At 36.5% G+C, this 72,089-nt stretch overlaps 1 long non-coding RNA gene across 1 annotated transcript; it reads left to right on the forward strand.

Moving 5' to 3' along the window:
• Window positions 1-30,360: 30,360 nt before the first annotated feature.
• LOC138848791 (uncharacterized) lies at window positions 30,361-49,079 on the forward strand. The gene is made up of 3 exons (XR_011386867.1): window positions 30,361-30,531; window positions 46,025-46,174; window positions 48,861-49,079. It is a non-coding gene; the product is annotated as an uncharacterized lncRNA (long non-coding RNA).
• The last annotated feature ends 23,010 nt before the right edge of the window (window positions 49,080-72,089 follow it).

Here is a 72,089-nt window from a genome sequence, read left to right on the forward strand (position 1 = left end):
ATCTCCATTCAGTATTAGTGGAAGGTCTCAGATAGCCATGACGATTCTGGAAACTGGTAAATGGCCATAGGGTGTTGAAAGTAGCTAACATTTTAGAAAACAATTCTCACAGACATATTCCATATTATTGTCATGCGTGCTCAAGTGAGACACTTACATATTTTCTATAATTTTAGTCAGAGACCTGATACACCTTTTGTCAAAGGACTAAGCAAATAGAACTAGGTACAAAATAATTTTTCAATAGTGAAAATTAAATCCTTATTTCAGGGTCACTGCTTATTCATCAACAAATGACTTCTTGTCTCTATTGTTTCTTTGTAGCCTCTTCATCTAGCATTCAGTCTCACACTTGACTTCCCCCTCAAAAAATAGATGCCACATAATGTTACTACTCTATTGATACTTCTAGAAAATATTAACTAGACTTTTTTAAGTACTGTTTCAGAATGATTATGTAATAAATTGTCTCAATAAAGGATTGCTGCTCACACAATCAGCTTTAAGATGTGGGTATATAAATCATCACACTCTTCTAAATTAAATAACATAACTGATATGCTTTGCTTTTTAAATTTCCCAATATTTAAATTTTGTTTCTTTCTTACCAGAAGAAAATATTAATTAAGTCAATTAAAAACAGATATTTGGCCCTATGCTGAGTAGAAACTTACCTAATAGTAGCTTACTTGGTGCCCTTGTGAATACAGCTTTGTAATATGCCACCAGGGAGTAAATTCAACTTTGTGATAATTTGGATTATTAGGTATTTAAAAATAAAACCTCAGCTAGAATTGCACTTTTAATACAAACAACATTCTATTATGTTGTCAGCTCCCTAAGGAGAGTTACTCTTTCTTTACTGGAAGTACTTTTTCCATTTACACAATTGCTATTCATGAAAAGAAATTTTAGATAATAATGATAATAGTGTCTTAAAAGGAGAATTTAATATTTGTATCTATGTAAAAATGAGATGAAATGTGTATAATTTGGAGAGAATGAGGACTGCAGCTCTGTGATGTTTTTGAATGAAGTATATTTCATTATTCCCTTATTTGGGGAATTGTGGTTTAGGAGGATTCCTGTAAGAACACAGATGTGTAGAGACATTTTCGTATAGATAAGAATACATTCAAATTAGAGATTTATTTTTATATTACTCTTGTAGACATTAAGTTAAATGCAAGGTCTAGTGATGGAGACAACATGGAATGATAGGAACATTACCTTTTCTCTCACTACTTATCTTTTATATAAACATATAAATAAAATACAATTTTATGTAAGATAAAGAAACTAACGTTTCACATTTTTAATTCTGTACCCAGACTGTCTACATCACAAAGCATACTCTGGCCCATGGAGCTTGAAACCCACTTACAAATCTTATCAAATATCAGTGACATTTTTTTCTGTTATCATTGTATCCCTGAATCTATTGTTAACAAAAACATACTGCTCACTGAAACTTACATGCTTTGGTTATGATTTAATTTTCTTTATTTCTTATCATTATGATAAAGAAAAGCAGTATAGAATTAAAGGCATTGTTAATTTTTGTCATCTGATTATTCTTTATTTTTTGCAATATTAAAAAGAATCTCTAATTAATAAGATAAAGAAAAGGAAAGAGTTAGCAAATATCTTTTTCATATTTAAGGGAGATTGAAAATCTGCTGAAGTGAATATATTGAGTTTTGTTAAAACAATGTATAGGCATCCATTTAATCTGGGCTCTAGTTTTCATATAAACTTTTTTTCCATAAATTTCAACAAATGCTTATATACATCCTGTGAAGTAAAGAGAGAAAGCATTAGGATTTACATAACAATTTCCATTGAAGAAATAAAGCCTAGAACTTTTGGGATGAATTTCTCAAGGTCAAGATGGTATGTGGCAAACAACCTAAGACTTCTGATTCCAAAACAATGTGCTCTTTTTCAACCACAGCTGCCACTTCACCATTAACATTTTGGAGAATAATTGGAAATAATTGATATTATTTTACATATACATGAAACTCTGATTCTGTGTGTTTCTCCACCATTAAAACCAAACACTAAAATTAATTTACCTTTCCTGAGGATATTTTTGGATTAAGTAACTTTAAGCAAACAAGTAGCCTAAAAAATATGATAATAAGAATTGCTGGTTGACTTTTACTGTTGCCACAGGCAGCATTTGGCAGGTACACGTAAGTCTTGATGAGGCTGTCTTATTAAATTAGAAGGCCAATTAGGGCATCTGGATATATTTTGACTGTTCTGTATGTATGGCAACTATAAAATGTAATTGGCTGGTGATGGTATGACTACAGTATTTGTTACATTGTAATAAACATTAAAAATAATTATAACACCAAATCATTTTTTTGGTCAGTACCAGTCTCTTAAAAATTCCATGGAGATCTTAAGAAATTCTAATAACCTTGATGTAATCAATGTGATATTTCTTTTAAATTTCTTTTAATTTTTTCAAGAAAATGCATAGCTTTTTATAATTTCACTATGTCAGAACAAGTAAATACTTTCTATACATGAATGCTTGAAAATATAAATTCAGTTTTGGAATTACAGGCTGTATTTTTATTATCACTAATAAAATAGATATTAGAAGCTAAAGAATTATGTTAATTCCTAATAAACAGACAAATCTTCTAAGCTGTAGCACTATGGTAATGGGGAATGGTAGTGGTTCAGTCTTGCACTTTGCTTAAGCATAGCTGGTTTTTCAAAGATAATGAATATTAACATAAGAGTATTGTTTACACTGACACATTGTTTTGTAATAAGTGGTAATGATAGATTTAAAAGAGGTGAGTTATTTTAAAAAATTCTGTTTTTTTTTTAAGATTTATTTATTTATTTGAAAGTCAGAGTTACACAGAGAGAGGAGAGGCAGAGGGAGAGAGAGAGGTCTTCCATCCACTGGTTCACTCTCCAGATGGCCGCAGTGGCTGGAGATGCGTCGATCTGAAGCCAGGATCCAGGAGCTTCTTCTGGGCCTCCCACGTGAGTATAGGGATCCAGGGACTTTGGCCATCTTCTACTGCTTTCCCAGGCCACAGCAGAGAGCTGGATGGGAAGTGGGGCAGCCGGGACATGAACTGGTGGCCGTATGCGATGCTGGCGCTTCAGGCCAGGGTGATAACCCATTGTGCCACAGTGTCGGCCCCTAAAATTCTGTTGTTTTTCAACATTACTATGTATGGCTTTCTGAACCTCTCTACTTTACAGCATCCAAGAATGTTTCATGTTATTGGACAAAAGTATTATTTCTAGTTGTCATCATTGAACATCATTTTTAAGGGCTTGCGTAGATATGTAGAGAAGTAGTTCTCAAACAGTAGCATCCAACAAGATTGCCTGATAATTTTGTTGAACACAGCTTTCTGCAATCTACCCCTTGAATTTCTGATGTAGCAGATCTTGAATGGAGCCTGAAATTTACATTTCTACCAAGTTCTTGAGTTATGTTGATGATTCTGGTCTAGAGTCCACCGTTTCATAACCACAGATTAGAGGACTAGTTAATAACAGGATTACTAGTACCAGACTGCCTACATTCATATTTATTTCCATCACTTAATAGCTAGTTAACCATGAGTTTTTTTAACCCACTTGTTGTTTCTTTTTTTTTAAACTTTTATTTAATGAATATCAATTTCCAAAGTACAGCTTATGGATTACAATGGCTTCCCCCCCATAACATCCCTCCCACCCGCAATCCTCCCTTTCCCACTCCCTCTCCCCTTCCATTCACATCAAGATTCATTTTCTTTTCTCTTTATATACAGAAGATCAGTTTAGCATACATTAAGTAAAGATTTCAACAGTTTGCTCCCACACAGAAACATAAAGTGAAAAATACTGTTTGAGTACTAGTTATAGCATTAAATCTCAATGTACAGCACACTAAGGACAAAGATCCTACATGAGGAGTAAGTGCACAGTGACTCCTGTTGTTGACTTAACAAATTGACACTCTTGTTTATGGCCTCAGTAATCACCCTAGGCTCTTGTCATGAGCTGCCAAGGCTATGGAAGCCCCCTGAGTTCAACAACTCTGATCATATTTAGACAAGGCCAGGGTCAAAGTGGAAGTTCTCTCCTCCCTTCAGAGAAAGGTACCTCCTTCTTTGATGACCCGTTCTTTCCACTGGGATTATACTCGCAGAGATCTTTCATTTAGGTTTTTTTTTTTTTTTTTTTTTTTTTTACCCCCAGAGTGTCTTGGCTTTCCATGCCTGAAATACTCTCATGGGCTTTTCAGCCGGATCCGCATGCCTTAAGGGCTGATTCTGAGGCCAGAGTGCTGTTTAGGACATCTGCCATTCTATGGGTCTGCTGTGTATCTCACTTCCCATGTTGGATCATTCTCTCCCTTTTTTATTCTACCAGCTAGTATTTGCAGACACTATTCTTGTTTCTGTGATCCCTTTGGTTCTTAGTCCTATCATTATGATCAATTGTGAACAGAAGTTGATTACTGGGACTAGTGAGATGGCATTGGTACATGCCACCTCGATGGGATTGAATTCGAATCCCCTGGTATGTTTCTAACTCCACTGTTTGAGGTAAGGCAGCTTGAGCATGTCCCGAATTGTACATCTCTTCCCTCTCTTATTCCCACTCTTATATTTAACAGCAATCACTTTTCAGTTAAGTTTCAGCACTTAAGAAGAATTGTGTATTGATTACAGTATTCAACCAAAAGTATTAAGTAGAACAAACAAAAAAAATACTAAGAGGGATAACATATCAAGTTGCTCATCAACAGTCAGGGTGAGGGCTCATCAAGCCACCGTTTCTCATAGTGTTCATTTCACTTTAACAGGTTTCCTTTTTGGTGCTCAGTTAGTTGTCACCTATCAAGGAGAACAAGTGGTATTTGTCCCTTTGGGATTGGCTTATTTCACTCAGTATAATGTTTTCCAAATTCCTAACAGGGATCACTTTTCAGAAAAATTTCAACACCTAAGAATAATTGTGTGTTAACTACAGAGTTCAACCAATGGTACTAGAACAAAAAAAATACTAAAATGGATAAAGTATTACATTGTACATCAACCGTCAGGACAAGAACTGATCAAGTCACTGTTTCTCACACTGTCTATTTCACTTCATCAAGTTTCCCCTTTGGTGCTCAGTCAGTTGTCGCGGATCAGGGAGAACATATGATATTTGTCCCTTTGGGACTGGCTTATTTCACTCAGCATGATGTTTTCCAAATTCCTCCATCTTGTTGCAAATGACCGGGTTTTGTTGTTTTTGACTGCTGTATTGTATTCTATAGAGTACATGTTCCATAATTTCTTTATCCAGTCTACTGTTGATGGGCATTTGGGTTCGTTCCAGGTCTTAGCTCTTGTGAATTGAGCTGCAATAAACATTAATGTGCAGACAGCTTTTTTGTTTGCCAATTTAATTTCCTTTGGGTAAATTCCAAGGAGTGGGATGGCTGGGTTTTATGATAGGGTTATATTCAGGTTTCTGAGGAATCTCCAGACAGACTTCCATAGTGGCTTTACCAGTTTGCATTCCCACCAACAGTGGGTTAGTGTCCCTTTTTCCCCACATCCTCTCCAACATCTATTGTTGGTAGATTTCTGAATGTGAGCCATTCTAACTGGGGTGAGGTAAAACCTCATTGTGGTTTTGATTTGCATTTCCCTGATTGCTAGTGATCTTGAACATTTTTTCATGTGTCTGTTGGCCATTTGGATTTCCTCTTTTGTAAAATGTCTATTGAGGTCCTTGGCCCATCTCTTAAGTGTTTTGTTTGTTTTGGTGTTGTGGAGTTTCTTGATTTCTTTGTGGATTCTGGTTATCAACCCTTTATCGGTTGCATAGTTTGCAAATATATTTTCCCATTCTGTCGGTTGTCTCTTCACTTTCCTGACTGTTTCTTTTGCAGTACAGAAACTTCTCAATTTGATGCAATCCCAATAGTTGATTTTGGCTCAGACTGCCTGTGCTTCTGGGGTGTTTTCCAAGAAGTCATTGCCAGTACCTATATCTTGCAGGGTTTTTCCTTAAATCTACGACCTGACACCATCAAATTATTAGAGAGCACTTGTTGTTTCATTTGTACAAAGAATTTATTTCTAGTACCTAGCTCATAGACCTGTAGTACCTGAACAGAGTATCCATTCAGCACAAGTTACTTATTATGAATAGTGTTGGAGATCCCTTTGGATCTAAGTCAGAATAGCTAATAAAATATCTTCTGTTTTATTAATGGATATGTGGTATTCATGATGAATTTCATTAAATCTGTGGCAGTCGCATTTGGAGTTATATGTTTAACTTCAGGAAACAGATTCAAATGAATCCAAGCAAGGTAAAGGGATTTATACTTGGTACCTGAGACATAAGAGACAGAAGCATTACTAGGAAATGGGATTCGTATTAGTGACATACTGAATGTGTTAGAATATCCAAATATGTACCAGAGAACACAGATGCTGTATTTTATGTATTTCAAGTAGGTTTTTGCCATAAAAAGAGCATTATGTCAAATATTTTTAATGAAAGAATGAATTAACCTTTGTGTTTATAGTTTCCTTGTTTCACATCTTGTTGAAAAAAGGAGTGATCTTTATTAAAAAGTTTGGAGAATAATGTCTGATCTTGCATTACATGGTTAGATTAGGCAAGCTTTTAGAAATTACCCATATCTTAAACACTGAGTCACTAGTCTTATGAACTTGCTTTTTACCTTTGACTCTATGAATCATATTTCCAAATGACATACTATATTTGAAGTCTAGAAAATTATGATGGAATTAAATGTGACACAATTTTTTTTATTTTATTCAGTAAATTATGCATTCTTGGCCCCACAAAAAGTAGGATCTTGATTATGACAGTATTGCTGCTTAAATACCAGTGTGGAACTATTGTACTGAGCTGCGACAAATTGGACTGTCCATAATTTTCAATCATGCCTGATTCTACTATTGTTGTGTGAACATGGGCTGTATTATCTTAGTGCAACCACCTGGCTCACCACAATGCAAAGCTGCTGTGACAGCAAAGACAACAAGAAGGCCTGCTGGTGAATAGGCTTTTTGAAACAGACAGGAAGGAGAGAAGCAAGGAGTAATGATGATGAAGGTGATCATTCTCAGGGGATATTAGCTGTCACCAAGCTTGCTAAAAAAAGTAAAATTTCTGTCTGCGAAATATCTGTGAATGAATGTTGGTGCACAAATCACTGTTTATTTAATAGTTTTGCCAAATTATGCACTCATTTCCCTATTTCTTTCCAGACAAAAAAGTACATGTTAAATAACAAAACATTGGGTGATATGTAACATGGATAGATACTGGCAAGAAGCTACATTGAAGGAAAAGATTGAAAAGAATCTTTAGCAAGTATGCTGACGTAAGAGAAAGGGCCTGGAGTCAAGCAGACCTGGTTGAATGCCATTCCTTTAATTGCTGTTTGAACTATAACAATTTTCAGTGAGCCTTGGCTTTTTATTCATGGTGGACAATTATGCCGTGGGTTTATTGTTATTTGTCTATGAAAGCTATCCATGAACTCTGGATTGAGGTATCCTTTTTGATAGGTAGACTTTAAATATACTCCTGTAACTTGACAGATACGTGCAGTAAAAGACAAAATGGCTTCTACACACACAAGTCTTGCTTGAAATCCAAGTGAATGCATTATATCTAGGAAAAGAGGATGTCGAGCAGAGAAACCCCAGAGAGATGTACATTCAGGGATTGTTTAGAAACCAGGAAGCGCAGTACAGTCAACATCAACTACTATGTTGCCCATTTTAAAGCTATGCTCTTTGTGGTAATGGCATTAAACATTTGATGTATTCTCTTGAGTTTTAATTTCTTGTAAAATATTTATGTGTTTATTTGAAAGGCAGAGTTAGAAGGGAGAGATAGAGATCTTGATTGGCTGATTCACTCCCCAAATGGTTGCAACAGCCAGGGCTGGCCCAGGCCAAAGCCAGAAGCCAGGTGCTCCTTCCAGTTCTCCAATACATAGGTGTAGAGTCCCAAGCACTTGGACCATCTTCCGCTGCTTTTCCAGGCTATTAGCAGGGAGCTGGATTGGAAGTGGGACAGCTGGGACTCGAACCAGTGCCTATATGGGATGTTGGCATTGCAGGCAGTGGCTTAACCTGTTATGTCACAATGTCAGCCCCCTGTTTTAATATTCGCAAGAACCAATCTAATTAAAATTATTTTTTCCTGTGTAGCCCTAGTTATCTAAGAGATATAATCTTTGAACTTTTTATATTTGCTACTGTAAATTGAAATCAGTGGATTTGGTTAATTAAAGGCTGCCTGAGAGACTAATTCCTTTGCAGCATGCTATCAAAAGACAATTGCGCCTGCAAGGATGAGAGCCTAGCATGATCGATCCATTGACCAATATGATCCACGTTACCCTTATCCATGAGTCCTTCTCAAGGAGAGTTTGCCAGCTTCTTTTGAAGAAAACGGCCCCGAAAACTAGCTTTACTTCATGGGTGATATTTTCAAATATTTTCATGCACCTTGTTGTGCAGCTTTTTTTTTTTTTTTTTGACAGGCAGAGTGGACAGTGAGAAAGAGAGAGAGACAGAGAGAAAGGTCTTCCTTTGCCGTTGGTGCACCCTCCAATGGCTGCCGCGGCCGGCGTACCATGCTGATCCGAAGCCAGGAGCCAGGTACTTATCCTGGTTTCCCATGGGGTGCAGAGCCCAAGCACTTGGGCCTTCCTCCACTGCACTCCCTGGCCACAGCAGAGAGTTGGCCTGGAAGAGGGGCAACCGGGACAGAATCCGGCGCCCCCACTGGGACTAGAACCCGGTGTGCCGGCGCCACAAGGAGGAGGATTAGTCTAGTGAGCCGCGGCGCCGGCCTGTGCAGCTTTGAAATTTAGAGGCAATGTAACTGAATTAACCATAGCTTAACAGTCATAACTTAGCAAACAGAGTCCTTTGAATTTAAAATAGATTTTCTTTGTGTAGTGTATTTAGTAAGCACTTTTGAAAGTATAATATAATAACAGTAAAGAGTTCTCTGTATTTATGGAATGCATAGGGTAAGCCAGGTACTATTTAGACGATCTTGCATATGAAAGGTCTTCAAAAAGTTCATGGGAAATACCTGTTATTAGAAAAAAAAAGCTATGTGTGGATTTAAATTACATTTTACATCAAAATAAATGTATCTTTCAATTCCATTTTCCCATAAACTTTTAAAGTGTTCCTGTGTATAACCTCTTTTTCAAATTCTTGTTTTGAGAGGTGGAAGGAGAAAGGGAATGAGATCCCATTCATTGATCACTTCCCTACTGCCCACAGCTGTGCAGTCTGGGCTGAGCTCTGAGCCAGGAGTCAGGTCTCCCACCTGGATAATGGGAACCCAATTACTTAGCCATTACCACTGCCTCCCAAAAGAGGTGCACTGGCAGGAAGCTTGAGTCAGAAGCCTGAATTGGGAATTAAACCTATACACAAGCATCTTAACTGCTAGGTAATCATCCATTCCTGTACATGGCCTTTCAGTCCTCCAAGCAAGCTGCTGAAAGAAAGTGCTTTAATCTCAAATTAGGTAACTGGGTCATAGCAAGGTTGAAATAACTCATACTGGGTCCATAGCTAATAAATGTTTTACCCAGAGTTTGCAGAGACCCTGTAAACACTCTGGATTACTGTGGCATGTTAGGTGATATTCCAGAAGTTACAACTTAATTTCTCAACACCTGGCTTATGACTTTTCTATGCTATGAGGACATTTGTGTTACTGACAATGCAAAATGCCTGGTAAAAGAATGAGATCCTATCTTTTGCAACAAAATGTATACAACTGGGGACAATTATGCTTATAGTGAAATAAGTCAGTCCTTAAAAGGCAGATCTCATATGTCTTCCCTGATTTGTGGTAACTTATACACAGAGCACAAAAAATGTAATATATATGAACAAAATTGACATTTTGAAATCTGATTATTGTTTATAGCCCTTGTCTAAACTCAAGATAAATAGTGTTTCTCCTACTTACTACTAGTTGAATTCTGTATTTAGTAGAGGGCTATGCTTGTGAGTATAAAGGAAGTGAAAATTATGTCATTGTAAACATTAAGACAAGTCAAATAATGGAGGAGGGAGAAAGAGAGTGAGGAGAGGAGGGGAGGGTGGGAATTATCATTAGTCCTTAAAACTGTATATATGAAATACATGAAATTTGTTCTCTTTATATAAGTTAAAAAGTAAAATGAATTAATAAATAAAAACAACTTTGTAATCTCCTTCCCTCCTTAGAAAGAACTTTTCTTCTTAGCTATGAATAAATTCTGACCAATGATCATATACCTTAAAAGTTGAAATTCAAGAATGATATTATAAAGGGGAAATAATAGTTCCTTTTGGCTACAATACAAATGTGAAGTCTGGAGCTCTAGTAGTCATTTTTAGATGTTGAAATAACCTCAACATGCAAATCACATGCCATTAGATTCATCTGGTAAAGAGTTTGTCTCTGAGGAATGCAAACTGCAGTGTGAATCCTGGATATTTTTCATCTGGACCCCTTTTGTTTGAGAGAATAAATCCAAGTGTATTTTTTGGTGGAAAACCTTTTTTGAAATCCATGCATAGTTTTTTTAACTTTTATTTAATGAATATAAATTTCCAAAGTACAGCTTATGGATTATAATGGCTTCCCCCCCATAACGTCCCTCCCACCCGCAACCCTCCCCTTTCCTGCTCCCTCTCCCCTTCCATTCACATCAAGATTCACTTTCAATTCTCTTTATATACAGAAGATCAGTTTAGCATACATTAAGTAAAGATTTCAACAGTTTGCTCCCACATAGAAACACAAAGTGAAAAATACTGTTTGAGTACAAGTTATAGCCTTAAATCTCAATGTACAGCACATTAAGGACAGAGATCCTACATGAGGAGTAAGTGCACAGTGACTCCTGTTGTTGACTTAACAAATTGACACTCTTGTTTATGGCATCAGTAATCACCCTAGGTCTTGTCATTCATAGTTTTTTCGTAGTGTTCACCTTCCATGAACTTTGTGAAGAACCCTCTTAAGCATGAAATTCAGATTTTTTTTGCACCAAAAATCTCACCTTATGTTTCCATTTTCCATGAATATTTTACAGTACACTCTCATAACATCTTAACAGTTAGGGGGATAGTAGAGTGAGAAAGAGAAAATTTTAATCATATTCCCATTAAAAATAGATACAATGGCAGCAATGGTGATCTTTTCTCATGCTCTGCCGCTTAACTCATTTTTATCTTCATTTATGGATGTCTATATTGTAATAGAATTTGTGAACATTTCAGTAGTTTCACAAAGGTAGGATCTACTCTTGTTGGATTTAAATAAAGTACAATATCCCCAAACTAGAAAACTTATAAAAATGAATCAAAGATTTGTTAATAATTATGTATAAAGGATTTAAACTGGGGGTGCCCTGGATAAACCTGGAATGAAGTCATCCTAGTTTTCCTGAAGTCACACTAGTTTTATTTTTTTTCAAAAGGAGAAGAGAGAAAGGTAGTGTAGTAGAGATAAAGATGTGGCATAGAGGAATAGAGAATGATGGAATTTTGTACTTCTAATTTCTATTTCACAGTGCCTCACAGTTTTAGGAACTGCACAGTATATCAGATACTGATAGTGGTGGTCACTATGCTTGGTGTTATTATTACAATGATGATCCCAATTATTACTTATGAAGCATTTTCTATGAGCACCAGTTTTCAAGGGGAGCTGATCAAAACAAACCCTAATGGGAATTACAGAATTCTGAAAATCTTTTGCTGAAACAATGAAACAGGGTTGGATAAGAATGAGGAAATCTGCTAGCTATCATTTCTTTTTCTAGATTTCTACATGGGGTCTAGGTAAGCTTTAAATAGACATTCAATTCTAGTTGATGTTACATGTTCTATGACTGCTAGAATTCTAAGTTTCAGTTTTTTATGTTTAAAATATTGGTATTTCCCAGTGGTTTATAATATATATTCATGCAGCAAAATGTACAAACATCTGTTTTTCTCTGAAGGCTCCTAAATTAATGCTAAATGAAGATCACTAAAGCAGGAAACAAAAACAGAGTATTAGAAGAGTATGGTGATTCAGCAGTTTCTTGAAGGTGAATTTACCAAGTGTGACAGGCTTAGTAGGAATGAGAAAAAAGACAACAGTGGTTGATAGAATGTTAAGAAAAATAACAGCAAAAAATACAAAACCAAACATAGGCATTATATCAAAGGAAAGAGACCCAAAATATGAAAAACAAATGAGGGATAAAAAGCAGAAATAGAATGATTCCTCTGGGGACACAAGCTCAGAGTGAAAAAGTCAATAGTTTTCTTTGTTAATTGATGATTCAGAGAAGGAAAAGATAGGCTAGTTTTAGTCTTCTAATTGAATCTATCCATTGTGATCTCAAAACAAAAGCCCTAAGGAATTAAGACAGGAATAAATTGTATGTGCCTAACAATCGCAGAATAACAGGTAGACAGCAATGAAGAAACAAAACACAAGCAAAAACAATAGTGTTTTCAGGATGAAAAGCTGCCTAGAAATCCAGTTTCAAATGAGTAAAGTAAAAACTTCAAACATTGTGCACAGAATGTCACAACACATAATATTCGGAGGGTCTGGCATCCTGGGGAGTGAGAATACAGATGAAAAGAAATATAATTTAAATATTTTGCTTTGCTTTCTGTCACAATATGGCTTCTTAGCTTAGTTTGTTTGGCTTTAAGTGAGGCAGAAATATCCTACTTGTATAATACGTCAAGTGATTAAACCCTCACCTGGGCATATATTTCCCAAAGAAGTGAATGGAAGCTTTATGTTGTAAGTAGTTCTTGGTGCAAAAGCATCAATTAAGTTTTCTATATCTTGACTTTCCAGATTTATTTATTTATCCTTTGGCTTTTAACTTAGAATGTATGTAATTTAAAAATAAGAAAAGATAACACTTACTATCTTTAACCATTTATTTTAAAATGGCTCACATGCAGAAATATACCAACAACAGATGCTGGCGAGGATGTGGAGAAAAAGGGACACTAACCCACTGTTGGTGGGAATGCAAACTGGTCAAGCCACTATGGAAGTCAGTCTGGAGATTCCTCAGAAACCTGCAGATAACCCTACCGTTCGACCCAGCCATCCCACTCCTTGGAATTTACCCAAAGGAAATGAAATTGGCAAACAAACAAGCGGTCTGCACCCTAATGTTTATTGCAGCTCAATTCACAATAGCTAAGACCTAGAACCAACCTAAATGCCCATCAACGGTAGACTGGATAAAGAAATTATGGGATATGTACTCTTTAGAATACTATACCGCAGTAAGAAACAACGAAATCCAGTCATTTGCAACAAAATGGAGGAATCTGGAACACATCATGCTGAGTGAAATAAGCCAGTCCCAAAGGGACAAATACCATATGTTCTCCCTGATCGGTGACAACTGACTGAACACCAAAAAGGAAACCTCCTGAAGTGAAATGGACACTATGGGAAACGGTGACTTGATCAGCATGGCCCTGACTGTTAATGAACAACTTAATACATTATCCCTCTTAGTAGTTTTTTTGTCTGTTCTACTTAATATGACTGGTTTAATTCTGTAATTAATATACAGTTATTCTTAAGTGTTGAAAATTAACTGAAATGTGATCCCTGTTAAACATAAGAGTGGGAATAAGAGAGGAAAAGATGTATAATTTGGGACATGCTCAAGCTGACTTGCCCCAAATGGTAGAGTTAGAAACATACCAGGGGATTCCAATTCAATGCCATCAAGGTGGCATGTACCAATGCCATCTCACTACTCCAAGTGATCAATTTCAGTTCACAATTGATCATAATGAAAGGACTAAGAGTCAAAGGGAGCACATAAACAAGTCTAGTACCTGCTAACACTAACCGATAGAATAAATAAAGGGGAGAGTGATCCAACATGGGAAGTGAGATACTCAGCAGACTCATAGAATGGCAGATGTCCTAAATAGCACTCTGGCCTCAGAATCAGCCCTAAAGGCATTCGGATCTGGCTGAAAAGCCCATGAGAGTATTTCAGGCATAGAAAGCCAAGACACTTTGGCAAAAGATCTCTGTGAGTGAGATCCCAGTGGAAAGAACAGGTCATCAAAGAAGGAGGTACCTTTCTCTGAAGGGAGGAGAGAACCTCCTATTTGACTATGACCTTGTCTAAACAAGATAAGAGTCGGAGAACTCAGAGGGCTTCCATAGCCTTGGAAACTCAAGACTGGAGCATAGGGAGATTACTGATGCCATAGACAGGAGTGTCAATTGGTAAAGTCAACAACAGGAGTCACTGTGCACTTACTCCTCATGTAGGATCTCTGTCCTTAATGTGCTGTGCATTGAGATTTAATGCTATAACGAGTGCTCAAACAATATATTTCACTTTGTGTTTCTATGGGGGTGCAAACTGTTGAAATCTTTACTTAATGCATACTAAACTGATCTTCTGTGTAAAAACAAAAAAAAAAAGAAATTATCAATTCCCAACTTGACTCTCACTGGGGTTAAACATGACAATAGGTCTGATCTGATTTCATCATCATTTAAAAAAATCATCTATTATTTTTCACTTTATGTTTCTGTGTGGGAGCAAACTGTTGAAATCCTTACTTAATGTATACTAAGCTGATCTACTGTATATTAAGATAATCGAAAATGAATCTTGATGTGAATGGAACGGGAGAGGGAGTGGGAAAGGGGAGGGTTGTGGGTGGGAAGGACGGTATGGGGGGGAAGCCATTGTAATCCATAAGTCGTACTTTGGAAATTTATATTCATAAAATAAAGTTAAAAAAAATAAAAAAATAAATCTTAAAAAAAATAAAATGTTTAAAAGAAAACTTTTCAGATGGTGAAACTAGAGTCATTTTTAATTGTCACTGTTACAAATTTTAGTTCTCTTGCTATTCATAACTAATAAATTTATTCAATAAACCTAACAATCATTTTTATTTTTGAAATTTTTTCAGTTATTTTCTTCTTCTTCTTATTTTTTTTTGTGTGTGTGTAATTTTTTTTAAAGAATCTTGTCATCTGCAAAGAGGGATCGTTTGAGTTCTTCCTTCCCAATTTGTATCCCTTTAATTTCTTTTTCTTGCCTAATAGCTCTGGCTAGAACCTCCAGAACTATATTGAATAGCAGTGGTGAGAGTGGACATCCCTGTCTGGTACCAGACCTCAGTGGAAATGCTTCCAACTTTTCCCCATTCAATAGGATGTTGGCTGTGGGTTTTTCATAGATTGCTTTGATTGTATTGAGGAATGTTCCTTCCAAACCCAGTTTGCTTAGAGTTTTCATCATGAACGGGTATTGTATTTTATCAAATGCTTTCTCGGCATCTATTGAGATAATCATATGGTTTTTCTTCTGCAGTCTGTTAATGTGGTGTATCACATTGATTGTCTTGAGCACATTAAACCATCCCTGCATACCAGGGATAAATCCCACTTGGTCTGGGTGGATGATCTTTCTGATGTGTTGTTGCATTCTATTGGCGAGAATTTTATTGAGGATTTTTGCATCTATGTTCATCAGGGATATTGGTCTGTAATTCTCTTTCAGTGCTGCATCTTTGTCCGACTTAGGAATTAAGGTGATGCTGGCTTCATAGAAAGAATTTGGGAGGATTCCCTCTTCTTCGATTGTTCTGAATAGTTTGAGAAGAATTGGAGTTAGTTCTTCTTTAAACGTCTGGTAGAATTCAGCAGTGAATCCATCTGGTCCTGGGCTTTTCTTTGTTGGGAGGGCCTTTATTACTGTTTCAATTTCTGTCTCAGTTATGGGTCTGTTTAGGTTTTTGATGTCTTCCTGGTTCAATTTAGGTAGGTTGCATGTGTCCAGGAATCTATCCATTTCTGATAGGTTTCCCTGTTTGCTGGCATACAAGTCATTGTAGTAATTTCTGATGATTCTTTTTATTTCTGTGGTGTCTGTTGTTACGTTTCCTTTTTCATCTCTGATTTTATTGATTTGGGTCTTTTCTCTTCTTTTTTTTATTTAGTTGGGCCAATGGGGTGTCAATTTTGTTTATTTTTTCAAAAAACCAGCTCCTCGTTTGGCTGATTTTTTGGAATGTTTTTCTTGATTCAATCCTGTTGATTTCTTCTCTGATTTTAATTATTTCTCTTCTCCTACTAGATTTGGGTCTGGTTTGCTGTAGGTTTTCTAGATCCTTGAGGTGAATTGAAAGCTCATCTATTTGGTGCCTTTCCAGTTTCTTGATGTAGGCACCTATTGATATAAACTTTCCTCTTATCACTGCTTTTGCTGCGTCCCATAAGTTTTGGTATGTTGTGCTGTTATCCTCATTTACTTCCAGAAAGTTTTTGATTTCTCTTTTGATTTCTTCTATGACCCATTGTTCATTCAGGAGCATGTTGTTCAATCTCCATGTGTTTGCATATGCTCTAGGGATTCCTGAGTTGCTAATTTCCAACTTCATTCCTTTATGGTCTGAGAAGCTGCATGGTATGATTCTAATTCTTTTGAATTTGCTGAGACTTGCTTTATGGCCTAGTATGTGGTCAATCCTAGAGAAGGTTCCATGTACTGCTGAGAAGAATGCAAAATCTTTAGCTGTAGGATTGAAAGTTCTGTATATATCTGTTAGATCCATTTGGGCTATAGTGTCATTTAAATCTACTGTATCCTTGTTGATCTTCTGTCCTATTGATCTGTCTATTTCTGAGAGTGGAGTATTGAAGTCCCCCAGTACTATTGTATTGGGGTCTAAGTCTCCCTTTAAGTCTGTTAACAAATCTTTTAGATAAACTGGTGCCCTGTAGTTAGGTGCATATACATTGATAATTGTTATATCTTCTTGTTGTATTGATCCCTTAATCATTATATAGTGTCCCTCTTTGTCTCTCTTAACAGTTTTTGTGGTAAAGTTTATGTTGTCTGATATTAAGATGGCTACGCCCACTCTTTTTTCATTTCTGTTGGCATGGTATATCTTTTTCCAGCCTTTCACTTTCAGTCTTCATGCATTTTTGTTGGAAGATGTGTTTCTTGTAAGCAGCAAATAGATGGGTTTTGTTCCTTAACCCAATCAGCCAATCGGTGTCTTTTGACTGGGCAGTTCAGGCCATTAACGTTCAATGTGACTAATGATAAGTGGTAACTTTGCCCTGCCATTTGCCAAAGATAAGTTCTAATATATGCTTTGAATTCCCTGTGATCTTTTGCTGTGAGGTTTCCTTCCTTGGTTTCCTTCCTTTACCTTCTTTCATATTGATGACTGTGTTTCTGTGTTTCAGTGTGTAACACATCTTTAAGCATCTTTTGCAGGGCTGGACGAGTGGCAACAAATTCTTTCAATTTCTGTTTGCTATGAAAAGTCTTTATTTCACCTTCATTCACAAATGATAGCTTTGCAGGATATAATATTCTGGGCTGGCAGTTGTTCTCTCTTAGTACCTGGGCTATATCTCGCCATTCCCTCCTAGCTTGTAGAGTTTCTGATGAGAAGTCAGCTGTGAGTCTGATTGGAGATCCTCTGAGAGTAATCTGACGTTTCTCTCTTGCACATTTTAGGATCTTTTCTTTATGTTTCACTGTGGAGAGTTTAATTACAACGTGTCGTGGTGAGGGTCTCTTTTGGTCGTGTTTATTAGGGGTTCTGTGAGCTTCCTGTACTAGGATTTCTCTGTCCTTCTCCAAACCTGGGAAATTTTCTGCTACTATCTCACTAAAAAGGCCTTCTAATCCTTTCTCCCTCTCCATGCCTTCAGGAACTCCTAGAACCCGAATGTTGGGTTTTTTAATAGTATCCTGAAGATTCCCGACAATATGTTTTAGATTTCTAATTTCCTCTTCTTTTCTTTGGTCTGACTGTATCCTTTCCTGTTCTCTGTCTTCTAAGTCCGATATTCTCTCTTCTGCTTCACCCATTCTGTTTGTAAGGCTCTCTATTGTGTTTTTCATTTGATCTATTGAATTCTTCACTTCAGTCACTATCCCAGTTTCCTGTTGTACTAGTTGTTTCGTTTCATTTTGATTCCTCCTTAATATTTCATTTTCACGAGAGAGATTTTCTATCTTGTCCATTAAGGATTTCTGTAGTTCAACAATTTGTTTTTGAGAACTTCTTAATGTTCTTAATTTTTTGAGATCTGCTTCTTGCATTTCTTCTATGTCATCATCTTCATAATCTTGAATTGGGATGTCTTTTTCATTTGAGGGCGTCATGGTGACTTCCTTGTTTTTATTACCTCAGTTTTTGCGTTTGTTATTGGCATATTGGAGATATTTGCTTTCTTCACTGTGGTGCTTTTCTTGTTATACTATGACTCTAGATTAAGTGGACTATCTGTTTTTGATGGAGCCTTAGGGCTTGAGATGAGTGTGGCCTGAGAGCTCTGTTTGGTGTGCCAAAGGTGACACTCCCAGGTTAGGCGTGGTAAATCTCTCTCTCTCTCTTTCTTTTTTTTTTTTTTTTTGATTCAAAAGGGAAGTAATTCCGCACAGCTGAATGAAGTTGGAGGTAGTTAGCAGGCAAATGATATACCCACAGGAGCCAGAGATTGGAAGCTCTTTCTCAAGGACCACACAGGGAATCTGTTCTGCCCTTAGAGTGGGCTCATATTCTCCTTCAGTCTCCCACTGGGTTGCCAAAGTTACAGAATTGTAGCGTCTCTGGAGAGTACTCACGTGAATTCCGTGAGTTCTCTCCCCCACCGTCTCTTTTTTCACAGTCTCAGTTCAGTAGCACCACAAATTTACTAGGTCCTAATCTCCTGTTAATTCGCCCCACCCAGAGTCAGGTTTTTCTGCTAGGCTCAGGGCTGGTGCAGACCTGAGGTCGCTCTGCTTATGACGTATGTCCAAGATGGCGCCTGCTCTTTGTCTTGCTCACCCTTGAGAGGTGAGCGGAGAGAGAGAAACCCGTGTCCGTACCAGTCACCTTTTTTTTTTTCTCTCTCTCTCTCTCTTCCATTTAGCCTGGTGAACTCCCCCCCCCCCCCGGGGGGTTGTTCCCTCTAGTCTCCTCTTTCCGCTTGCCTGCCGGTGTCTCGGGCTATTGAGGTTCGGCTCACCTTGCATTCCAGCGCTGGTGTGTTGAGTCTGCCGCTGGTGTCCCAAACTGTGGGCTCCCACGCTCTCCACGCAGGTCCGCTGTGTATCACGCGTTCCGGAAGAGTTTCTTCTGCTGTTTCCTCCCCTACTCTTCCTTGAACCTGCAGTATCTCCACTTTTATTAAACTATCTCTCCCAGGACTATCAGTGTGCTCCCTTCCTATTCCGCCATCTTGCCTCCCTCCCCCTATTTTCTTATTATTTTTGATGAGGTGTTTGACACATGTAAAAGAGAATGAATAAGGTATTAACATAACAGAACACAGTCTAAAACTGAACATGCCAACATCAGTACCCAAGCTAGGAGCCTGAAGTTTTGCTTCCCTAAATGTGCTTCATTCCCTATTCTCTCCAAATAATCACTGAATTATATACTGGCTATTAGTCTTGTGCTGTTTTTGAAAAACACTATTTTACTACATATGTATGTATTCCTACACAAAATATTAGTTTTACTTCCTTTCAACCTATGCAAATATTGCATCACACTTTGTTTGGTTTAGATTAGGTTGTTTTGTTCTGTATTCCATATCTGGGAGTCATGCGTGCTGTTGTTGGATAGCTCTAGACCATTCATTTCACTGCTGTGACATGTCATCACATGACATGGCTCCTTATCAGAAAGACATTATGTTTGCCTCTGCTCAGATTTAGGAGTTCCACAGACTTGGAGCAAGCGTAGTCCACTTCCTTTGTAGGGAGTCTTATGTAGGAGTTAGGGGTTATGAGGCTTAGCTTTTCCCGCTCGTCACTGGCTTTGGATATCTACCTAATCAAGACATATCCCTTTTTGATGTTAAGTTATCAGTCAAAGCTCTGTTTCAGTCTGTTTGTTTACTTCAGTTAACAACATTTATTTGTTAATTCTTGGTGTTTTTTTTTTTTTTTTCCTGGAGGATTTTTTTCCCTTTGTTTCCAACGTGACTATGTCGCAAGTGTTATCATTCATTTTCAATCTGGCATGAGGTTTAGTGTCAGAGTGTGTGTACTTCCTCATTGTTAGACACAGATGTCTTCCTCTGCCAAAGATTTATTTATTTATTTTTTACTGAAAAGACAGGTAATTATTGAATTGCTATCTGTTTGTTATCTGTAATTTTAATTTTCATATATTTTATTTAAAAGCTAAAGAGACACAGAGACAAGGTCAGACAAAGAGAAAATCTTCTACCTGCTGGTTTACTCCACAAAAGCCCACAACAGCCTGAATTGGGCCATGCTGAAACCAGGCAGGTCTCCCATGTGGTGGCAAGCACTTGTACTTGAGCTATCATCTGCTGACTCCGAGGGTATACATTAGAAGGAAGCTGGATTGAAAATAGAGCCAGGATGTGAACCTGGCTGTTCTGATATGAAATCTGAGTGTCCCAAGTGGTGTCTTATCCATTGTGCCAAATACCCACCCAGGAGGTAATTTTAGATAATGAGGTATAATCCTCTTTGAGGAAAGTCCATAGAAAAAAAACCATAAGTATATATATATATCCCATATAGCCTATGTTTTTCATCCAGAGAAAATATCTCTGTAATATATACTACTTACCTATTTTTGATACAGCTTAAGTCTTTCTGAAGTCAAGGGTCAACAAAGTACATCCTGTGGGAAAAATTCAAACATTGCCATCTTTTTTGTGAATGAAGTTTTATTATAACACATTCATATAATTTACTTTTCTATTGTCTGCTTACTATAGTTGTAGTAGAAGCTGTATGTAGTGCTCAAAGCCCTTTACAGAAAATTCTTCACCAACTTCTGACAGTTCTGTAGGACTAAACACAAATTTGTGTTTATGTATATGCCTAATATTTCCTTGATCATTGTATCAGCTAATGTGCTTTAGTTGCAACTTGCAGAGTCCCAACTCATGACATTTCCAGACTTAATACACTGATCAATTTAGTTGTTTAACATTGTTGAAGGCAGTTTTTTTTCTTTTTTAATTTCCTAAATCATCTTCAGTCTTAGCTTTTGTATTCAGGTTTACCTGTTCATGGTAGTAAACTGGATGCTAGATGACCATGCAAACAAAATAAAAGATCTTATCCTAATGTTAATCTTTTTTATTAGCAAGGAAAAGCTTTTCTTGCACCCATACCAGTAAACACTTCGTATGAAGTCCAAAATAGTGTTATAGTGTTTCTGCATGAGTCAGCCACCAGCTAGGAGAGTAAAATTGCCATGATTAATACAGAAGTCAGATTTCTGCTGCAATAATGGTGTGAAACAAATATTTCTAATATTTCAGTGACTTGCACTGTGAAATATTTCTCTTTCACAGGTCTTTAGGTCATAGGATAGAGCTTCTATTTCAGAATGTGGTCAGGCTAAGGTCCTTGCCACATTGTCTCGCTTTGGGACTAATGGCTAACTGAGGTGTGCTTTTCTCATGGGGGCAGACTGAATCTATAGGAGGGCAACCGAAACTACGTAGGTACACTCAGACCTCTGACATGTTCTGACATACATTATATCTGCTTTCCTTCATTGGTTAAGGCAAGTTACAAGAACAAGTTCAGTATCAGTATAGGGGAAAGTGACCTTTATCCCAAGGTAGACACGTGATACATGATGTGGATATATAATTATATTATAGGAAGGTCTAAAAAATTGAGCCAAATAATACAATCTTTATAATTACCTCAGATGATTCAGTATTTAACTCTTGAATTGGATGGAAAATAAAACTCTCAAAAATATTCTCACACTGCTTTATATGCATACAAAAATAAGGGCTTTTGTTTAAATTAAGAAGCAAAGAATAGCTATTACTTTATTTTGTACTCCACCTGCTATTGTAATACTTCCAGCAAACTGAGAGAACTCAGGGAATGGCTTTAATACTGTCACAAATATAAATAACCTTAGAATAAGAAAACAAGTACAAAATATTCAAAATCTTTTTGGAACAAAACTCACTGGTAATGAAACTACCTTAAGTATGTTATGCCATTGTTTTCTCTAAACAAAAGAAATCTGTCACATTGATCTCATCTCTCAGTTCTTGTCACTTAGAATATCAGAACTCTTTTACAATCAGTATAATCTAGAGACTCCCCTATCTTCTTATTGCTGTCATCATTCTTATATAAAAGCTGCTCCAGTAGTTTCCCTTATTTATAACATTATTTAAAACACTAATTGCTTCCCCTTTTAATAAAGTGTATTCTTTATCAGTGACATAAAATTCTTTTGCATCAGTTATTCTTATTGCTAATTATTTTCATGATTTGATAATAAATCAAATGGAATTATTTTTTATGACACAGAACATTGAAGACATATCAGTTAACCTCTTTTCTGATAAGAAATTTGATTTCATTCTTTAAATTTGTTTCATAAATTTTAAGGTGTCACTCGCATTATTTTTAAAGCTATTTCTCCAGTCATAGAAATAAGAAAGGCATCTTTGTAACTATATCTGGTTAAAGACCACATTGTTTGGGTATGTGCCTGTCCTAATCACTAGTGGGCCACTGGCCATGAGTGCGGGCTGGAAGACCAGCAATGCATGCAGTGAGCTGCAGGGCACTGAGGCATGTCCTGGTGCTGGAGGCACCAGGGCGGGACAGAAGGAAGATGGTTTTATGGAGCAGACTATAAGGCTCCAGGGAGCAATGATAAGCTGCAAAACGGCACTAAAGGACAGTACATAGAAAATTACCAGAGAAAGACAGATGGATGGGATGTTCAATAACCAAGAAGAAATCTGTAAAATTGCTAGTCTGAGGGAATTGGGCTGTAATGGTCCTTGAGGAAAAAAAAATAAACTGTGTCTTCAGGAGCAGAAGCACAGCTAGAAATCAGTGTTGAATTGTAGACAAGTCCTCCCAGAGCTGATGAGTGGAGCATGGCTGCCACAGGAGGGCGAATTCAGGTTCCCAACCTGTGTAATAGCAGTTTAGCTGCCCTGCTTCAGGGTCAGTGGTGACACTTGCAGGGAGTGGGAAAGGGAGTGTTTTCTCTATTTTTATCAGTGTATTATTCTGTGTTGTGTAGGTGAATTCATTGCTCAAATAATACCGAGAGAATATATAACAATGGTATACACTTGAAGTTGACTACAAATTTTTAGATGTTTAACTTTTTAAAGATATTTCTACCTGACTCTGTTAGTTGTTGTAATGCAACTTCTCTTCTGTATGTCAGGTTATCCACTGTAATTCAAGTACATCTTATTTTCCCTGAAGTCTTTTGACTACTTCAGAGTTCAGGGAATGTCTCACTACTGGACAGTATAGGCAGACTCAGAAATCCTGATTGAATTATCCAAAACAATCTAAAGAAGAGTCAGCAAACATGAAGAACACACAGAGGGTGTGGGAAGGAAGACCCGGGGTCAATGTCTTCCTCACTTGTATGTTACATCACAATTACAATATTGGTTATGTCAGAGCTATTTGTCTGGTGTAGTTTGAATTTGCTAAGGTTGCCATAGCAGTACCACAAACTGGATGACTTAAACAGCAAATCTAAAATTGTTATGTCAGCAGGTTTGATCCTTCGGAATGCTTTGAATGAGAATCTAATCTCCTTTATTGTAGTTGCTGATGGTTTTCTAGCAATATTTATGTAACATTTCTTGGATTGTACATGTATCAATCCTACACCTTCACCTTCACATGGTGTTATCCCTGTGTGCTTGTCTCTGTGTACAAATTTCCCCTTTTTAGATTACAAGTTACCTTAAAGGCCTCATTTGAACTGTATTACTGCTATTAAAAAACCATTTCTAGCTAAGGTCATTTTCTGTGATCCTGGGAGTTAGAACTTTAACATATTTCTGAGGGACAGAATTCAACTCATAATGGGTATAAAAGGCCAAGGAGTGAATCAAATACAATTAATGACATATCTTTTTGTATTCACCACCATGTCCATTACATAAGAAAATTGAAGCCAAAAGCAGAGGAATTACATGACCAAGAATAATAAGAGTGGTAGTGGATGGATCTCAGCTAGAGGCAGGTCTCTTGATCTCTAGTAGGGTGCTTTTGAAGCTTCATTGTAAATGTCAGTAAACATTATTTGCCCTTTAGATTAGTATGACAAAATTTTGGGTCACATAGTCCCTTTGAGACTATGAAGGAAGTGCTGCACGCTCTCCTCAGAAAATGGCTATGAATAAAAATCTACCTCACTGTTGCACTAATTTCAAGAATATATTTAGACCCTAACTCTAATTGTTCTTTCTCTGGATGTTTTCTTCATTTTAATATTAAGTATATTTTGGTTGCTTCTCAAGTTCTTTAAGATGGTATAAAATTGTAAACTAGCAAGGATAATTTATTTCCTTTAGGTTAGGTAGAAGTGCATGTTCATCCAGAGTAGAAATTCTGAAGAAGGCTCTGTATTCAACAACATGATTCCAATTCCTTGCCAGCTCCTGCAGTGTTCTGTTGAAGAGCTATGGAGGCAGGCTTGCATATGGTTTGCATTGATGTATTATAGACATAATAATATTTAGTTACCAATCTATAAAAGAGTGTTTAAAATAATGTAAATAAAAATAACTTTCCAATTTGCATTGCATATTTTGGATTATTTTTTCCAAAGTTAATTGCAATTTAAATGGGAATTACATTTTTCAAGTGGCTTAATGAAATGAAAACTAATATTTTACTTGAAAATGTAAAATAACACCATTGCAGTCATTTAGGTACATGGGTGTTGCATCTGGAATTTTATTAAAATTCTACATTTTTGGTCGCTCTACTCTGGCTTTGCACAATGGCATTCTGATGTAACAGCTTTCCTCTGACTTGTCCCTTAGTAAGAACTTTTTTGCTTTGGAATCCTGGGGTACACAATCTAGGTCCCCCTGGAAGCTCTGTTCTGTGCTAGGACTCTTTCCAAGTCCTAACTTGTTAATTTGCTTTTATAGAGATTGCTATATCACAGTTTACATTTTTACCATGGCAATAAAAATGGTAGTTAAAAGCAATGTTCAGAGCAAGGTTTGCTCTTTTCGGCATTTTCCTCTATCCAAATTGCCTCATCCAATTAACAAAAAGGAGTTGAAAACTCCATTCCTTGAAGCCACCTGTGGCCTCCATTTCTTTGGAATAAATTTCTGTCACACAATTAAGAGTTCCTGTAAACTTCTGGCTCTTTTGAAATGGAAATTAGATAAAATGAACTTAGACTTTTTTTTCATATCTAGGGGTAGTGGTGAGTTTCAGAAATAAATTTCTCTGATTATATTTCAATTCTTTTCTCATGTCTTTTCATGACACAACCTTTGACATGTTTCAATTAAGAATACGGACATAATTTTGCAGATGGAACATATGCCTTGAGCACTGAATTTGGAAATACATGCTTTAGGTAAAACTTTCAAGTCTATCAGCAATTAAATTTAAACATTGATATTGGCAAGATGGTAATTACCGTTTGAACTCAGATAAGGAAGCTAATTGGATGGTTAATTTGGCACAGAAAACATTTTCTAAACAATCAAATTTAAGAAGTAGTTAAAATGAGCAGTTCATATTCTTTAGTGTGCTCCTGAAGGCCTTCATAATTCGAACCTGACTTTTTAATTTCATCGTTTAGGCCTTCACTCTTCCTAGAACAGCACATTCTGTACTGTACTCTGAGACACTGTGCCACTGCAGATACTGAATACAAAATTAACAATGACCAGACCATAAATGAAAATACAGCACAGACCACAGCCTCGATAGCGAAAGCATGGGGAATCAAACTTCCACTTCTGCAGCATTTGGCATCCTCATTTCATAGAAAGGACTTGGTCAATGACTGCCAGCTGCTCTTTTTGGTTCTTGAATTTAACTCTGGACCAGCCAGAGAAAGCTAAATATGTTCTCCAAACCAAACCAGCACAATGTTTTACTCCTAACACTACACCTTTGCTTTTTGTTTTTTACCTTTTGTTTATTTTGCTTAGTGTTGAATTCCCATAATCCAAAATGTGAAGTGGAATAATAGCAAGCTTTCTTATTCTGATCTCTTCTGGTCTACAACTTTGACAGTATTACATTATTGACAATCTGTAAGTGCTTCTTAAATGTACTTTTAAAAAATAATTATCTTTCCTAGGATTTAAAAACTTTTCTTAGTTTTCCCATTTGTGTGGTTCTCATCTTAAGCTAGAGGAAAATGTCCTCAGCTCACATCACTTTGAATGTTAAAGTTGTCTGATCCTCAGCTCTAGTTTCCTTGTTATACATGCCTGTCCTCTGTCATTTCATCTTAACTTCCTGACTTTGACTGAATTTTATATGTTTACTAATGTCCTTCTGACCTCATAGAAGATTCTGCCATCATTGACTCAGTTTCTCCCAGTAAAATAGTTGGGGTTTCTTTGGACAGTTTGGCTAACTTTGATGTTAATATGAGCACCTAAATGGATCTTGTTAAAATGGATATTCTGGCTTAATAGCTGTGGATTAGATTCACATTTTGAACTTCTCATAGTCCCTGTCTCTGAATCCTGTTGGGTCACAGAACATATTTTAAATTACAAAATTTGAATTATGGGTCAGCGCTGTGGCTTAACAGGCAAAGCTGCTGCCTACAGTGCCGGCATCCCAAATGGATGCTGGTTCAAGTCCCAGCTTCTCCATTTCTGATCCAGTCCCTGCTCATGTGCCTGGGAAAGCAATGAAGGATAGCTCAAGTGCTTGGGCCCCTGTACCCACGTGGGAGACCAAGAAGAAGCTCTTGGCTCTTGGTTTTGGAGCAACCCCACTCCTGCCATTGCAACCATCTGGGGACTGAACTAGTAGATGGAAGATTACTTTCTTTCTCTGTCTCTGCCTTTCCCTCTCCTTCTCCCTTTTTGCAACTCTGCCTTTCAAATAAATAAACAAATCTTTAAAAAATTAAATTATGTTTTCCAAACCTGACAGAATATTTAAAAACCACGTGAATATATTATTTTTTAAAGATTTACTTATTTATTTGAAAGGCAAAGTTACACAGAGAGTAGAAAGGCAGAGAGAGAGAGAGAGAGAGAGAGGTCTTCCATCTACTGATTCACTCCCTAGTCAGCAGCAAAATCTGGAGCTGCATTGATCTGAGGCCAGGAGGCAGGAGCTTCTTCCGGGTATCTCATGTGGGTGCAGAGGCCCAAGGACTTGGGCCATATTCTACCGCTTTCCTAGGCCATAGCAGAGAGCTGGATTGGTAGTGGAGCAGCCGGGTCTCGGCGCCCATATGGGATGGTGGTGCTTCAGGCCAGGGTGTTAACCCGCTGCACCACAATGCCAGTCCCCTTGAATATATTATTATTATTACTTTTAAATGTACTAGTCAATTAAAATTCCATAGTATACCATGTCCATTGTATGTTTAAAAATATGTATGGAAAACTAATTTCAGAAAATAAATAAATCTTAGGATGAATTCTTAACAATTGCTTTGTCACAGTACTAAATGTTTATTTTTAAAGAAAAGAATACTCTATTCCATTATGCTTACATTTAATACATTGATAGAAACCTAAGTACCAAACAGTTGAGTATTGAGTAATGACAGTAAAAGTTGTGAAAGAAACATTTGTTCAGGATCACCAGCCATCAAGGCAATGCAAATAAAAATCACAATGAGGTTTCTCTTCACTTCAGTTAGAATGGGTATCATCCAAGATCAAAAAATTATAAATGCTTGTGTGGGTGTGGGGGAAAAGTTACCCAAATACCCTGTAGGTGAGAATGTAAACTAGTACAACCATCATGGAAGATAACATGGAGATTCCTCAGAAATTTGAAAATAGATCTCCTATATGACCGAGCCATTCTGCTCCTGGGAATCTACCCAAATGAAATCAGAATGTGAAAGAGTTATCTGTACGGTACTGCTATGTTTATTGCAGCTCAATTCACAATAGTTAAGATACAGAATCAACCCAGATGTCCATTGGTTGATGACTGGATAAATAAATAATTGGATTAAAGTTATGTTTGCTAAAGTTAAAGAAAAAAAGGAAGAAAGCAAGGAGAGGGAATGAGGGCAGGAGAGAGGGAAAAAAGAAGTGTGGTTATCTTCTTAGAATTGTACCTATGAAATACATGAAATCTGCTCTCTTTATATTACTAAAACTTAAAGAAAGCATACATTTGGTCAATATCAACTAAATTAACGACGAGTAACTTTGGTTATGATAACTAGATAGTTGATGTCCTCTGGTCCTCTGAATCTGCAAATTAGAGAAGTAGATAATTTTTATGCAATAAACTTACTCAAGGAAACTAATAATGAAAATGTAACAAAAAACTGAAAAAATTCAAAGACCATGTTTATTTAATACTTTTTCTATTAACTCATATTTTTTTTGCTTGGCATGTTTTTTTTTGTGTCTAATTCTCCAGGAGGAGTGCAGGGGTAGGTTAAAGATAGGGAAAAGGTAGAGAAGGAGATAGGACATCGATGCTTTGTAGGGTCACCTCTTTCTAAGTAAATGGCACCTGTGATCTAATGTGTTAGTCCATTTCTGCTTTTATCAAAGAATACTGCAAGGGAGTAGTTTATAAAGGACAGAAATATAGTTTTTACAATTTTGCAGACTGGGACATCTATGATTAACGTGCTGGCAGTTTTGACGTCCAGGAAGTATTCAATCCATACCTTGTAGATAGGACATTGGACACTGTAAACTCTGGGTAAAAGTGTTCAGCCTATACCTTGTAGATATGACATTGGACACTACAAACTTGGTAAGAAAACTCTGTTCTTACATGGCAAAAGGAAGAGCAAAAGAGAACTGACTCCTGCCTTCCCTTTTATAAAGGCATTAAACACATCCATGAAGGCAGATCCTTTATGTCCTAATCCCTTCTTCAAGGTCCCAACTATTAATACTGGTACACTGGCAATTAAGTTTTATCCTGAGTTGTGAATAGGACAGACATGCAAAGAAAGCACTTACTAAGTAATTTAAGGCTGGTATCAGGTTCTCTATAATTTAGTAGTTTAAGATGCAGATTCTTGTTCTGAGAATTTAAATTGGACAGGAACCAGAAGTATAGATTGGCATCTTACTCAAACTGAGTCTGAGGACATGATAGTTTGATTTCTTCAATTATTACCGTATTTTATTTTATTCAGTTTTTCCCTTGTATGTTGATTATAGCTAAAGCATGGTTGATCTAGTTTCCTTCTATTTTGTTTTACTAGTTTACTCCTGATTTGTATAAATAATAAACAAAACAAAACAAAACTCTCCAATTTTATTGTTTGAAAGTTGCTTTGAAACCCAAATTCCATGATTAAAAGCCATAGGTATGATATATGTGATGCGAAATTGTGAATTTATAGTGATCACAATAGCAAAATTGCAGAAATGACCCTAGCACATAATTTTTACCAGTGTCCAGCAGGAAGAGCAATATCAGAAAGATGATCATACCACATTGTGAAGCAGATGTCATGTAAGGTATTTGATACCCCAAATTTATTCAGAGACTCTCTGAAGTAAACTAATAATAGCTCATTCCCTGTTTGCTTTCATCAGGGCCAGAAATTCAAGGATTCTTGGAGGTCAGTTACCATTCAGACTCTGACGCAATTTTTCACTCCCTCCTGGTTGTATTTAGTATCCCAGTTTCTACGGTTCTATGGGAAATAAGAGCTAGTAAGTCTTCAGTTGGAGCCAGGCTCCAAGTTGCAAAACTACTTTCTGTTAAAAAGATGTAAACTTATTTTTTCTTTGTAAAATATCCAAGTATCTGACCTAAGCAATCACCACGATTTCTGGGTGAATTTATGATGAGGTATGTGTGACCAATGATGCTGTCAAGTCCTCTTTATTGGTGACTAGGAATTATTTGCCCTGAGAACATGTATGTAATGGGCTGTCCCTGCTTGGTTATATAAAAGGATGATGTTTCTTCCTGTCTTTGCCATCTTTTAATGGATTAACTGTGAAACACATTAAATTCTGATTTAATTATTATTCAATTACAAAATTGTTTCCTTTCTCATCTATCTTTGTGTAGAGGTTTTCTGAGTTGGAAGAAAATTTTGTTTTTAATTGTTTTTCTCCCATCATTTCATGCAGATTTTCCTTATGCTGGCTCCCAGATTTTATCTCTAGCCAAGACTTTTCTGAGTCACAGATTCTTTGTATTTTTTTCCCACTAGATTATATATTGTTGCCATGGCGCCTGACTGGACAGAATGTCCAGAAGTGAGCATATGCAACTTCAAAAAGACACAGCCAATCATATCCAGCCTAGCATGGAGGCTTCTCTTGAGGTCAGGCAAGCAGGGAAGGGGAAGGAGCAAGGTCTGAGTTCAGACCTCCAGGGCACTATACTTCACGGAGCTGGAAGCCCAGTCAGGTCCCTGATCGTGATACCTGCTGGGATCTCTCCAGGTCTTCTTTATCTGGGTTACTGCAGGGATGCTACCTTGAGCTTGCCCTAAAGTGCTGTAGGTGAGTTACAATTTAATGGAGATTTATTGGCTTCTGGGCTTTTCTTTTTCTTCAGATTTTTGACTCACTTTCTCTGTTGGGTCATTTTTTTTTAATATTGACAAACATCAATATTTTGTCCCATTTATTTTGTACTTATGTGTTTCCTTATCTGCTTATTGTCTTTTAATATTATCTTCTATTTGCAGTATATTTTATGTGTTGATTTTGTAATCAATAATCTTGTTAAATTCATTTATTAGTTGTATCTGTTTTAGACTATGGATTATCTCAATTTATTACTAATTACATTTATTGAAAGTTTTATGGCTTAGATGTTGATCTCTACACCTTAAACTTTCTTTTTGCTGTTTTATTTTCCTGACTTCTGCAGTAGGAAGTTGGAGATAGTAGATGCATCCTTGTCTAGCTTTATTCCCAAGGAAAAGCTTTCAATGACTCTTCAGTACTTATGTTGTTTGTTGTCAGTCCCTTTCTTTTTTGTAAACTTTTATTTAGTAAATATAAATTTCCAAAGTACGGTTTATGGATTACAATGGCTTTTTACCCCTCATAACTTCCCTCCCACCTGCAACCCCTCCCATCTCCCACTTCCTCTCCATTCCATTCACATCAAGATTCAGTTTCAATTATTTTTATATACAGAAGATCTATTTAGTATATATTAAGTAAAGATTTCAACAATTTGCACACACACAGAACATAAAGTATAAAATACTGTTTCAGTACTAGTTATAGCATTAATTCACACTGGACAACACATTAAGGACAGAGATCCTACATGAGGAGTAAGTACACAGTGACTCCTGTTTTTGACTTAACAATTTGACACTCTTGTTTATGATGTCAGTAATTCCCTAGGCTCTTGTCATGAGTTGCAAAGGATATGGAAGACTTTTGAGTTCGGCAAATCGGATCTTATTTAGACATCTTATTTAGACAAGGTCATAGCCAAAGTGGAAGTTCTCTCCTCCCTTCAGAGAAAGGTACCTCCTTCTTTGATGGCCCGTTTTTCTACTGGGATCTCACTTGCAGAGATCTTTCATTTAGGTCCTCGTTTTTTTTTTTTTTAAATTTTTTTGCCAGAGTGTCTTGGCATTCCATGACTAAAATACTCTCATGGGCTCTGCAGCCAGATCCGAATGCCTTAAGGACTGATTCTGAGGCCAGAGTGTTTTAGGACATCTGCCATTCTATGAGTCTGCTGTGTATCCTGCTTCCCATGTTGGATCGTTCTCTCCCTTTTTTATTCTATAAGTTAGTATTCTCAGACACTATTCTTGTTTATGTAATCCCTTTGACTCTTAGACCTATCAGTGTGATCAATTGTGAACTGAAATTGATCACTTGGACTAGTAAGATGGCATTGGTACATGCAACCTTGATGGGATTGTATTGGAACACCCTGGCCCATTTCCAACTCCAGCATTTGGGGAAAGTCCGATTGAGCATGTCCCAAATTGTACATCACCCTCTCTTATTCCCACTCTTATATTTAACAGGATTCACTTTTCAGTTAAATTTAAACACCTAAGAATAATTGTGTGTTGATTACAGAGTTCAACCATTAGTATTAACTAGAACAAAAAATACTAAACAGGATAAAGTGTTAAATTGTACATCAACCGTCAGGACAAGGGCTGATCAAGTCATTGTTTCTCATAGTGTCCCTTTCACTTCAATAGGCTTCGTTTTTGGTGCTTGGTTAGTTGTCACCAATCAGGGAGAACATATGATATTTGTCCCTTTGGGACTGGCTTAATTCACTCAGCATGATGTTTTCCAGATTCCTCCATTTTGTTGCAAATGACCAGGTTTCATTGTTTTTGACTGCTGTATTCTATAGAGTACATGTCCCATAATTTCTTTATCCAGTCTACTGTTGATGGGCATTTGGGTTGGTTCCAGGTCTTAGCTATTGTGAAATGTGCTGCAATAAACATTAACGTGCAGATAATTTTTTGTTTGCCAATTTAATTTCCTTTGGGTAAATTCCAAGGAGCAGGATGGCTGGGTTGTATGGTAGGGTTATATATTCAAGTTTCTGAGGCATCTCCAGACTGACTTCCATAGTGGTTTTATAGTTTGCATTCCCACCAACAGTTGGTTAGTGTCCCTTTTTCCCCACATCCTCAACAGCATCTGTTGATTGTAGATTTCTGAATGTGAGACATTCTAACTGGGGTGAGGTGAAACCTCATTGTGGTTTTGATTTGCATTTCCCTGATTGCTAGTGATCTTGAACATTTTTTCATGTGTCTGTTGGCCATTTGGATTTCCTCTTTTGAAAAATGTCTGTTGAGGTCCTTGGCCCATCTCTTTTTTTTTTTTTTTAAATTTTATTTAATGAATATAAATTTCCAAAGTACATCTATTTTTTAACTTTTATTTAATGAATATAGATTTCCAAAGTACAGCTTATGATTACAATGGCTTCCCCCCCATAACGTCCCTCCCACCCACAACCCTCCCCTTTCCCACTCCCTCTCCCCTTCCATTCACATCAAGATTAATTTTCAATTCTCTTTATATACAGAAGATCAGTTTAGCATACATTAAGTAAAGATTTCAACAGTTTGCTCTCACACAGAAACATAAAGTGAAAAATACTGTTTGAGTACTAGTTATAGCATTAAATCTCAATGTACAGCACACTAAGGACAGAGATCCTACATGAGGAGTAAGTGCACAGTGACTCCTGTTGTTGACTTAACAAATTGACACTCTTGTTTATAGCCTCAGTAATCACCCTAGGCTCTTGTCATGAGCTACCAAGGCGTTGGAAGCCCCCTGAGTTCAACAACTCTGATAATTTTTAGACAAGGTCATGGTCAAAGTGGAAGTTCTCTCCTCCCTTCAGAGAAAGGTACCTCCTTCTTTGATGACCCGTTCTTTCCACTGGGATCTCACTCACAGAGATCTTTCATTTAGGGTTTTTTTTTCCCCCCAGAGTGTGTTGGCTTTTCATGCCTGACATGCCTGAAATACTCTCATGGGCTTTTCAGCCGGATCCTCATGCCTTAAGGACTGATTCTGAGGCCAGAGTGCTGTTTAGGACATCTGCCATTCTATGGGTCTGCTGTGTATCTCACTTCCCATGTTGGATCATTCTCTCCCTTTTTTATTCTACCAGCTAGTATTTGCAGACACTATTCTTGTTTATGTGATCCCTTTGGTTCTTACTCCTATCATTATGATCAATTGTGAACTGAAATTGATCACTGGGACTAGTGAGATGGCATTGGTACATGCCACCTTGATGGGATTGAATTGGAATTCCCTGGTATGTTTCTAACTCTACCGTTTGAGGTAAGTCAGCTTGAGCATGTCCCGAATTGCACATCTCTTCCCTCTCTTATTCCCTCTCTTATATTTAACAGCGATCACTTTTCAGTTAAGTTTCAGCACTTAAGAAGAATTGTGTATTGATTACAGTATTCAACCAAAAGTATTAAGTAGAACAAAAAAAATACTAAGAGTGATTACATATTAAGTTGCTCATCAACAGTCAGGGTGAGGTCTGATCAAGTCACCGTTTCTCCTAGTGTTCATTTCACTTTAACAGGTTTCCTTTTTGGTGCTCAGTTAGTTGTCACCTATCAGGGAGAACAAGTGGTATTTAACTGAGCAGCAAAGGGGAAACTTGTTGAAATGAAATGGACACTATGAGAAACAGTGACTTGATCAGCTCTTGTCCTGATGGTTGATGTACAATGTAATACTTTATCCATTTTAGTATTTTTTTTTGTTCTAGTACCATTGGTTGAACTCTGTAATTAACACACAATTATTCTTAGGTGTTGAAATTTTAACTTAAAAGTGATCCCTGTTAGGAACTTGGAAAACATTATGCTGAGTGAAATAAGCCAATCCCAAAGGGACAAATACCACTTGTTCTTCCTCTCTTTTTTTATTGTATCAGGAAAATCTCTTATTTTCTAATCATGACCAATGTAATTCTAATTTAGATCTTCACTCTTTCACCCTTTCTGACCTACTAGTTAAATCTACTGTAATCTTGTGATAGAAACATTGGAACATTGCCAGCTTATCTTTTTTCCTTCCATTTTTGTCCTCCCTAAATAACTCTCCAACGTAACAGGACCAATTGTCTTAAAAATATAATATTCATTTTATTGCTCTTCTTAATGCTGCTTTCTATTTGTAAAACATATTGGAATGTAGGATAGTTTTATATTTTAATTGTTACATTTATATTGTCAACTCCATTCATTAATTCATAACAAAATTATTGGGAATGCACTGTGTGTCAGGAAGCCTACTGGTTTTACTTAAATGCAAAGTAATAAATATAATGCTAAGATACACAATTAGTTATTTTCTTTGTGAAGTCATTTGAAATAGAGTTGTTTACTACCTGCATTTGCAAGTGTAATCCTATAATGAAAGGTGATATACTGCATCCAATATGCACTTGTTTGTTAATCATTAATCACAGTTATGGCAGATGGGGCCAGGAAGATGCCCTTTACTAGACCACTTACTGTGTAATTAAATGTTCTTCTCTCTAAATACCACAAAAGTTTTTTTTTCCCTTTTAATGAGAATAATTGTTTCTTTATAGTATGTAGTCTATTGTTAAACATTCTGTGATATTTTCAGAAAGCACAAATATGAAAAAACTTGAAATTGAATCAGAAGTTTGAATCAGTCCATAAACAGAAAGATAAAAATTCATAGATTTGTTGATTCTAAGGTGACAGAGTTTATAAAATAATCGTTATATTACTGACTGGGTTAAAGTTTTTATTTTTTTAGTGTGATAAAGGGAAAACTGAATATTAGATGAAAAATGTACATATTGGTAAATGCCATTGTTTTTGAAATGTCTCATGCATTTATGTAATTGGTGCACCTATATATTGTACCTGCTATGCTCTAGGTACTGTTTCAGGCATCTCTAAAACCTGTGACATGTCATTGAACAGAATGTGTTATGTGTATTTTTCATTTCTTGGCATGGGGCGTATCTTCGTCTATTTTCTTTTGCTATAATAGATTGCCAATCTATAATAGATTGCCCTAGACTGTGAATTTTAAAGATAAAAGTTTATCTTTATTATTGTCCTAGAGGCTTGAGGCCCAAGATTGAAGAGTCAAATTGAGTAAGGGCCTTGTTGTACATCATATCATGGCAGAAAAGCAGAAGGGCAAGTGGGTACCTGCAGAGGACTCTGTTAAGAACCTGCTGTCACCGTGATCTGGTCCTGCCAGTGATATGAGTCCCTTGATTTAAACCATTCAAAGGTCCCATGACCTTTCAATGTTTTTATTTTGGGAAACATTTCAACATGAATCTTAGAGGTAACAAACCATCTTCAAATCAGCATGGATACAGGTATTTTAAAAATCATATTAATAAACTGTGGTATTATATTATGGAAACATGGGTAACAGAAAAAGTGGACAGAAAACACATTAGTAGGGTGACAGGTAGTGGTAGATAACAGGATTAAATAGGATTTCAGGTTAAGGTTCTTTACAGGAAGATTTTTTTTGAGAAACAAAGACAGGGAGAACTCATATCTGCTGGTTCACTCTCCAAATACAATGGCCAGGCTGGACCTGGTCAAAGCCGGGAGCTGGGAACTTCATTCAGGATTCCCACATGGGTTGCTCGGACTCAATTACTTGAGCCATCACTGCTGCCTCCAGGATCTACATTAGCAGGGATTCTGGAATCAGGTATAAAGCTGGGACTGAAACCCAGGTAGTCTGATATAAGATGTGAGCAGTATTCACAGCACCTTCACTGGTAGCCCAAGCACCAGCTGCTATCGTATGGAATATCTGGGAAAGAGTGTCCTCAGCAGAGGGACTCGGTAGAGTGAAGCCGTACAGCGGGAGCCAGATCAATATGTTAGAAGTATGGCATGGGAACTGATCAGCAGTGTGTTAGATGTACTCCTGAATCAGAGTGAACAGGGAAGTGTCACAGGAGGAAATAGGATGTGCAAGTAGTAGCAGGGAAACAGATTTCTTATGAATTTACCTTTCACTATTTCTTTGTATAGACTTTGCTCCTTGGAGTGAATAAAATAGGGACCCATTACCTAGTTTTCAGCAGAAAAATACATGATCTGAGTTACATATGAATGATCATTTAAGATGCAGCATTGGCTATATGGACAAACAGAAGAAGCAAGACTATATGCTAGGGCTTGTGATAAAAAGGATAGACAGAATACTGTTAGTGAACTTCATGAGCATAATTGACTAGTAGACATATTATGAAGATCAAAACTGCTTTGCCCTTACACCAAGATTATATTGAAACAGGAAGACTCCCAAGATTTTGGTTTATATAACTGGAAGATTCAAGTTGCTTTCTATTAAGGTGAGGAGTTACAGATAGTATAAACTTTGTTTCATTTCATTTTAGTGGGGAAGGGATTAGTTCTGTTCAGCATGTCTTGTATTAAAGTACCTGGTGGATATTTATCCAAATGGCAAAGACAGATAGGAAGATGCTGACACAAGTCTTGAACTTGAGAGAAAGGTCTGGGTAAGAGATGTAAATTTCATCTGAGATTTTCGTTTAAGTGAGTTTAGATACAAAAGAAGAGCCATGAGGAACTCCAGTATATAGAGGTAACGTAAAAAGTTCATGGACAATTGAATTAAAAGATTAATTTATCTTGGTTGCAAAAACTTTTTAAAACTTATGGATTGTTTTTTCATGATACACGTTTTCATGAACTTTTTGAAGTGTCATTGTTTAGAGTTTTGTATAAAAGAAGACAAATAACAAAGAAAGTTGTAAAGAAATAAGGCGGGAAAGTTAATGTGCTCTGAATACTTTTTGATGTACTCAGCAACATGCTTCTGCATTGACAAATACGAAGGTAAGATGGTTCAGAGTGTATCAGACTGATGGAGTGAAGAGCACATTGGCTTCACGGGCTTGTGACCGGTGCAGTAACCCAGGGCTTCACACTCAAACATTCAAAAGCATCCTTGGCCAGGTTTAATGCTCTGTTGTCAGCATCTTGGAATTCTTAATAGTTGTTAAGATGCCCCCACCATTTTAAATTTTATACTATAATTCCTATGGGTTGAGATTCCTATGGGTTGATATATTTGGTGCAAAGAATTGTGTGGTAAATATTTTATTATGTTTTTAGATTATATTTGAAGTATCTAATATATAATACAGGAAATATTTATTTATAGATATTTAAAAAGCAACCGTTTTATTTCTAATTAAATTCACCCTTCTCCCTGCTATCTTCTACACTCAAAGTTTCATTTCCTTTCCAAAGAATAAGTAAATTCTTGGTTGCTGAAAGACTTTAAGTTGTATGCTTAGCTCAGCTAATAGCTTTCTGGGTGTAGATATGTCTGATTTGATAACTGCATGGTTAAAATTCTGCTTCTCATTTACAAGTATTTGTGGACTTGAAAAAATTACACAACATTTTTTGTTTCATCAACTTCATCCAAATGATAGAATTTATTTGTTTCTTCAAAGACCATAAAAATAAATTTAAACTCCTGGTACAAGTGAAGTATTCACCTAAGTTGTAATAACTATGACTAGGTATTATTATGGTATTATTATGATGTCTTAAAGAAAAGTAATTTTTCTATGTCTTCATTTTTCTCCTTCAAAGCTAAAAAAATCTATATGTATACCTTAACTTTGGGATTTTAAAGGATGATACACAATTTTACCATATAGCCAAATAAATTACATTTGAACAGGTCATAAATGAACAATATGTAAAATAAAATGGTACAAAGAGTTGTATTGTGAAAGATCCTGTCCACTAGCTTCCCATTGTCCCTCTAAGTTTTAACCACTTAGTGTGTTCTGTATATCCGTCAAAATTCTTTGTGTATTTGCAAATAGTAGAATATAAAATACACTCCAGTTCACCTTGATTCTTTTCCTGACCTTGGTAGTTCATTTTTGATATTATACCAATACCAGGGCAAGTGTTGTAGTGCACTGGGTTAGGCTGCTGATTGTATGGGATATCCTCATCCCATACAAGAATGTCTGGGTTCAAGTCCCAGCTATTCTGCTGCTTTTTTTTTCATTTCTTTTATATATTTTGTTAGTATGAAGAACAGATTTCGTGTGTTTCAAAGGTACAGTTCTAAGAAGATAACCATACTTTCCTCCTTCCCCTTGTCCTTTGCTCAGACACCCTCCTTCCTTCCATCCAGCTTCATGCTAATGCATCTGGGAGTGAATGAATTATATCCCAGTGGTCTGATTCCTACCATCCACTTGGGAAATCTAGATGGAGTTCAGGGCTCCTGGTTTGTCCTGTTCATCCTTGGATGTTGCAGGCATTTAAAAGTAAACCAGGGGATGTAAGATCTCTGTCTCTGTCTCTGTCAATCTGCCTTTCAAGTAGATTAAAATAAACAATAAAAGAGTATTATACCATTATCAATATATAGACAGATGCCTAGATTTTCTTTAAATGGAGAATCTGTCTCAAGGTGACCGCTAAGAAACAGAAGTCACAGGCAAATACTATAGTGGCTAATCAAAGTCACTATAAAATGCTCATCAAGAATGAGTAAGAGATGTCAAACAATAATTGAATTCTCTAAAGAGCTCACAAGAAGATCCTGATGATTAACAATAAATACCTGCCAGGTGTAAATATGATGGCTCCAGTTTATCAAATAAAAACATTGATTGCCTTCTCTTCTTTCATACATGATTTGGTCTTGGAGAGGCCAAAGTTTGTGGACAGAAATTTGTAAATGGCATAAGAATAAGACAACCACAAAAGCAGCAAAAAGAAGTCTCCATCTTCAAAGAGCGTAGCAGTTGCTATGGTTTGCATATGTTTACCAAAGTTCATGTTCTGGCACCTTAATTCCTAATGCAATAGTGTTGAGAAGGTGGGGCTTCTGAGCGGTGATTAGGTTGTGAGGGTTCTCCTCTCATGTTTGAATTAATGCCATTCTCGCCAGAGTGTGTTATCACATGAGTGGGTCCCCCATCATGAGAGTCAATTTGTGGTGAGGAGTTTGGTTTTCTCTCCTGGTGTCCACTCTTGCTCCTGAACCATGGAGTAATATAGTAAGAAGGTGCTCACCAGGTGTGGAATGCCGGGCCTTGGCATTCCCAGCCTCTAGAACTGTGAAAAATAAATTAATTTTCTTTATAATAGTCACTGGTATACTGTTATAGAAACGTAAAAAAGACTAAGGCAACTAAGCTCTGAGAAGAGAGAATCATCATAAGCTTAAAGAAAAAAAAAAAGAAAGTTTAACAATCAAAGTTTAGCTATTTTTACTTGGTTGAATTATGCCCCCCCCATAAGAATCACACATTAAAGTCCTAACACCCAGTAGCTGAGAATGAGATTGTATTCAGAAATAGGGCTTTTAAAATGTAATCAAGGTCAAATTAAGTCATTGGAGTGGGTCCTAACCCAAGGAGACTGGAGCCCTTACAAGAAGAGGTGGTTAGGGCACAGATAGGCATAAGGGAGAAGGACCATGAAGCAAAAAGAGAAGACTGCCAGAGGAAGACATTTAGCCTAGTAGTTCATATGCTAGTTAGGATTTCTGTGTCCCACATCAGAGTACTGGACTTCAATATCTAGATTCAGCCCTTGACTCTAGCTTCCTGCTAATGCAGACCCTAAGAGGCAGGGATGATAGCTGACAAAATTAGGATCCTGTCACCTGTTTGGGAAATCCAGATTAGATGCATGGTTCCTGGCTCTGGCCTCAGCCCAGCCCTGACCATTGAGCATTTGGGAAGTGAACCAATGGATGGGAGCTCACTCACTCTCTGCCTCTCAAAGAAATAATGAGAGAGAGAAAGAGAAAGAAAGAGAGAGAGACAGAGAGAGAGAGAGAGATCTGCAAGTTAAGGAATGAGGCCCCAGGAGAAATCAGACCTGCCAGCATGTTAATTTTACACTTTGAGCCTCCAGAACTGTGAGGAAATACATTTTTATCATTTGAACAACTCATCTGTGGTATTATGTTATGGCAGCCTAGGCAAAGTAATATGGTTACTGTAGTAGAAAACATATATTGATAACTAACCCAAGGATAGGTTTTATTTAAAGTGATGAGAAAATTACTGGGATTGTTTAATTTCATCCAAAGTCAAGGGAAAGAACTACTCCCAGATATACATTTAAATGGAGAAAAAGATGCTCAAAAGTTGTATCTTATAAATCATAGCTGTCGCTCCCCCTCTTCGTGGAGGAACGACACAGGACCCTGCGCTGTTCTCTCGTCTGCTCGGCCCTCCCCGGGTTTGCTGCTGGTTCTTCCCGGGTTGGCTACTATCCCTTCCACCTCCGTGGAAGGGCAGTTCCCCCTGGCCACATTCCCCACTTCCGCAGGGGAGCGGCACACCGCCGGCCGGCTCTTCTCGGGGGCTGCACAGGTGTTCCTTCAGCTAGATGTTCCCCTTAGATGTTCCCCATAGATGTTCCTGGTGCATGCCGTCTCTCTCCTCCTTTATAGTCCTCCTCCGCCAATCCTAACTGGGCTGCCCACACGCCGAGTACGCTGCTCTCCTCCAATCAGGAGCAAGTCCTACAGTTTATTAGCTGAACTGGAGGCAGCTGTGCGGAAGCTGTTTACTTCTCTCCCAGCGCCATATTGTGGGAGAGCAGATGCATAGAATAAGTCTTAATTCCAGTAACTCAGTCCAGTCCGGGCTGCTCCCCACAATAGCTATTCAAAACATACCTGACATACAGATTTACTTTGGGATGACTGAAAATTTTATAATATAGGCTTCCAAGATGCGATATAGATTGCCATTATTTTAAACAATCTTTATATGTCTCAGTGATATGAGAAATGTTTTTTACTGAGAAACAAGAATTAGGCCTAGTGGTTAAGACACCCATGTCTCTTATCATAATGTGTAATTTCAATACCCAGCTCTCGACAGGAGATGGAAGCTCTGTCCTTCTGTCTTTCTCTCTTGTCTCTCAAATAAATAAGTAGAAATTTTAAAAAGATATTCGTGTGTATTCTTACTGATTTTAAATTTATTTTTTACAAATTAGTATTTATAAATGGAGTCTGATAGATTTTTATTTAACAAATATTATTTATTTTCATTTTATCTGAAATGTAGAGAGAAAGAGACAGAGAGGTCTTCCATGTATTGGTGCACTCTTCAAATGTCTGCAATACTCAGGGTGGACCAGACTCGAGTCAGGAGCCAGGAAATATATCCGAGTATCTCATGTGGGTGGTAGGGAATTCATGTACATAAGACATCATCTGCTGTGTTTCCATGGTGTCCATTACAGGAAGCTGGATTGGAATTGGGGAAAGAAATGAATGTTGCCAAGATAGAAGTCTAGTTGTTTCGGCCATGTCATTTGAAATAGGTGGAAATATTCTCAATTGGAAACAATGATGCTCTACTTGGTACAACTTTGTCCTTCCAAAGTGTCCCTGAAACACCACCTTAGAAACATTAAAAACTGAGACCCACTGTTTTACAAAGAGAAATTGATCTTAAAGTGGAATATCAGGCACTGAGGGGCACAGGACAAAGGCTTTCATTAAGCATGCTATTGAGACATATAGGGATAGATGCAGAATATGGCCTAGATCCATGTTAAGATTGCATATGATTTGAACTTATCCCCAAAGGTTCTTGTACTGGAAGTTGGTCTCCCATGTCCCATTGTTGAGAGGTGGTTCAACTTTTAAATGTTGGGGGCTAGTGGGAGTAAATTAGGTCACTGGGGCATCACCCCAGGAGGAGATTAATGCAATTCTTTTGTGATGTGAATTAGTTCCCCACAGAATGGATTGTTACACAAAAAGCAAGCCTGGCCCCAAGTCTCTCTGGTGTCCTGGCTCGCTATGGTGTCTCTCTTGCATACACCCCTGTCATGATGCCATCTATAGTATTGTGATGCAACTAAGGAGGTTCTCACCAGGATCCCAGCACCATGCACCTGAATTTTGAGAATTGTAAGCTAAATAAAATTTCTCCTCTTTATAAAATACAAAGCCTCATATATTTTGTTAAAAGAAAATTGACTAATAAAATACCCCATTTAAGGCTGAAGCACTGATTCTCCCAGTTTTGAATGACATTGTCATGTGAGAGCTCAGAGTTGACTACTGCTAAAAGTTGTCCCTGGCTAAAGAGCGCTTCCTTGCCCAGGAGCTAATATTGCTCACTTTGTCACACATGAATACGTAGTACTCAGTTGAAGACAGCTCTAAAAGGCCATGTCAGCCATGAGGCTTCTGTTGAAATCTATACTGTTTACCCATCCTACCCAGTCTTTCATCTATCCTTTTCTGATAAACATTGTTTCTGGAAGCACTGCCTAGTGAACCACTCATGTTCCATCTCTCTGATTCACTTTCCCAGGGAAACGACCCATGGCAGTGTCCCACACATTGAGAAAAAGATCATATACTTTTTGTTGATCCCAAGTGCTTGGTCCCAATTGACATTATATTAAAATATCATTTGGCAGATAGATTGCAATATATTAAATGTAAGGTTGTAGAAAGGATATGATATTATCAGCAGTGACTGTGAACTTGACCTAGTAGAGAAACTTAGAGGATGGAAAGCAGGCATCATTGTATCCACTAAATCCAGTAGTATGATTTCTGTTGCAGAAATAGGTCAGTAATTTAGCTATCTGAAGTGGACACTCCACCATTAGGGGAAGAGATTAGTAACTAATTTCTCAAAGACCTTCTTTAGCACATTACCTCTCAAGGTCATGATCCAATTCATGCCTTAAACTAGAAAAATGCTATGTCTCAATGTCAGTACTTTCAAGTTTATAATTTGAAGGGCTAAATCACGTTGTTCAGAGATATTTAGTCTGTGGTAACTTTCTATCTTAAATATTATCATCATTGTTCTTGAAAGAAATGTATTTCTTTTTATTTTATATTTTGAAATAAAATTCTAGGGTTTTTTCCACTTCAGGCTCATTTTCTTTGATATTCTCCAAACATTAAATAACACAAAAATGCCAAAAAGGAAGCAAAAAAATATAAAAGAACAATTGAGCACAAAGGGACTATTTGTAGTATTACGAGGAAATTTAACCCATGGTAAATAAATTACTTAAATGAGAATTTTAATTTAGAGATATATGAATTAAAATGTTAACTAAATATAAAGATAAAAATTAATAAGGAAATATATTCTGATGTATTTCTTGGTTTCAGTTAATGTGTGTAATGGTGTAAAAATAAAAAAACACATCATAGAAGACTTGCATCAATAGAAAACAGACCACATGAGCCATGTGTACTGATGAAGTTAAAATAGTATAAAGTTAAAATACATGATTAAAACATGTATAAGTTATATATGTATGCCAGTGACACTGTGTGTACTTTATATAACTTTCTAACCAAGAATATCTTTGGTAATAAGGAAATAAAACACTAATGTGATACTTGACATTATAAAAATCATACAATATGTTACAATAGGTGATTCAAGGATCTAAAATTACATTAAACTTTTTGTGTGTACCATTAAATAAGTTGTTTAACAATATCTTAGTCCATTGACAAAGTTCATTTTATAATAAATCCTTTTAGAAGAAAGAATTATGTTACCCAGAAGTTCTTAGTCTTCCTATGACCATGACAGTTGTTATTCTATGTCAGAGAAGGATTAAAAATGAATGAAACCCAGGATGGTCCATATCTGTGAGGAATGCTGGGCAGGAATCCAAAATTCAGACTCTCTTAACACAGTTGTGTAAAGCTATTTCTGAGATTTATCTTTTTTGGATCCTTTATGATATATGTCTCCAAAAAGAGATGTAGCACCAAAAAGGTTACTCAATTATTTTTAAATTTATTTTACTGCCATGAAATGTTCTCAGGTCTGAAGAGCTAAAGACTAGTTAACATCTGTCCTTTGGGATGGGGAATCCAGGAATGTCCTCGAGAGAATGTAGGATAGGAATGAGTGGTGGCCAGAGGAGATAGACATGAGGGAGCCACAAAGAGAAATGTGTCCTGGTCCATAATTTGCTGCTGGTAAACTCTGTGTGTGTTTTCACCAAATGATGAGTTGTTTTTTTTTTGTTTTTTTTTGTTTTTTTTTTTTTTTTTTGTTAGTGTTGTTATTGGCTCTTTGGAAAAAAATCACATGTTATCTCTTTGTCAATACTGGGAATATCGGCATTATGTTTCATATGTTCATTGACAATTTAAAGATAAAAAAATTGGTGTTATTTTAAAACAAGACAAAATGATATAAGCCAAAGAGGGAAATATTTTGTTATTGTGAATGTAGAGAAGATATTTCTATTTAGGGAGTGATTGCAAGTTGAGGATCAGCGTCCATAAACTAGGAACATATCAGATAATCTCTTGAGTGCCTGGATTTTCTTCTTGACATGGCTGTTATAACAACCTGATGAAAAGCTGGTGAAGACTGGAGGCTTTCAAGTTTAGTCTCTCCCTTGGACTCTTGGCTTAAGCCAAACAGATATCACTTAAATGACTTCTGTTTCTGGGCTCTCTCTTTAGTTGCACTGATTTGTATGCCTATCCTTGTATCAGTATCAGTAACTGTTTTGGTTAGTCTGGTAGTGTAAGTTCTTCAACTTTGTTTTTCCTTTTTCAAAATGTGGCAATTCCACATACATTTTAGGAAGAACTATCTAACCAAAAAGGAATGCTTGAATGTGATTTGAAGAAATTGAATTTGTTAGTCAATTTAGTGAAAATAATATCTTAACAATATTAAATCCGGCCATAGATATTTTGTTTCTCCTCAATCACATTCTATAACTTATACGGTGTAGATCTTATAGCTATTTAGTTAAATTGATTCTTGAGTACTTAATATTTTCTTGTCATTATTAATTTGTCTTATTAAAAATTATTACTGCTCATATACAAAAATAAAATTAATTTATAGTTAATTTAAATATTTATCAAAACTTTAATTTTTAGTTCTAGTACATTTTCATTAGGGATACTGTTCACATGGTATTACTTCTGCAAGTGTGCAGGATGTAATATCTACAGAAGTCTGGCTTCTTCCACCTAGATTTCAAAGTATATATCAAAATGTCAGGTGGTCCAAACAGAAAGTTATTGCGAGAATGGGCAATGAAGGAGTGGAAATTAGGATTGGAGTTGCCACAGAGTTCAGACCAGAGCAATGCAATGCCTTGGGGAGCCATGAGTGTGAAACCACTATTGCGGCAAAAGGACTGTACAAATACCAGGATGCAACGCCATTTGGGATTAGCCCAGAAAACTCATGATGGTTGAGTTGCTGGAGACCTTGGGAAACAAACCCCCATACCACGGTGCACAGAATGTGAGACACAAAGTCAAAGGAGAAGGCTTTGGAGCTAAAATACTGAAATGGTCTTTTTGTGTGGGGGTTGGCACTACTGGGAAGGCTATTACTACCTTTTTCCTGCCCATTTCTCCATTTTGGAGGGCATCTCTATCCAATGTCTGTCCTACCATTGTATTTTTTTTTTTTTTATGTTTCCAGGGGTCTGACAGAAATTTTCAGTGCAGAAGTGAAAAGAAAAAAACACGAAACCAAAACAGCAAAGACTCCATGGGACAAGGGTAGAGAAGCCAGGAAGCCAGAGGCACTGTTGCAGCCAGCTGCAGGCTGTGAGCCGCCTACAGCACCAAGGTAGGAAGAAGTCGATGTGTGTCCTGCCACATGCAGTTTTAGCTGATAGGGAATTCCATTTGCCCACCAACTTTTACTTCTCCCTGGAGAGCTGACTGGGGTCTAAGCAACTACCATTGTGTTTTGGAAGTACCTTGTTTTGATTCCATACATTCATTCCTGGAGTGATTCTCCCTTCCGTTCCAGGATCAATCATGTTTTGAGTTTCACCCATATCTGATTCAGATGAGACTCTGGACTTAGATTTTTGAGTTGAAGTTCTGTGGTCTTATACTTCTGAAGCATCTGAGATGGTTTGTTGATTTTTCAGCTTGTTCAGGTTTTTACTTGTTTGTTAGATTGAGGTGGTAATTACCAAGCTCCTTACATGCTGAACAATATAGTGTAAGTCAGCTGATCTGGCAAAATTTAACAGAAGTGTCACTACAAATATTCAACTGAGAATATCTATGATCTTTTTTATTGTGAATCACCGAAAGAATCTGCCAAACTTATAACACATTGATATTAGTAGCCTTTCCCCCAAACAAACAAACAAACAAAAAAACTAAAACATTCTATCAGGGGTTTGTAACACTCAAAGGAATGGCATTAAACATTGAATTTGAAAATGTTGAATAAGGTTCTATATCTCTGATATGTAATGACATCGATGACATTGAAAATGTTATAGATACCAATATAATCAAAATTAAATGTAGGCTTTTCTACTTCATTAAACATATTATATAAAGGAAATTGTATTTTGTATGAATTGATATTTACTCATTCATTTAAAAATGAGTTCTTTTCAATAATGACTCAAAAATGAAAAATCAGTAATAATATTCAACTTTAGCTTGATATGAAATTTCTTGTTTAAGACAACCTAAAGTATTAACTTCAAATTGATTGGTCAGAGTAAAGGACCCAGAAAATATTTTTTTATGAATTATTTTTATTTCTATTAACTTGCAAGGCAGAATGACAGAGAGGTAGAGACGACGATAGAAAGAGATCTTCCATATGTTGATTTACTTCCCAAATGGGTGCAATGACAGGAGTTGGGTCAGGCAGAAACCAACAGCTAGGAACACCAGCCTGGTCTCCCACATGGACAATCATTCACTGCTCCCCTTGCACATTAGCAGGGAGCTACATCAGCAGTGGTGCAGCTGGAACTAGAATAGGTACTCAGTTATGGGATGTCAGTGAATAGGCCACAGCTTAACCCAGTGTATCACAATGCTGGTCCCAAGGAAAATGTTAATATCAATCATAATTTAATATAAAAGGAAGCTGGGCAGCTTGAGCTAGTGCTCAGATATTTTTAAAAGCAATCAGCCAGATACAGGAAAAGTCATCCTAGAATGAAATATGGTAGATGACAGAGTCTAGATCATTTAATTCTATTTCATTTTGAAAGACTGTATCCTAAGTTCAGAGAGATTTAGACTGAGATACCTATTCAATTATAGAATACATTTATATCCTTTACAATTGTTGCCTATATACTGTTTTATTTACTTCAATAGATTGTCTTGGTAAATGGATTAGAATGAATTTTATATGAAATGGAATATTCTGTAAGAACCATTTCACATTTTTTAGAGATGAATCTTGACTATCAAGATTTTTAACCACCATTTACCTATATACCTATAAATGTAAAACTATTGAATGTGATCCCATCAGAATTTGAAATTATCTCTAAAGAAGACCTATTATCTTTACAGGATACTGTTTATTAGGAAAATAATTTGAAATGGGTGAAAGTAGGGAATTGATTTATTTTTATTTCTTTGTTTTAGTAAGGAAAAGTATTACAGAATTTAAAATCAAATGCTACAGATTCAATTACCAACAATGAGACATTTTCACATGTATAAATTTCAAAAATCAATTATTTTATGTGCATTGTATTTCCATGCTGATGTATCATATTTGTTAATAAAATATGGTCATTGTTTGTCATATACAAACAAATATTCCATATATTACCCTAGAGAAAAACCATTTAGAAATAAATAAACTGTATCTAAGGAGATATGTAATTTAGCAAAAATAGCCACCCAAGTTCAGTGAGATATCTTTTGGGGAAAGGAAATAGGATATGAACAAATATTCTAAAGGGAGTTAATTTGAAAATAAATTAAACATTTTTCATGATAGGCACAGCTTAGAGAGAAATCAAATATTTGTGAATATCACCCAGCAGAGATTAAACACATAAAGAACACCCAAATGACATTTAAATGAATGTGATTTCTTTTGTAGTAGTCCATTTGTAAGTTTTTAAAAATATAGTCCATTAAAAATTTCATTGGTCTTTTTTTACTAATGCTGAAACATTTTTATATTTTTAAGTTTTATTTAATGAATATAAATTTCCAAAGTACAGCTTATGGATTACAATGGCTTCCCTCCCCCATAACATCCCTCCCACCCGCAACCCTCCCATCTCCCTCTCTCTCTCCCATTCCATTCACATCAAGATTCATTTTCAATTCTCTTTATATACAGAAGATCAGTTTTGTATATATCAAGTAAAGATTTCAACAGTTTGCACCCACACAGAAACACAAAGTGTAAAATACTGTTTGAGTACTAGTTATAGCATTAATTCACATTGGACAACACATTAAGGACAGAGATCCTACATGAGGCATGGTAAATCTCTCTCTCTCTCTCTCTTTTTTTAATTCAGAAAGGAAGTAATTCCACACAGCTGAGCGGAATTGAAGGCACTCAGTGTCTGATCTCTGGCTCCTGTGGGTATAATATTCATCTGCTCTGTCCCAAGGACCACACAAAGGATCTGTGCTGTCATCAGTGTAAGCTCAAATTCCCCTGCTGTCTCCTACCGGGTTGTCAAGGTTACCAAGTTTGTAATGTCTCGGGAGATTACTCACATGAACTCCATGAGTTCTCTCACACAGCGTTTGTTTTTTTTTTTTTTTTCTTTTTTTTTTTTTTTCCCCTCACAGTCTCAGTTCATTAGCTCCACACAGTAACTGTTCTTTCACCCACCCCCACCCCCAAGAGTCAGGTTTCTCTGCACATATGTAAAAGCTGTGCCTGTCACCATCAGCCAAGCAGAAAAAAACATTTTTATATTTTTAACATTTTAAAATCTAATTATTTTCTTCCATTTTCATAATATTTTTCTAAAGCTATTGTTCAATTAGTCTTTTGAACTTTATTTTTGTTAGCATCATTTTTTGTTTAATGATAAAGGCATATTTCTTTTTAAATTTTTTTGAAATATACAAATTTTATGTGTTTCATATATACAGATTAAGGAACATAGTGATACTGCCCACCCTATCCCCCCTACCACCCATACTCCACCCTTTTTCCTCCTCACTCTCCTGTTCCCACTCTTAATGTTTGCAAAGATCTATTTTCAGTTTACTTTTTACTCATAAAATTAACCCTACACTATAAGGTGTTCAACAAAAGTATGAAGAAAAAGACACTGTTCCTCAACAATAGAGACAAGGGCTGTAAACAATAATCGCATCTCATAATGACAATTTCACATTTTGGAACTCTGTTATCACAGATCATGGAAAACATATGGTATTTGTCTTTGTGGGACTGGCTTATTTCACTAAGTATAATGGTTTCCAATTGTATAATTTTTTTTGCAAAAAGATGGGATTTCATTTTTTTAACCACTGATTACTATTCTATAGTATGTGCATGTGTGTGTGTGTGTGTGTGTATATATATATAATTTTTTTATCCAGTCATCAGTTTATGGACATTTGGGTTGATTCTATATCTAGGTATTATGAATTGAGCTGCACTGAACATGGGGGTACAGATAACTCTTTTATAAGCTGGGGTCATATGGTAGATCTGTTTTCAGATTTATGAGATATTGCCATACTGTCTTCCAGAGTGGCTGCGTTAGTTTACATTCTCACCAACAGTGGATGAGGTTACCTTTTTCCCCAAATCTTCATCAGCATTTGTTGTTTCTTAATTTCTGTATGAGAGTCATTGCAACTGGGGTGAGGTGAAACCTGATTGCAGTTTTAATTTGCATATCCCGGATGGCTATTGATCCTGAGCCTTTTTCATGTGTCTTTTGGCCATTTGAATTTTTTCTTTTGAAAAATGCCTGTTCAAGTCCTTTGCCCATTTCTTAACTGGATTGTTTGTTTTGTAGCTGAATTTTTTGAGCTCTTTATAGATTCTGGATATTAATCCTTTATCAGTCGCATAGTTTACATATATTTTCTCATTCTATCATTGCTGAGTATTTCTTTTGCAGTACAGAACCTTCTCAGCTTGATATAATCCCATTTGTCAATTTTGGCTTTGATTATGCTTCTAGGGGCTTTTCCAAGAAATTTGCCTATATGTATGTCTTGTATAGCTTCCCCAGTGTTCTCTAGTAATTTGATGGTATCATATTGTAGATTTAGGTCCTTTATCCATTTTGAGTAGATGTTTGTGTAAAGTGTAAGGTAGGGATCTTGTTTCATACTTCTGCATGTGAATATCCTGTTTTCCCAGCACCATTGTTGAAGAGATTGTCCTTGTTCCAGGGATTGTTTAAGGCTCCTTTGTCAAAGACAGATACAGGCTGCCTGAGCAGATTGAGAAATAAGACCCATGTATTTGCTGTCTACAAGAAACACACCTCACCAACAAAGATACATGCAGACTGAAAGTTAAAGAATGGAAAAATATATTTCTTGCTAATGGAAAGCAGAAATGAGCAGTTGTAGCTATCCTAATATACAAAATAGACTTTAACACAAAAAATATTAAAAGAGACAAAGAAAGGGATAATGTAATTATTATTAATTATAATAATGTAATTATTATTAGGAAGATGTGACTATAATAAATGTGTATGTACTCAATGCAAGGGTGCTTGGGTATTTAAAACAAACGTTAATAGATCTAAAGGAAGCCAAAGACTCCAATACATAGACTTTAAGATCTGGAACCACACAATGACGCCCACTCTCACTATTGCTATTCAATACAGTCCTGGAAGTTTTAGCCAGAGTCATTAGGCAAGAAAAAGAAACCAAAGGGATACAAGTAAGGAAGGAAGAAGTCAAACTATCCCTGTTTGCAGATGACATGATTCTATATATAGGGGATCCAAAAGACTCCAATAAGAGACTATTGGAACTCATGATAGAGTTCGGTAAAGTGGTAAGATATAAAATCAATACAGAAAAATCAATAGCCTTTTTATACACAGGCAATGCCACAGCTGACAAAGAACTTCTAAGGTCAATCCCAGTCACAGTATGTCAAAAAATTTAAATATCATGGAATAAATGTAATTATAAAACATTAAAGTAAGAAATAGAAGACATAATAAATTGAAAAATCTTTCATATTCTTGTATTGGAAGAATATCATCAAAATGTCCATACTACCAAATGAAATTTATAGATTCAATGTGATTCCAAACAAAATATCATAGACATTATTCTCAGATCTAAAAAAAAGATGCTAAAATGCATATGTAAATGTAAGAGACCCAAAATAGCTGAAACAATCTTACACAACAAAAGCAAAGACAGAGGCATCACAATACAAAATTTCATTTCAAGACATACTACAGGGCAGCTATAATAAAACAGCCTGATCCTGAAAAAAAAAAAGGGTTGCAGATCAATGGAACAGAATTGAAATTCCAGAAATCCATGCACCTATAAGGCACATTTTTATTATTAGTGATTTGCCACTTAAATTTTAATTAGTGACCAAAAGTCTTTTCACATTCTTCTTTCTTTAATCTTTTTTTTTTTTTGACAGGCAGAGTTAGACAGTTAAAGAGAAAGAGAGAGACAGAGAGAAAGGTCTTCCTTTTCCATTGGTTCACCCCCCAAATGGCTGCCACAGCTGGCGTGCTGTGCCAATCCAAAGCCAGGAGCCAGGTGCCCCTTCCTGGTCTCCCATGCGGATGCAGGGCCCAAGCACTTGGGCCATCCTCCACTGCCCTCCTGGGCCACAGCAGAGAGCTGGACTGGAAGAGGAGCAACTGGGAAAGAATCCAGCGCTCCAACCAGGTCTAGAACCCATAGTACCCATGCCGCAGGCGGAGGATTAGCCAAGTGAGCCGCAGCGCCGGCTACCTTTAATCTTAAAATAAGCTTAGTTCTGTGTTTAAAAAATATCAAAATTGAGAGGGTCATTTGACAGAGGTAAGACACCTGGTTCAATTCTTGGCTCCACTGCTTTCATCCAATCGCTTGCTAATTCACACCTTGAGAGACAGTAAATGATGGCAGAAGTACTTGGGTCCCTGCCACCTACACAGGAGACCGAGATTGAGTTTCTGGCTCCTGGTTTCTGTCTAGCCCAGCTGTCTCTCATAGGCATTTGGGAGTAGAAACCAACACCTGAAAGAACTCTTCCTTTCTATCTCTCTCTCTGCCTTTCAAGTAAAGTGAAAAAACTAAAAATAAACAAAAAACAAAGTGAAGATCATATTTAACTTTCTCTTTTTCATTTTGAAAATTCTTAGTTTAGACCTTGCCATCTGAAATTCAAAGAGACAAACATATTCAATGAATATGTTAATTCAATAATATGATAATTCAATGAAACATTGTGGTCAAGGTAAACACTTGGAGGTACTCTTGTAATTTCCTGTTTGGTTTCAACTTCAGACACCCTACAGTTATCATAGAGAGACAAACAAATGAATGGATTCCCAGTATCTACTTTTCTTTTGGTAGTCAGATTCTCTATATATTGACTTCAGGTTATCAATGTTTTGGTCTTGACCATTCTAATGGTCATAATTTGAAGATTTACCCAAATAGTCAACTCCATTATTTGAATTTAATCTATGTGAGTTTCCTCCTCTTCAATTCTGTATTAAGACTGTCAGTGTCTATAACCTCGTTTTATATAACAGATGAACAATAATTAACAATAAAATAGGAAACCTATAACAATAATCTAAATATGATCAGAGTCGGTGAACTCAGGGAGCTTCCATAGCCTTGGCAGCTCATGACAAGAGCCTAGGGTGATTACTGAGGCCATAAACAAGAGTGTCAATTTGTTAAGTCAACAACAGGAGTCACTGTGCACTTACTCCTCATGTAGGATCTCTGTCCTTAGTGTGCTGTACATTGAGATTTAATGCTATAACTAGTACTCAAACAGTATTTTTCACTTTATGTTTCTGTGTGGGTGCAAACTGTTGAAATCTTTACTTAATGTATGCTAAACTGATCTTCTGTATATAAAGAGAATCGAAAATGAATCTTGATGTGAATGGAAGGGGAGAGGGAGTGGGAAAGGGGAGGGTTGTGGGTGGGAGGGGCGTTATGGGGGGGAAGTCATTGTAATCCATAAGCTGTACTTTGGAAATTTATATTCATTAAATAAAAGCTAAAAAAAAAAGATTTAATGAAATGAAAACCATATAACACATACTGTGTCCTCATTCTAGCTCTTCATATGTGCTAATTCTTATCTGGATTCAAGGGGCTTTTTATAATCACAAACCATCCAGAAAGCTGAAGAACAGGGATTAGATAAATATTATAAGCACTTATTAATTTTTCATAAATAGTATAATTAATTTATATGGTTTAAGAAACATTTTAAAATAATACTATAATTTTGAAACAAATTACATTTATTCAAGAGCACTGTGTTCTTATTCTAGGAACATAAAATATAGAGGTCATGATTTCTTTAAAAATTTGAATATGTGTATTTATTCCCTCCCCTGTGAAAATGGTTCCTTTTCTCCCTTCCGTTTATAGTTATACATCTAAGCAGGAAGCTTACAGCATAACATCTGTGAAACTCTTTTAATATCTATAAAATCAAACAATTTATAATATATAATCTCTACAGATCTTTTTAGGTCTATAATTTTAAGAATTTCTCTGTAAGTTTTTTCCTTTTACAGAGTCAAGTAACATTTTGTAAAGAAAAATAGAGTTTAAAGGATTTCATGGTTGACATTTTTCAGAATGATGAATATTAACAATGAGCATTTTCAAAATTATAATAAGAAAACACCTTAAATACACATTGGTACAAGGATCAGTATGTAATTAAGACTTCTAACACTTTATGACTTCTTTTTTACTTTTCTTGTGGAGGCTTTTTTGCACTTATAATCATAGTTTTTAAATGTTCTTTGCAGTGTTTTTTTGCTATTTAATATTTCAACTGTCTTCTGGCAGATTTGCAAGTTGCTTATAAATTTTATTATAGTCATTTATAGTGTCACTTTAGGCCACATTAAATTTACCTACTATATATAGTATACTTTGGAAAATAGTGGCTTATATACATTTAGTAAGAGATAAGATTAGCAATCACCAACCTGATAATTTCATGTGATTGTACAAAATGCCCATAAGTCTTGCCTCATTCATACTCATTCAATTCATTAAAATATTTTTGTCATATTCCTTCAGATCTTATTAAGGAAGAATTATATTTATCTTGAAGGTTCTTTATAGACAACCTCTTAGAAGTTTTTCTTTTCATCTAAGTCTCTTTATGTCTCTCTTCTCTTCAAATACTCCTTTAAAAATGTTTATCCTTAATTTCCTTCTTGGATAACTGTATATAAAAATGCAAATATCAAGGTGGTAGGTTCAGACATCAACATAGAATTTCCTCCCCCAAATCACAATTAAATTGATAATAATTACAAAAAGCTAAAGAGCAAATGACAACCAGAGAGAAAAACAAAGGCGTTCTACCAACAAAATGAAGAGAGATTAGACCTAATGAAATGATGTTCAGCACCAAAAGCCAAGGATTGAAACAAGATTCATTTCATTGACCGCTATAGGAGAAGCTAAAGGGAATGAATTCTTCAACTTGCTCTATTCCATGAGAAACCATCCCATAAAATTGTAAAATTCTGAGAAATTACTATCAACATTCCAAAATATTTTTTTTTCTTTTCCCTGATAACCTGGTTTTCCATTCCCTAGCATTGATGAGGAATGCAAGCAATTACAGCTAGAAAATGGTAAACTATGTTAAATTTAACGGTATTGATTCTCGCTAACAAATTAAAGACTATAGGCCTACATATTGGATTGAAGAAATGAACTAACATACAATAGTTATCCTTCTGTGTGAATGGGATATAGCTCTAAATTAAGTGAAGTGAACCCTGCTAACAGGAATTTCACAAAAGCCAATGTTCTAATAAAGACTGCATATGTTCTGATATCAAGCTATTGAACCTCAAGGATAAAGAAAAAAAAAATTTTTACAATCAGACCAATAAATATATCTAAAAGGCAGTAAAAAATTAGATTGGTCTCTGACTTCTCCATTGTTACAGTTAAAATCACAAGACAATGGAGCACTGTCTTCAAAGTACTGAGGGAATGTAAATGTGACCCAAGAATTATTCATACTCACTATGTTATTCCAGTACAAGCATGAAAGAACCTATGAAATATAGCAACATGAGCTCTGTCTACATTTAAAGGAAAGAAAGAAAAAGAAAAATTCCTTGATGAGGATATGTAGACAATGAGACACAAATCAAAACCATACATGCATGACTTGATGCTACCCTTACATCTGGTAAGCCTAGAAACTATTTATATACAGAAATAATAGTGAAAAATAACTTTGTGCTACCTGTTGTTACAGCTACCTGGAAGTTTTCTAAGGACTTCCTTCAGTTAATCCTCTGAAAAACTTGTAATGTAGATATTGTATCTATTAGAGGGTTGAGGAAAATGGAAGTGTAAAGTGATCAGAGTCACTAGTTATTTTATTTTATTTTTGCTTAATCTTGTGTTTATTTTCTTTCTTTTCAACTTTTATTTAATAAATATAAATTTCCAAAGTACAACTTTTGAATTATAGTGGCCTTTCCCCCATAACCTCAATCCCACCCTAAACCATCCCATCTCCCCCTCCCTCTCCCATCCCATTCTTCATCATGATTCATTTTCAATAACCTTTATATACAGAAGATCAACTTAGTATATACTAAGTAAAGATTTCAACAGACTGCACACACAAAGACACACAAAGTATAGAGTACTGTTTGAGTAGTAGTTTTACCATTAATTCTCATAGTACAACACATTAAGGGCAGAGGTCCTACATGAGGAGCAGGTCCACAGTGACTCCCATTGTTGGTTTAACAACTGACACTCTTATTTTTGACTTCAGCAATCACCCAAGGCTCTTGTCATGAGCTGCCAAGGCTATGGAAGCCTCTTGAGTTTGCCAACTCCGATCTTATTTAGACAAGGCCATATTCAAAATGGAAGTTCTCTCCTCCCTTCAGAGAAAAGTACCTCCTTCTTTGATGACCCGTTCTTTTCCCTGGGATCTCACTCACAGGGATCATTCATTTAGGTCATTTTTTTTTTTTTTTTTTTTTGCCACAATGTCTTGGATTTCCACACCTGAGAAGCGAAACTCTCATGGGCTTTTTAGCCAGATTTGAATGCCTTAAGGGCTGATTCTGAGGCCAGAGTGCTGTTTAGGGCTTTTGCCATTCTATGAGTGTGCTGTGTATCCCGCTTCCCTTGTAGGATCATTCTCTCCTTTTTAATTCTATCAATTATTTGCAGACACTGGTCTTATTTTTTTTTTTTTTTTTTTGAGATCTAAGAACAGAGGGTGTGAAACTCAAGTGGGCTCAGGGATGGTCTGATGTGTTTTCACATAAATCCTTGGATTCTTTGGTTTAAAAGTTTAACTCTATTTCTTGGGAGAACTGGTGAGTTTAGTTCAGATTGCCATACAGTTTCCTGACTTTGTTTTCTTTTTCTTTTTTTAAACTTTTATTTAATGAATATAAATTTCCAAAGTATGATTTATGGATTACAATGGCTTCCCCCACATACCGTCCCTCCCACCCACTACCCTCCCCTTTCCCACTCCCTCTCCCCTTCCCTTCACATCAAGATTCATTTTCAATTCTCTTTATATACAGAAGATCAGCTTAGTATACATTAAGTAAGGATTTCAACAGTTTGCTCCCACACAGAAACATAAAGTGAAAAATAATAGATGATTTTTTTTAAATGATGATGAAATCAGATCAGACCTATTGTCATGTTTAATCCCAGTGAGAGAGCCGGCGCTGTGGCTCAATAGGCTAATCCTCCACCTTGCGGCGCCGGCACACCGGGTTCTAGTCCCGGTTGGGGCACCGGATTCTGTCCCGGTTGCCCCTCTTCCAGGCCAGCTCTCTGCTGTGGCCAGGGAGTGCAGTGGAGGATGGCCCAGGTGCTTGGGCCCTGCATCCCATGGGAGACCAGGAAAAGCACCTGGATCCTGGCTCCTGCCATCGGATCAGCGCGGTGCGCCGGCTGCAGCGGCGGCCATTGGAGGGTGAACCAACGGCAAAGGAAGATCTTTCTCTCTCTGTCTCTCTCTCTCACTGTCCACTCTGCCTGTCAAAAAAAAAAAAATTAAAAAAAAAAAAATCCCAGTGAGAGTCAAGTTCGGAATTGATAATTTCTTTTTTTTTTTTTTTTTTTTTTTTTTTTAACAGAAGATCAGTTTAGTATGCATTAAGTAAAGATTTCAACAGTTTGCACCCCCATAGAAACACAAAGTGAAATATATTGTTTGAGTACTCGTTATAGCATTAAATCTCAATGTACAGCACATTAAGGACAGAGATCCTACATGAGGAGTAAGTGCACAGTGACTCCTGTTGTTGACTTTATCAATTGACACTCCTGTCTATGGCATCAGTAATCTCCCTATGCTCCAGTCATGAGTTTCCAAGGCTATGGAAGCCCTCTGAGTTCTTCGATTCTTATCTTGTTTAGACAAGGTCATAGTCAAAGTGGAGGTTCTCTCCTCCCTTCAGAGAAAGGTACCTCCTTTTTTGAAGACCTGTTCTTTCCACTGGGATCTCACTCACAGAGATCTTTTGCCAGAGTGTCTTGGCTTTCCATGCCTGAAATACTCTCATGGGCTTTTCAGCCAGATCCGAATGCCTTTAGGGCTGATTCTGAGGCCAGAGTGCTATTTAGGACATCTGCCATTCTATGAGTCTGCTGAGTATCTCACTTCCCATGTTGGATCACTCTCCCCCTTATTTATTCTATCGGTTAGTGTTAGCAGGTACTAGACTTGTTTATGTGCTCCCTTTGACTCTTAGTCCTTTCATTATGATCAATTGTGACTGGTCTTATTTATGTAATCCCTTTGACAGTTAATCCTACATTTTTGATCAATTATGAACTTAAACTGATCACTTTAACAAGTAAGATGGCATTGGTTCATGCCACCCTGATGGGATTGAATTGGAATCCCCTGGCATGTTTCTAGCTATATACATTAAGGGTAAGTCCAAGTGAACATGTGCTGAACTGTGCATCTCCTCCCTCTTCTCCTCCCTCTCTTATTCCCACTCATATTTAACAGGGATCACTTTTCTGTTAAATTAAATGATTAAGTCATAGTGTCCATTTGACTTCAACAGGTTTCCTATTGAGTGCTCAATTAGTTGTCACCAAACAGGGAGAACATATGATATTTATGATATTTGTCCCTTTGGGACGGGCTTAATTCACTCAGCATGATGTTTTCAGATCAGATTCCTCCATTTTGTTGCAAATGACAAGATTTCATTTTTTGACAGCTGTATAATATTCATTTTTTTTTTTTTTTTACAGGCAGAGTGGCTAGTGAGAGAGACAGAGAGAAAGGTCTTCCTTTGCTGTTGGTTCACCCTCCAATGGCCGCCGCGGCCGGCGCACTGCACTGATCCAATGGCAGGAGCCAGGTATTTCTCCTGGTCTCCCATGGGGTTCAGGGCCCAAGGACTTGGGCCATCCTCCACTGCACTCCCTGGCCACAGCAGTGAGCTGGCCTGGAAGAGGGGCAACCGGGACAGAATCTGGTGCCCCAGCCGGGACTAGAACCTGGTGTACCAGGACCGCAAGGCAGAGGATTAGCCTAGTGAGCCACGGCATCGGCGTATAGTATTCTATAGAGTACATGTTCCATAATTTCTTTATCCAGTCTACCGCTGATGGGCATTTAGGTTGATTCCAGGTCTTAGCTATTGTGAATTGAGCTGCAATAAACATTAACGTGCAGACCGTTTTTTTTTTTTTTTTTTTTTTTTTTTTTTTTGCCAATTTAATTTCCTTTGGGTACATTCCAAGGAGTGGGATGGCTGGGTCGAACGGTAGGGTTATATTCAGGTTTCTGAGGAATCTCCAGACTGACTTCCACAGTGGCTTTACAGTTTGCATTCCCACCAACAGTGGGTTAGTGTCCCTTTTTCCCCACATCCTCACCAGCATCTGTTGTTAATTGATTTCTGTATGTAAGCCATTCTAACTGGGGTGAGGTGAAGCTTCATTGTCATTTTGATTTGCAATTCCCTGATTGCTAGTGATCTTGAACATTTTTTCATGTGTCTGTTGGCCATTTGGATTTCCTCTTTTGAAAAATGTCTATTGAGGTCCTTGGCCCATCTCTTAAGTGGGTTGTTTGTTTTGATGTTGTGGAGTTTCTTGATCTCTTTGTAGATTCTGGTTATTAATCCTTATTGGTTGCATAATTTGCTAATATTTCTTCAGAGTCACTAGTTTTAAGGCAAATGAAATCAAAGCAATGGATTCAAACCCAGAGACAGTAGCAGGGAAGCTCAGCCTCTTCACAACTGACTGCACTGGTGCCTTCCTCCCCTGCCACCACAGGAATTTGAGTTATGGAACACACATTAGCCACCATAAACCTGTGCCAGGATTAATAGAGAAGCTGTTTTTCCTTTTAATACATTATATGTTAATTCCTCCAATTTAAATCACTTAGATTAGGGGAATTACTAGTATACTTGCATTTATGTTTTTAAGTTTTCCATTGTTCTGTTTGTCATAGCTGCTATTCCCTTTTTCCCTTGATATTATTTGTATTATGATTGTGTTTATTAGAATATTCAATTTTCTCTACTATCAGTTTGTTAATGACAAATTCTCCTACTATTATTTTTAGTGGCTACAACTGCATCCTGGGCATGGCTGTTTTATTTTTAAAATGTAATGCCCAGTGATACTTTTATGTTCCACCAGACAGTGCAAGGACCATTGATTTCCCTTTTTTTAGCACTGAATCCTGACAGGTACAGGTATAATTTATGTACAGAAAAGGCACAAATAACTATGAGACTTGATAAATTTTTAAAAAATAAAACATTCTGATAAACATTTCTCAGATAATGAAATGAGATATTGGTAATAGAATAGAAATTCATCTGGCACTCAACAGCAATTTTCACATCTTTGTGAGCCATTATTATTAATTCTAAACTTTGAAAGACCAGTTTTTGTCTACTTCCAAACCTTATTAATTAAATCATGCATAATATATCCCCTTTGTTGTCCTTTTAAGATTTATGCATAAATTTTTGTATCTATCATGTTCTTCATCTTTATTACCATATGGTATTGCTTTGTATAAATGTAGCACAATGCTATAATATTATTCCATAGAGTTTCAACTACTGCTATGCTATAAACTTCTATACATGACACAGTAGCCTAAAGGAATAATCATACATTTGTGCATGTAATTGTTACATGTGATCTATAGGACACACACAAATATAGACAGACACAGAGTTAGATAGTAATATTCTATACAATTAGATTAAAACCTACAGCAATAAGATCTTCTTTGCCTTTTTATCTTTATAGTCTTACTGTTGAACAAGGCCCATAAGATTCTGAGAAGTCCTAAGCTCTATTGTTTCATGAAGAGAGTCTGAAAGGCTCTCCCTGAGAATAATTTTGGGTCTTTTATGATGTTTGAAATATTTTCTGTATCACTCCTTTAAATATTTCTTGTGTCTTAATATAGGATGTTATAATTCTGAGATTCAATCTTAGGTAATTTGAAAATATTTTGCCATGAGGATTGGTTAGAAATGAGAAACGATTTTGTTTTATTGCCCAGTATGTTCTGATTTTTTACAGTTTAAATACTTCCTTATGCCATGTCTCTCTTCTCACATTTGACCTTAGACAGTGAGAAGATACCAGATGGTACTTTATAAATCCTACCTGAAAAGCTCCTTAGCTAGGTCATCAAATTCAATGACCACATTTCATATTTTCTCCATTTTTGTAGATTACACTCTTTTCCAACAATTCTACCTCCATATAGCATATGTGCCCTTTCTCCCTACTTCCAATGAAATTTACCCTCCTTTATGTCTTCCAGGGGTCATTTTATCATTTTACTGCCTGTATTCTCAGGATAGCATTTAGGCTTTTTCCTGTGTTCTTGCCCTAATATCAGTGTCTCAGATTTAGGCCCTAATTTCTGATACCATATTCTGTTCATGTCATTAATTATTTAGGCATAAAAAACACCTCAAATATGATGACTTAAATCAATGCCAGTTATGTTTTTTAAGATTTATTTTATTTATTTGAAAGAGTTATAGAGAAATGTAGAGCCAGAGAGTGATGTCTTCCATCTGCTGGTTCACTCCCCAAATGATTGTAATGGCCCGAGCTTAGCCAACCTGAATCCAGGAGCCAGGAGCTTCTTCCAGGTCTTCCATGTGGGTGCAGGGGCCCAAGGACTTGGGCCATCTTCTACTGCTTTCCCAGGCCACAGCAGAGAGCTGGATCAGAAGTGGAGTAGCCGAGAGACTTAAACCAGCACCCACATGATTTGCTGGTGCTGCAAGCCAGAGCTTTAACCCTCTACACCACAGTGCTGGCCCCAGTTTTGTATTTTGCTTATAAACTTGTAATATGCACAAGGTTAAGCTGGGCAATCTCAGCTCTTCTTTGTGTCAGCTAGAATGAGGTCGATGAGGGACTTGGGGATTAAATTTCAAGATCCTTTGCTCACATGGTCTGCATGTTGAGCTGTAGGCTCACCCAGCATTCAGTTCCTCTCCAGGTTGATCTCTGAATGACCTTCCTGGGCTTCTTGATGGCTTAGTGCCTGGATTCTAAGAGTGAACATCTGAAGACCATTGGATAGGAACTTTCTATCACTTCAGGACTGATCTTTAGAAGTCAGATAGGATCCCTTTAGAAGTAATCACCACTCTGCCCAGATTCAAGGGAAAAAAGATAATATATATTCCATCTCTGGATAATAAAGTTATCAAACTTTATCAAAATCTTATTTTAAAAAGAGAGTGTTGGATAGGAAACTATTCTGGTCTTTTACATACTCTTTAGCAATTTTCCTTATTTTTTGCCAGTTTACTTTTAAAGGATATGCCTATATTTTCCTATTTGGTTGTAAATAGCCTGCAATTATCATGTTACTTCATATCTTTTTAAGTACATAGGTTTATATTTATGTAATCACCGAGGCGTATAACTGCTAGGTGTTGGAATACGTGTATTAGATTTGGAGGATATTGTCAAATCAATTTCAAAACTGATTGTACCATTTTATATTCTCATCTAGAACATGTATACCCTTTCAAAAATGCTTGTGTTTGTGTGGATTAACAGTTAACAACTGTTTGCCCATTCTGTTGATGAGAAGGGAAGGCTAACTGCCTTTGATTGACTAAGGGCTAAACTATGAATTCCTTGACCAACAGACTGTAAGTGCAGTGACATTCTCGATTTTCCAAGCCAAATAAGCTTCTCTTTAGTTCTCCAGAAAGCCCCTCATATTCAGCTGTGAATAACCACAAGCAGTATGATCACCTTGAGACTACGTTGCTAGAGAGGTCTAGTTGAAATCCTCAGTGAATTCCTATCTTAAAACAAATATTTTAGATGCTAGTAACATGAGTGAAGTTGCCTTCAATATCTCGCAGCTACTAGACTAGTGTTTTCTTTTTTTAAGTTTTGTTTTGTTTATTTGAAAGGCAGAGTGACAGAGTGTGGAAGAGACAGGGAGAGAAAGAGATTTTCCATCTGCTGGTTTATTCGCCAAATGTCATCAACAGCTGGGCTGGGCCAGGTCAAAGCAAGAAGTCTGGAATTCCATCTGGGTCTTCCACAGGAGTGGCAGTGGCACAAGTACTTGGGCTATCTTGAGCTGCTTTCCTGAGTGCATTGGTAGGGAGCTGGATGGAAAGTTGAGCAGCCAGAATATGAGCCTATGCTCAGATAAGTGATGCTGGCATTGCAAGCAGTGGCTTAAACTGCAGTGCCACGTTCCTGGCCCTTGGACAGTTTTAAATGCCATCGATGATTTCCATTAATGCCACACAGTAGAATCAGTAATGTAAAGCTGATGGATTCTTCAAAAATGATGTTGAAATAAATTAAAGATTTTTAATGAGAAAAAAATAGTAAGATAGAAAATTAAAGCTTCCTGTTAAGTTTGAAGATAGTTCATTCTGTGGCAATAGATAAACGGAAGCCTACTATTTTGCCTTCTTTGATTTTAACCATTATAGCACACGTGCAATTGTATTATATTGTACTTTTAGTTTTCATTTTGCTGATCAGTATTGTGCTGAGTAATTTTCTGTTTGTTTTGATAATATTTAATGCAGTGGCTGTTCAGTTTTTTGTTTTACCATTTCATAGAGTCTATCTTTTGCTCAATGGTTTCTTGATCTTTTACATTAGATCAAAACAGGTAAAGTTGGACACTTTATTTCATATTGAGTTTTGTTTACACTGTTTTTTTCTAATTCTAGTTTGATTATTGACTTTGTTGACTGTGTCAGTTATCTTTTTAGCATGATATTTTTGCATAATAAATAAATCAAACTTAGTAGCTCTAAACCGTAAGGAAATATTTCTTACAAGTTTAGGGATGGGGCAAACATTTTGATCAAATCTAGATTCATTGAGGTGTCTGTAATCTTCTGTTAGTGACTTTGACAATTCTGCTGAGTTGAACTCAGACCCCTCATAAGTTGTCTGAAGACTGATCTCCATGTGTTTTTTCATGCTCACATGTGTCTCCTATCACTTTATATGACTAGGCTTCTTGGAATATTTTAGTGTTGATGAGAGGGAAACAAGGAATAAATTGGAAGCCTACAATACTCCTTTAATAGCTTTTGTTTGCAAGAAGCCTAATATTCCACTAGCAAAAGTGAGTTTATCAGTCTTTGCTCTGAAGAGAAAGAAATGTTATAGTTAGGGAGCTGGCATTGTGGCACAGTAAGTAAAGCTGCTGCTTGCAATGAAGGCTACTGTGCTCCTAATCCATCTTCCTGCATTGTGCCTGGAAAGGTAGTAGAAGATAGCCCAAGTTCTTGGGCTCCTTTCACCCACATGGGAGATAAAGGTAGGGTTCCAGGCTCCTGGCTTTAGCCTAGCCCAGCCCTAGCTGTTGCATCCATTTGGAGAGTGAACCAACAAATGGAAGAAGGCTATTTCTCTCTCTCTCTCTGCTTTAAAATAAATAAAATAAATATTTCAAATGAAACACCATAGTTATTTAAATGGAAGTATAATATAAAGTATCATGAAACTATATTAGGAGAGAAACCCTAGGATAATGAGAAAGTCCATACAGGAAGGCAAAATTAAAAGGACTGTGTATTCTTCCAAGAATAGTGATCAAGTCTTAATGGAGAGGCTGTGGCTTCAGTTTACTGGATGACTGTGACATATACTAAAATGCCTCCATCATAATTGGTCTAGTCACTTGGCAGTTAGGTAATAACCTTCCTGTCGTGAAAGTGAGCTGGTATGTGGGCATGCAGTGGGAGTCGGAATGCTACTGCAGTTGAGAAACACACGAAAAGAACACAAAGTCCATAGTAAGAAGGTCATGAAAAACAATCACCCAGGGTAGAGGAGAACTGAGGTGGGCATGACGAGGAAGTCACAACACTGCTGGTGCTGGAAACCTAAAGCACATTGTTTCCATGGAAATAACACTCCTGGGTGCAGGTAAGTTTAGACTGGCTGGAGTTTGCAGAGTGTTTCTGTGGGCGAGAGTTTAGTAGTGTGCAGTTTCTACATCAGAAGAGCAATAGGAAGTAACACTCTACTCTGTGGATTAGCAAAGGCTCACAGATAGGCACATAAAGGGAGTTCAGGTACCTCCAGGAAACTAAGAACATATGATGTCTGTATCAAGGGAGCCCTGAGAACTTTATAATCTAGCATCCTGTGATCAACCTCAAATCCATGTCATTCCTTGTATGTGGCTGATCATTTTCTGCAGAATTTTTGACCAAAGGGACAAGTGATCTGTTTCCCAACCTTTGACTTTAATGGTGCAAAATGAGTGTTACTTACCTACTGTAAGCCGGCGCCGCGGCTCACCAGGCTAATCCTCCGCCTTGCAGCGCCGGCACACTGGGTTCTAGTCCTGGTCGGGGCGCCGGATTCTGTCCCGGTTGCCCCTCTTCCAGGCCAGCCCTCTGCTGTGGCCAGGGAGTGCAGTGGAGGATGGCCCAAGTCCTTGGGCCCTGCACTTTATGGGAGACCAGGATAAGCACCTGGCTCCTGCCATCGGATCAGCGAGGTGTGCCGGCCGCGGTGGCCATTGGAGGGTGAAGCAACAGCAAAAGGAAGACCTTTCTCTCTGTCTCTCTCTCTCACTGTCCACTCTGCCTATCAAAAAAAAATCACTTATTGTAGTAAATTCTACGAATATCCTGTTTAAAAATCACCAACAGTTATGCAGCAATCATTGTTTCAATGATATTCTGAAATCCAGCTTGGAAAATGTTGGCATATACCCCAAACTGTACCAATGCTTGTGATTAGACTTTGATTATTTCTGTTAGTAGTTCCATTACCAATTTTTTCAAATATCTTGGCTCTTCTGTTTTGGATTTTTGTCCATTTTGGTTTTATTCTTTGAGAAATCTGAACATAACACTGGAAAATGTGTGACTTTATTAGCTTTTCCATATTCCTTCCTGCCTGTAGGAAAATATGGCATGGATTTTTTTTTTTTGTTGTTCATTTTTGAACTTTCATTCCACTTTAGTCCAAGGTAGTGTCCTTTTCCCAATTACATTCCTTTAGAAACATCATGGGCTTCCCATAAATGTGATTCCATCAAGCAGCATTTGCCAAATGCACTCCAACAATATCTTTAGAAATCTATCTCCTCGTAGACATGATCATTTTAGACAGGAGAGGCTGTTTCATTACAATGTCCTTCAAATTATGGAAACCCCTTTTTCTTAGTTGAGAAAATACCCACACACTGCCTTAATGATAAGAAAAAGTGTAAAATTTGGTGATTACATTTTCAGATACAATACAACTGGTTTTTATTCTGTATTTTCTATAAAATTTGCTTTCTCTTTTGTTGTTCAGCTTATTATATTTCAATATTAACAGCTGTCTGAGCCTTCAACATTTTGTATAGAAAACTATACTTTTTAAATCTAAGTGTTCAGACATTATATTTTCAATTCTCTACTTTAGTGTAGGTGATAGATTTGTGATTGTTTCATCACTGTATGACACAGGTTGCCATGTTTCAAATATCTTGAACAGTACATACTGAATAAGGAAAGGAACATACCTCTTTTGTCATACTATCTCCAGTAGCTAATAACATGGTAATCATTTAATAAATGTTTATGAATAAGTAACAAACATATAATTAATACATGTGATATTTCAAGCCTAGAGCATTTGTATAGTTATGTAGATAAACTTCCTGATGAAGTATCTACATTTATCGCTGTTTGCAACAATTCTTCCAGAGAGACTAAAATATTATTTATGTTGAAGCATCTACTTTTATGGGAATACTCTAGGTTATACCCCCTGAAAAATGTCTACTGAGCATTGGATGGTATTGTCTATTATACTATTTTAGGAATTATAGTTTTTTTTTAAATCCAGAAAAATAGACCACATTGTTATGTTTGTCAGTCTCTACATTATGTAAGTATGGACACAATGGATATGGAAATTCAGATATCACATGTAAAAGAACCTAAATGTCTGTTCCTGTAATGGTTTAATGTAAAGGGTTGAGAAGATTTGCTTGCTAAACCAATTGAGAATGGTGTTATCTTGAAAATAAATAATGATTTTATAGCAAAATAAGGAAAGATTCTAGCTGATAACCTTATCTCTATTAATCCAATGAAGGTAGAATGTACTGTTTATGATGATACCTTTGTCCTCTGTTAATCACTGTTTTAACATATACTTTTAGAAATTTTCTGACAAAAATTCTTTATGAGTGAGAATTATACACTTTTTTTATTGAGACATATCTTAAGCATCTACAAATATCTTCAGTACAGGACTTTAGTAATATAATTAATTTTGTATCTGAAGCTTTCTAAATAACTTAATTTCGTATATCACAATAGTACAATTACTATAATCCTGCTCTTTAAAAAATATTCAAAATAATATCCTATTTTGATCACTGTAATGAGCATGTTTGAACTTTTGCCTCATGAATCAGGTTCATTATTTTGCTTAATGATTTGGCTTTCTGTAGAACAGAACAAAACAATTTGGAACTTATTTCATCCTGAAAACATTTTACTTCCCACTGTGGGTTTATGAATAAGCCACCATGATTATTTGTGTGTGTATGTATGTGTTGAAGAATGTTTTTCCTATGAACAATAGTTTGTAGTTCTTTCGATTTAACAAAACTATAATCTCCTTATATTAAGAATACAATACTGATAGTTACTCTGGAGAAAGGTCACAGTGGCACAAAGTACACCACAGGATATATTGGAAATGTTAAAAGAATAAAGCAGACTGTACCTTTATCAAATTAGGGACCAATTAGAAGAATAGCACAGAATGGAATCTGTCGGAGAGGTCATCCTGAAATGGCTTTGTAAGATTGACATTAAGAAATCAGATGTATCTCAACATGTAAAAATTTAGTTTACATAAGCTGTGAAATATTCACAAGGGGCACTTTTTATTTTAACCATAAATCTCTGCCAACTAGAGTTCATAAAACTGCCTTGAGAAGTTCTTATTGTCACCATGATGCATTCTTAGAAACCTTAACATAGAGCAGATTGTTATAAAAATTTTATATTTCCTCATAGGAACAATGTTATAATTTGATGTTATATGGTAGACCAAGCATCAAATAAATCATAGACTTGACTGAAGATATGTCATAAAGTAAGACATACAACTATAAATTTGTGCAATAATTCTAAATGATAAAATTATGCTCCATGTTTTACTCAATGGGCATAAATGTACCATTCATTCTGATATTTCACAGGCCCCAGTGAATCATAAAATGAAAGTAGAATATGTAAAAATACAATACTACTGGATGATAAATTTGATCTATCCACAATTTAATTTTCCTCTGTTATTTCATACTTGGTTTCTCTTAGCATGACCTCATTCTATTACTGTACACCCATCTTACTGTAATAGTTACTGTATTAATATAAATCTAGTATCAGAACCATTCCACTTACAGGATTATTACATGATGAAACTGAGATGTGTTTTAGACCAAACTGTCGCATATATAAAATGATTATTTGGAAATCCTGATGCCTAAATGGAAGAGATTTTTTTCTTTTTTTTTCTTTTTTTAACTTTTATTTAATGAGTATAAATATAAATTTCCAAAGTACGACTTATGGATTACAATGGCTTCCCCCCCATACCGTCCCTCCCACCCGCAACCCTCCCCTTTCCCACTCCCTCTCCCCTTCCATTCACATCAAGATTCATTTTCAATTATCTTAATATACAGAAGATCAGCTTAGTATACATTAAGTAAGGATTTCAACAGTTTGCTCCCACACAGAAACATAAAGTGAAAAATAATAGATGATTTTTTTTTAAATGATGATGAAATCAGATCAGACCTATTGTCACGTTTAATCCCAGTGAGAGTCAAGTTGGGAATTGATAATTTCTTTTTTTTTTTTTTTTTACAGAAGATCAGTTTAGTATGCATTAAGTAAAGATTTCAACAGTTTGCACCCCCATAGAAACACAAAGTGAAATATATTGTTTGAGTACTCGTTATAGCATTAAATCTCAATGCACAGCACATTAAGGACAGAGATCCTACATGAGGAGTAAGTGCACAGTGACTCCTGTTGTTGACTTTACCAATTGACACTCCTGTCTATGGCATCAGTAATCTCCCTATGCTCCAGTCATGAGTTTCCAAGGCTATGGAAGCCCTCTGAGTTCTCCGACTCTTATCTTGTTTAGACAAGGTCATAGTCAAAGTGGAGGTTCTCTCCTCCCTTCAGAGAAAGGTACCTCCTTCTTTGAAGACCTGTTCTTAAATGGAAGAGATTTTGCATATTTTACTGTTGACATACATTTGTATGCTTTGTTTTTGTTGTGTTGCTTTTCCGTTTGAAAGTCAATGGCTGGGAGGAAGGATGGAAATATCTCCGAGTGGTTAAAAAGATGTGAGGAAATTTCTATGTATCCCTTTTTTCTCTGGTTTGTTGAAGGGGGTGTCATTGCCAGATGCTAGAGGCAAAGATGCCCATTGAGGAACGCTTGATTTAAAATATATATGATAAAAAGTGGAATCTGTTAACTAAGCACTTGTTAAGAGCTATCAAAAAGAGGAAATAGACTTGGACAGAGGATCTGAAGTATATGCTAAGAGGATAGAGCTAAGAGTAATCAAGGAGTTAGCCAAGTAAATTTGTGACCCAGAGGATTAGAAAGATTTAGAGAAAATGTTAAAGCACACAGTTTCCTCCTGAGGAAGCTTTTTATTTAGGCCTTTGTTTTCGTGTATTTCTGCCTAATTGTGTCTTTCTAAATAGGAAGAAGCTGCCTAGGGATGTGACATGTTTCAGTAGAAGTATTCAGAAACTGAACAATTATTGTAGAATGAATTACAAAGGCAAAATAATATAATACAACTGAGAATAAATTTACTGTTGTGGTCTCCTACAAAAGTATAAGAGCTATTTTTCTGCATAAGATAGCATAGGGGCCTTTCTGTTTTGACGGTTTAGGCTTTTCTTGACCTGAAATCAGGTAGAAAATGACCTCATTTTTCAAGTCTAGACAATCCAAGTAACTTGATAATGATGGTTTGACTATGGGGAAGAATTTTAAGTGGTTACAAGAGAAAAAGGTAACCAAACCTAGCACAAGATGGGAACTAAAGGGAGAGAAATGTAGAAAGTGACATGTACTGTTGGTGAGAGGAAATTGGGCCATATTCCAAAGAAATATTTTAGCAAAGAGGCTAGACCTAGCCAATTTACTACTTGTTTTCTTTGTTAAATCAATTTTTGTTTTTAGATACTTTTTTCATCTCTAGTTTACTCTCAAAAATTCTTCATCATTTTATTTAATATTGTGTGGGATAGTCTCTTAGAAAGCTTCTCACAGCTCAATTTAAATATAATACACAGTTTGGGTAAAGTTACATTTATCTTTCCAAAAAATCATTCAGAATAGCTTCTTATGTCTCAAATGTCATTAATTTAACATATAATTAGTAATGCTATATTTATTAAATAAGAACATACAAAATGAAAATATCTTAAGTATTCCAAATATTCTTTTTTTTTCTTTTTTGACAGGCAGAGTTGGACAGTGAGAGATACAGTGAAAGGTCTTCCTTCCGTTGATTCACTCCCCCAAATGGCTGCTGCGGCTGGTGCGCTACACCAATCTGAAGCCAGGAGCCAGGTACTTCCTCTTGGTCTCCTATGCGGGTGGGTGCAGGGTCCAAGGACTTGGGCCATCCTCCACTGCCTTTCCGGGCCACAGCAGAGAGCTGGACTGGAAGAGGAGCAACCAGGACAGAATCTGGAGCCCCAACCAGGACTAGAACCTGGAGTACTGGCGCTGCAGGTGGAGGATTAGCCTAGTGAGCCGCAGTGCCGGCCAAATGTTCTAAGTCTAATACATAACAGTGGAAACTCCTCCTGTGATTCCCAGATATCTACAACTTACTATATATATAATACCAAGCATATGCAGTCCAGGCTCAATTATTTTAAAGAACTGTTTGGTTTCTTTTTAGTTTTGGTTAATATGCTCTTATAATTTTTATTTCAACCTCTATTAATTCAAACAGTAAATACATTCTTCAATATTTTCTAATATCTGTTTTCCTCATTAATTTCTCTTTGTCCCAACACACCCACATCCCCCCTCCCCCACATAGAGAAGGAGGGAGGGAAGGAGGTGGTAGAAAGAGAGACTGAGACTAGATGATAATTTTAAGAACTCTTTACTTTTTCCCAAACAGCAGTTTCTGTGCTTACTACAAACCATCAAAGGACAAGTTTGTATGTTCTGTCTCTGCCCTCAATTCTCTCAAGAGTAGAACTTACCCCTCTGCTTTCTTACTTTCTCAAATATGTTTTCAAAAATGTTATAGTTGACAAAGTCAATCACCCTTATACATCCCTCCTCCTCTTGTTCTTCTCTGGAGCATTCGAACCTGGCAGCACATCTTTGAAATTCTGTAATTTTCCTTCACAAAGTGCTCCCATGCTTCTCTGGCTTCCCTTGCTGTCTTCTCAACTTCTTCTCTCTCCCTAACATGTGTATTCCCCAAATATTCTGCAGTCATTTATCTTTTCCAGTGCAGTCATTCTTAGTGATCTTATCCACACATACTTGTTTTTAGCTTCTTCACAGAAATATATCCCCACATGTGCATTCCTGGGCTGACTTCTCTAAGACTCATTTTCCCTGACTCTTTCTGGAAATTCTATGTGGTTATTTCAAAGCAATTTTCTTCCCTAAATAAACTTGCTTTCTTCTCTCTACTTCAGCCTACGTCTTACCTGTTCTCTAAAACTCAGATGAGATATCAACCCCACTATGAAATTCTCACTTTGAAGGAATTCTATTATGCTGCTACTTTGTATTAATTTTTAGAATATATCACATTTCTTCTTACATTTAACTAATTTGTTTATAATAATATAATGGTATTTTCTAATTTACTGAATGAAAAGAAACAATCCTCAAATGGTAAAGTCATTAAATAGTCAGAAACTATTTTAGCAGTATGCTTATGTTGTTAAAGTATATGTATATACAACACATAATATAAATGGACCAGAATTTTTATTAGTATTCATAAAAAT

Source organism: Oryctolagus cuniculus, chromosome 2, assembly GCF_964237555.1.
Source record: "Oryctolagus cuniculus chromosome 2, mOryCun1.1, whole genome shotgun sequence".
In the NCBI taxonomy this organism is placed as follows: domain Eukaryota; kingdom Metazoa; phylum Chordata; class Mammalia; order Lagomorpha; family Leporidae; genus Oryctolagus; species Oryctolagus cuniculus.